Source organism: Cetorhinus maximus, chromosome 1 (assembly GCF_964194155.1).
Source record: "Cetorhinus maximus chromosome 1, sCetMax3.hap1.1, whole genome shotgun sequence".
Classification (NCBI taxonomy): Eukaryota; Metazoa; Chordata; class Chondrichthyes; order Lamniformes; family Cetorhinidae; genus Cetorhinus; species Cetorhinus maximus.
The window spans coordinates 234,643,890-234,715,978 of NC_135879.1; the positions used below are offsets into that span (position 1 = coordinate 234,643,890).

The window sequence follows — 72,089 nt, forward strand, 5'->3', positions numbered from 1 at the left end:
AAGAGGGTGCAATAGGCTGATCCCGGGTATGGAGGGATTTTCTTATGAAGAGAGATTAAGTATGCTGGGCCTGTACTCATTGGAGTTTAGAAGAATGAGAGGTGATCTTATTGAAACATGTAAGATTCTCAGGGGGTTTGACAGGGTAGATGCTGAGAGGTTGTCTTCCCTTGTGGGACAGCCTAGAACCAGGGAGCATAATCTCAGAGTAAGGGATCACCCATTTATGACAGAGATGAGGAGGAATTTCCTCTTTTAGAGGGTAGTGAATCTGGGGAATTCTTTACCGCAGAGGGCTATAGAGGTTGGGTGGTTAAGTATATTCAAGGCAGAGATAAACAGATTTTTAATCAGTAAGGGAATCAAAGGTTATGGGTTATCAAAGGCAGGAAAGTGGAGTTGTGGGCTATCAGATCAGCCATGATCTCATTGAATGGTGGAGCAGACTCAATGGGCCAAATGGCCTACTTCTGCTCCTACATCTTATGGTCTAATGGTCTTATGGTCCAATGTTTTGCAATTATGCAGGGTAACTTTCTGCAAAATTTACCATTGGTTTATTTTGTACCATTGTTTGACAAATAATGACAGAGCAGAGATTTTCAGGCCAACTATTCAATACCATGCAATCTAAACATAACTTGGGATCAGTGGCAAAGTACTCCAGTAGCTGTCATCATACCTGACACATAGGAAGATGATTGTGCCAATCACCGCAGCCCCAGGACATCGCTACCAAAGCTCCTCAAGGCAGAGTCATTGTCTCAAAGATCCTCAGCCGCTTCATCAGTGACTTTTTGTCTAACATTAGGTCAGGTGTGGTGTTGCTAGTACAATGTTCAGATTCCTTCATAACTCCTTTGATAATGAAGCATCCTGTTACTGCCAACAACAGTACATGGATAACATCCAGTCTCAGATTCTCACTACCAAGTAACATTTACACCACAGTGATGCCAGGTAATGACTGTAACACCAACACTAAAAAAGCTCAGCATCATGCCACTAAACTCAATATTCACTCCCTCCACTTCTGGCGAACTGTATGTACTATCTGGTGGAAGTATTGCCCTAACTTACAAAGCTTCTTCAATAACCTCCCTCCCCAAACCCTCCCCCCATATCCAAAACTCTGCTACCAAGAACATGAATACCTTTATCAGTATGGGGGATATCATCCCTGCAGGTTCCCTTCCAGGTCACATACCATCATGACTTGGATATATTCTGCTGGTCCCTCATTTTTTTCTGGGCCAATGCCCTGGAATTCCCTACCTAGCACTGTGGAGGCATCCTCAGCACAAGGACTGCAATTCAAGAAGGGACACAGCCAACCTTTCAGGGCAACTCGGGATAGTCAGTTGAGGTGGCCTAGCCAGTACCACCCACATCCTGATTTAAAAACAAACCATTAAAAGCATGCTGGAGTACTGGCCAGTCTGACTCAGGTGTTAGATTGCTGAATCAACCATAGAAGATTCACTTGGCCCCAAAGATTGATTGCCACTTCAACACAAAGAGACCTCTTTCATTCTCTCATGGGATGCGAGCATCGCTGCCAAAGCCAGCATTTGTTGCCCGTCTCTAATTGCCCTTAAGAAGGTGCCACCTTCTTGAACCATGTCAGTTGTTGTGGTGTAGGTACAATGCAGTGCTTTAGTGAGGCAGTTCTAGGTTTTTGACCCAATGACAGTAAAAGAAGAGTGATGTAGTTGGGATGGTATGTTGCTTGGATGGGAATTTGGAGGTGGTGATGTTCCCATGCATCTCTTTGTTCTTCTGGAGGTCACAGATTTGGAAGGTGCCATCGAAGGAGACTTGGTGAGTTGCTGCAGTGCATTTTGTGGGGATATAATGAGCAGCACAACTCATTGCCAATGTCATCTTTATGGCAGCATGAACATACAACATATCCCATTTTTTTGTTTTTGTTTCAGCAATTTTTGCTCTTGTTTTAGATTTTCAACATCTGGAGTATTTTGTTTTTATCCCCACTGTGTATCAGTAGTGGAGGAAGTAAATATTTATTGTGGCGGATGGAGTTCTGATTAACCAGGCTGCTTTGTCCAAGATTGTGTCAAGCTTCTTGAATGTTGTCAGAGCTGCCCTCATTGAGGCAAGTGGAGAATATTCCATCACACTCCTGACTTGGGCAACTTGCTTACCTTCTGCTCTGAAAGGTGAATGGTCACTAGTTGGCCATTAGAGAACTGACAACTTGCTTGGTGGCCGGTAATAATGAGCAATGCAACTTATTGCCAATGTCATCTTTATGGCAGCATGAAGACACAACATATCCCATTTTTTTTTGTTTTTGTTTCAGCAATTTTTGTTTTTGTTTCAGATTTCCAGCATCCATAGTATTTTGTTTTTATCCTTTTTATGTATTTTTTCATGGGATGTGGGCATCATTGGCAAGGCCAGCATTTGTTGCCCATCCCTAATTACCCTTGAACTGAGTGGCCTGCTAGACCATTTCAGAGGGCAGTTAAGAGTCAGCCACATTGCTGTGGAACTGGAGTCACATGTAGGCCAGGCTGGGTAGGGATGGCAGATTTCCTTCTCTTCAGCGAATGTTCTCTTATACCCGCAATACCCCCCTCCACGCCCAATTACTGGCATCTGGTCAGTCTGGTGGCCAGTATTCCAGGACACTTCTGATCATTTATTAACATTTGCACGCAGGATGTGGGTTGTTCTAGTAAGGCAACCTTTACTGATTATCCCTAAGTGCCCTGAAAGCTTGGTGGTATTTTTTTCTTTGAACAACAGTCCTGTTGTGACAAACACTGGAGAGGCCATAGGCAGTGTGGCTTTGAGATGCCAGCTCATCTTTAATACTCTGGGGGGAGATGACCTGGGTTTGAATCGCCCACCATGGCAGACAGTGGAATTTGAATTCAATAAATGTCTGGAATTAAAAGTCTGATGACGACCATGAAACCATTGCTGATTGTTGTAAAAACCCATCTGGTTCACTAACCTCTAGGGAAGGAAATCTGATGTCCTTACCTGGTCTGGCCTATGTGTGACTCCAGACCCACAGCCGTGTGGTTAATTCTTTAAAAATGTCCTCTGAGCAAGGGCTGTTAGGGATGGGCAACTGCTGGCCTAGTCGGCGATGCCTACATCCCACAAACAAATATAAAAAAACATTCAATTAAAAAAATCTGGAATTAAAAGTCTGATGACGAACCAATGTTGATTGTTGTAAAAACCCACCTGGTTCACTAATGTCCTTTAGGGAAGGAAACCTGCTGCCCTTACCTGGTCTGACCTACATGTGACTCCAGGCCCACAACAATGTGGTTGACTCTTAAATCCCCACTGAACAAGGGCAATTAAGGATGGGCAATAAATGCTGGCCTAGCCACAGATGCCCACATCCCATGAATCAATAAAAAAGCACATCCAAGAAGACAGAGATTATTCTTAGCAATTCCATCTGGAGGGAATAAACTCACACTCAGGCTCTATCAGCCATTACAATCTAATACGCTGCTCGCATTGGTTCTTGCATCAAGTGCTGATAGGGAACTAATGACAACAACAAGAACGTTGTCTACTTCTCAGTATCGATCGCCTAGACAATACCTTATGCTACAGGTGTCTAGGAAGAAAGAAATCCATTAAAGTGCAAAGGTAAACATATATTTCAAAAATAATTGCAACTTTCTCTGTAAACTGATAGAAACAAGGTTCACTGGCATCGGTACAAAAGTAAAATACTGCGGATGCTGGAACTTAAGGAGAAAACCACAGAAATGTTGGAAGTCCTCAGCATCGATGGAGAGAGCAACCAAGTTAAGGTTTCATCAGAATGAGTGGCAGTGCTATTTTTTGTTGTGCTGTTTTATGTAGCCCAATTCCAATTGCTGTTACAGCAACATCCAATTATTGTTGCCAACAGCAATTAAATGTACTCCTGGAGGTTTCATCACATGACTTGCCTCCACACTCCAGCCATTAGTTGGCCAACACATTCATCCTTGTCTTCCTACACCAATTAGAAGCAGAAAGATTCATCACTCAGTTGGATAATGCTTGACTGTCAGCCAAACAACCATGTCTCCCCATTTTCAATATTTGCGTATCTGGTAAAGAGAAAATTTAAAAGAAATTGACAAAGATGCCCCAATGAATTTTCTCCAGGGTTGCACACAGCTGGAGAATGATCTTCGATTCCTGGGGACTCCAGGTCAATCCTGGAGGGTAAATAACCGACTGAGAGGCTTATGTTTTTACTTGTTGGGTTTTGAGAACAAAACCATTTTTGATCCCTTCCTAGACTTGATGGCTTTGCCCCTGGTTCGGGTAAATGAGGACTTGCAATGAACTGGATTAGCAATTAGCTGGATCGGCACGAATTCCCCAATGGATCAATCCAACTCTTAGGCGTGTTCAACTTGTACTCTTGTTCAAACCATCACCAGCTACCGGTGGTCCAGTCCGAGACGTGGGAACCTCGTCCAAAACCCCTGATCGTTTCGAAGATAAAATGAGTGTGTTTTGAAGCTGGACAGTTTTGAAAATCATTTCGCCAGCGAAAAGGGCACGTCAGAAGAAGCACTTGGAGTTTTTTTTTTCGGAATAGCGGGGGCTGTTGGCATTCTCAAGGCTTGAGGTTGAAGTAACTCAAAGCCGCCACCCAATCGCTCAGAAAACAGTCAGGGAGAATGACAGTTTATTGGATGTGGAACCACTCTACTGGAAAAGCAGAGCCGATCATTACTGACATTTAGGTCAGAGAGGATGGCTCGGGTGAGAAAGATGCGCCTTTCATACTTAAAAACAGACATAAAAAACGATGTTTTTTAAAAAAAATAAATCTCTGCAGCAACATATTTCGAAACTTCCAAATTTTGAAAGGAAGGCGTTATTGGATAGTCCAACATGCGGAAATCTCTTTGATTTTATTCTCTCAAACCCAGATTTTTTTGAAAATACATATACTTAAAAACCCGCGTACCATTGCTTTACACGACTTGTGTGTGTGAGGTGGGATGGGGAGGTGGGGGTACATCTTGTACATCAGTCTTCTTATTGTAAATCCTCTCAGTATATATGATGGACCTGTGGGGACACGAACAGATTGCTGGCCCCCGGCACATTTTAAGAGCATCGTCTCTTCTTCTCTGGCCCCCGGCACATTTTTATAATATAAGTGGACAAGTCCCTTCTTCTCACCTCCCCACCAACCCCCATCCCCCCAAAAAAAAAACACTTTCTCTGAACCTTTTCCTTGTTGTTACCTTAAAGTGAGAGAGAGAGAGAGAGAGAGAGACGATGAAGTTTCGCATTTGAGCGTCGAATTTAACAACTCTGGACAACATTCCTCCCATAACAAAAATACAAAAAAAATAGCTGGGCAAAAAAACTCAGCAGGTCTGGCAGCATCTGCGGAGAGGGACACAAGTTAACGTTTCGAGTCCGCACGACTCTTCAACAGGACTAATTCCTTCCATGTCTCCTTGAAGCGCACTGTCAGCTCAATGGGCGAGCGGAGAGGTGTAAGGTCTGAACTCACTGGGCTCAGAATCAAACCATTCTCCCACATCGCTTGGAGAGAACTGAAGGAGGTGGAGAGGGAGTTGGGGGTGGGGGGTGGAGAGGGAACTGATCATTTTTTTCTCTGCCATGACGTGGATTTTGCTTTTCCAAGTAAAATGAACCAGTTTGGTTGGGAAAGTAAAGGGCGAAGTCGGAACATGAGAATTGCTTCTGAGTTCAGGAACTTTTCGCTGCGGTGCTGACGGGTTTCGAAGGGGGTGGGGGGTGGATTGGGAGGGGTGGAGGCGTTTTGCAGGGGTTTCGATGCCCTTGAGTGGGCTGTACTGGTGACCAAGACACCCCCAGGAGGCGGCTGTCAATCTGTCAGACCCGCATCTCTCTATTATAGGAATGCGTCTGGGAGAACAGGGGAGCCAAGCTGCTTCTGGAGTTTTACAGGGATGGGTGTGTTTTATGGGGGGTTTTTGTTTTTTTGGGGGCATTTTGAAATCGGGCGAGGAAAGGAGGTCAGTGGCAACCTCAGTCTGACACTGGGCTCCAAACACCACCCCACATCCTCCCCGTCATCTGCATTATTTGATTCCGGAACCCTGTTATATGCATCAGGGAGCAACTGGGATTGTACGAGGAGACATTATTCTGGCTGTGGGAGTGCCCCGGATCTTTGTGTGGATGGATGTGTGAGTGTGTGTGAGTCCCTGCACTAAGCAAACACTAAGCCAGCCTGGGTCAAGGCACAGCTGGAGGGATGGGGAGCCTGGCGAACTGGTCGTGAGTTTTAAAGCGCCCTCGGATACTCGCTGAATGGACCTGCTGGGCATCGCTGCTTCCATGGTGCAGAGAGAGTCAGGATGGTTCTCCACGCCGCCGAGCCCATCCTGCTCCGTTACCGTTCCCTGGACAACGCCGAGAGCCTCCGCCACTGGCAGGAGCTGCCTCTCTTCCCCAGCCAGAGGAGCCCATCGTACCCGAGCCTGGAGGACGAGGCACAGCCGCTGGCCGCCAACATCAGCAACTCCACCGACTGCGGAGAGGAGATCCTGCTGTACGGGGACGTGGAGAAAGTTATCATCGGCGTCGTGCTCTCCATCATCACCCTGTGGACCATCGCGGGCAACTCGCTGGTCATCATCTCGGTCTGCATCGTCAAGAAGCTCCGGCAGCCCTCCAACTACCTGGTGGTCTCCCTGGCCGCCGCCGACCTCTCGGTGGCCCTGGCTGTGATGCCCTTTGTGATTATCACCGATCTGGTCGGGGGAGAGTGGCTCTTTGGTAAAGTTTTCTGCAACGTTTTCATCGCCATGGATGTAATGTGCTGCACAGCTTCAATAATGACCTTGTGTGTGATCAGCGTAGACAGGTGAGTCCCTATCTCTAACACCTAACAATGACAAGAACACATGTAGGTATATATATATATATATATATTGGCAAGCACACACAGCAAAAGCCTTGACCAGTCATAGGGCTATACCATCCCTTAAGATCGACTGAGCACACTGGCTGTGCTGACCAGTACCAACTTTAACAATACCTTTAACATAGCCAAATGATCCCATTGCTATTTCAGTCAGGCCCCTGGCTGAAATAGGAAGCTTTAAGGGCACTGACCAGAGATGTGGTCAAGGCTTTGGTTTCAAGGATGGTTTTAAAGACGGAGTGAGGTAAAAGGGGACTGTGCACTACAAGAGGTCTGACCCTTCACTCCCTACATAGACTGAACCTCTCCATCTGATTGTTGTTGCTTTATGTGCAGCCACCACTTAAATATCTCACACCAAACTGCACCGAACTCAATCTAAAGCAGTTCCTGTTTTCATATTCTGGTATGCTCCACACTGGCTTGTCATTCTAGAGTATATATATGAGAGTATATATATAAAAGGGTATTTATGAGAGTATATATATGAGTATATATGAGAGTATATATATGAGTATATATGAGAGTATATATATGAGTATACATATCACAGTAGATACATCAGAGTAAAAAAATCAGTATATATATGAGTATATATATAAGAGTATATATGAGTATATATGTCAGAGTATATATGAGGGTATATATGTCAGAGTATATATGAGGGTATATATGTCAGAGTATACATGAGAGTATATGTGTCAGAGTATATATGACAGTATATATGAGTATGTATGAGAGCGTATGAGGGATTACAGAGGACTGGGAAAGTCAGTGGTAATCATCTTTATGATAAATTCTATATATATTCTGTGTATGTTATTTGAAATATTCTGTGTGGGAACAGTTACTTTTGAACAGGAAGAAACCCTTTTTTACTAGCTGAATATTCCACTTGCCGTCTTATCGTCTGAATAAAGCATTGGGAATCGTAGAGATAAGGCAGGGATGATAGTTGTACAATGGACTGGACTCTGTGAAATCAGGGTTTTGCTCCTTGTTTGATCTTTCTAAGACTTCCTGTGAACCCAGGAGCCATCAGGGTGAAACTTGTCAATTGTCTTATAAATGCTGCCTGCTGCACTCTGTTGCTATGACAGTAAACACCGTATATATAAAAAAAGACATTCAGTTCCTTTAAATGTCACACTTATGGTTTCAAATCTGCTTTTTTTTTTTGAGGTGTCAGCCATGACTCCGTCGGTAACACTCTCATTTCTGAGTCAGAAGGTTAAAGGGGTCAAGTCCTCTTCCAGAGACCTGAGCACGCAATCCAGGCTGACATTTCAGCGCAGTACTGAGTGGGTGCTGCACTGTCTGAGGACCCATCTTTTGGATGAGGCATTAAACCAAGATCCACTGTGCCCTCTCAGGTGCAGATTGCCCTGGTGTCCTGGTCAGTCATTATCTGTTGACCAAGATCACTAAAAACAGACTATCTCAGCATCATCTCATTACTGACTGAAAACTGACTCCTACATTATTCTACATTACAACAATGACGACAGTTCAAAAGTATTTGATTGGTTGTACAGCATTTTGGAATATCCTGCAAAAGTGAAAAAGGGGTTGCATTTAGATAGTGCCTTTCACAACCTCAGTACTTCCCAAAGTGCTTGACAGCCAATGATGAATTTCTAAAGTCTAGTGAATGCTATAATGCAGGACATACAACAGCCAATTTGTGCACAGCAAGCACATTGTGATAATGACCAGCTCTTCTGTTTTTGATAAAAGCAAAAAACTGCGGATGCTGGAAATCCAAAACAAAAACAAAAATACCTGGAAAAACTCAGCAGGTCTGGAAGCATCGTTAACATCGCACAGTTAACGTTTCGAGTCCGCATGACTCTTCAACAGTTCTGTTGAAGAGTCATGCGGACACGAAACGTTAACTGTGCTCCTCTCCACAGATGCTGCCAGACCTGCTGAGTTTTTCCAGGTATTTTTGTTTGTTCTGTTGAAGAGTCATGCGGACTCGAAACATTAACTGTATTCCTCTCCACAGATGCGGCCAGACCTGCTGAGTTTTTCCAGGTATTTTTGTTTTTGCTTCTGTTTTTGATGTTAGTGGAGGGAACCTTTCCTGCTTTACTTTGGAGCATTGCCCTGGGAATCTTTTACATCCACCTGAAAGAGTAGATGGCCAGTTTAATGTTTCACCTAAATGCCAGCGCCTCTGACAGTGCAGCATTTCTTCAGTACCGCACTGGAGTGGCAGCCTAGATTTTTGTGTTCACGCCTTGCATAACTTTTCAACACAGATGTGAGAGAGCTACCTACTGAGCCACAGCTGACACATAAATTTATTTCTAGCAAATTTGCTCTATTCTATTTGCCACATTTGATTGATTTGTTCAATTTAATTCGTGACCCTGATAGTATTTGTGTGTCAGATAACATTGCACATCTAATGTTATAAAAGCGTGTACATTCTAACTCACCATGCATGTATATATAGCCGGTGGGCATATTCTGAGAGTTAAAGCTATACCATTTAGGAGTGAAAGCAGGAGATGCTTCTTAAAAAGAAAATGAAAAAGGCTCACGGCCAGTGGGTGTTTCAAAGTGCTTTACAGCCAATGAAGTACTTTTTTTTGACGTGTAGTCACTATTGTAATGCAGGAAATGTGGCCGTTCCAAGTCACTCACCACCCTAACTTAGAAATATATCGCCTATCCTTCACTATCGCAGGGTCAAAATCCTGGAACTCCCTTCCTAACAGCACTGTGGGTGTACCTACACCACAGGGACTGCAGTGGCTCAAGAAGGCAGCTCACCACCACCTTCTCAAGGGCAACTAGTGATGGGCAGTAAATGCTGGCCCAACCAGCGAGGCCCATATCCTGTAAATGAATTTTAAAAATCTCATTTTATGTGAAGCAAACTCTCACAAATGCCAACGTGATAATGACCAGTCAATCTGTTTTTGTGAGGTTTTTTGAGGGATAAATGTTGGCCAGGACACTGGGGATAACTGCCCTGCTCTTCTTCAAAACAGTGCCATGGGACCTTTTATATCTGCCAGAGGGGGCGTGGGGCCTCGGCTTAACATCTCATCTGAAAAGCGGCATCTCTGACAGTGCAGCACTCTCTCAGCATTGCAGTGGAGTGCCAACCTTGTCAGCTCAAAGGGTAGTGGGATGCTCTCCCCAAAAAGTTGTAGATACTAGGACAATATACGTTTCCACGACTCAGATGGATAGATTTTTGTGATGTAAGGATATTAGGGGATATGGAATGGAGGTAGATAAATGGAATAAAGTATAGGTCATCCATCATCTAACTAAATGGCAGAGCAGCCTAACTAGATGGAAGGACTTAGTCCTGTTTCTGTATTCCTGGTCTGTATGGCTCAGTTCAACAGCAGACTGTGCATTCACTACTGATTCATTTTGGTGGATGTCACTTATGTTACTAAGTGTTCACATAACTTAAAAGAGAGATTTACATTATAAATTTTATCACAGAACATAGCATTATGCAACACAAAGGAAGAACATTTACACTGACTTTTTGAAAGCGCTATCCAATTAGTCCCACTGATCTGCTCTTTCTACATAGCCCGGCAAATCTTTTCCCTTTACAGAATACATTTAATTCCTTTTTGAAAGTTGCTAATGAATCCGCTTCCACCACCCTTTCAGGCAGCACATTCCCAGATAATAGCAACTCGCCATGTATAAAAGATTCTCATCTCCCCTCTAGTTCCTTTGCCAATTATCTTAAATCTTTGTGCTATCATTGCTGACCCTTCTGCGAGTGAAAGCAATTATAACATCGCAAAATAAAAGCAAAATACTGCGGATGCTGGAAATCTGAAATAAAACCGGGGGGGTGGGTGGGGGTCGGGGTGAAGAAGAGTCATATTCAACTCGAAATGCTAACTCCATTACTCTTGCCACAGATGCTGCCAGGCCTGCTGAGTAGTTCCAGCACTTTCTGTTTTTATTATAAACCTCTCCTGGCTTTGAACACCTCCTCTTAACCTTCTCTGCTCTAAGCCGAAGAATCCGAGCTTCTCTAGTCTCTCCACATTACTGAAATCCCTCAACCCTGGTAAAATTATGTCTTGTAATCTTGTAAGCAACAGTATTCTCTTTATAATCGATATATAGTTTCAAATCGAAAGAGTACAAAGAGCTGTGGCTATCTGAGGTAATTAATTTCCACCAATTGTTGAAACCATTTTCTTTGAGAAGAAAGCAATCCTTAAACATTTGTGGCTGTGGTAGCCCAGTGCTTTGGATACTGGACTAGCAACCCAAGGGGATTAAGTCCACAATCCTGCTATGGCCCAGTTGTGAAATTGAATGCGACAGATCTACTTGTTTGTGCCCTGGCCCAAGAAAATAGTCATGCCATCTGTCAATTGTGATGAAAACCCAATTGGCTCATCTTGTCCTTCAGAGCAGGGAAGCCTGTTAGCCCCTCCTAGGCCTAGTCCACACGTGATTCTGTGGTTGAGTCCTAACGGCCTCAGGGCAGCTCAGGATGGGCAATTACTGCTGCCTTGTCAATGTTGCCCACATCCCAAGCAAAAAAAAAGTGAAAAAAGGTGTTGATGATTGCATCTTTTGGAAAACAGTCTTTGTGGATACTGGAAAATCGCTAATGTAAACCCCCCTGTTTAAGAAGGGAGTGAGGCAAAAGGCGGGAAATTACAGGCCGATTAACCTGACCTCTGTCGTTGGTAAGATTTTAGAGTCCATTGTTAAGAATGAGATTTCAGAATACTTGGAAGTGCATAGTAAAATCGGGCAAAGTCAGCATGGTTTCATCAAGGGGAGGTCATGCCTAACAAATCCGTTAGAATTCTTTGAGGAGGTAACGAGTAGGTTAGACAAAGGAGAGCCAATGGATGTTATCTACTTGGACTTCCAGAAGGCCTTTGACAAGGTGCCGCACAGGAGGCTGCTCAGTAAGATAAGAGCCCATGGTGTTAGAGGCAAGGTACTAGCGTAGATAGAAGATTGGCTGTCTGGCAGGAGGCAGAGAGTGGGGATAAGGGGGTCCTTCTCAGGATGGCGGCCGGTGACTAGTGGAGTTCCGCAGGGGTCAGTGTTGGGACCACAGCTTTTCACTTTATTCATTAATGATCTAGATGAAGGAACTGAGGGCATCCCGGTTAAGTTTGCAGATGACACAAAGATAGGTGGAGGGACAGATAGTATTGAGGAGGTGGGGAGGCTGCAGAAGGATTTGGACAGGTTAGGAGAATGGGCAAAGTGGCAGATGGAATACAACGTGGGGAAGTGTGAGGCCATGCACTTTGGTAGGAAGAATAAAGGCATAGACTATTTTCTAAATGGGGAGAGAATTCAGAAATCTGGAGTGCAAAGGGACTTGGGAGTCCTAGTCCAGGATTCTCTTAAGGTTAACTTGCAGGTTGATGCGGTAGTTAGGAAGGCAAATGCAATGTTGGCATTTATTTCGAGAGGACTAGAATATAAAAGCAGGGATGCGCTGCTGAGGCTTTATAAGGCTCTGGTCAGACCACATTTAGAATATTGTGAGCAATTTTGGGCCCCGTATCTCAGGAAGGGTTTGCTGGCCCTGGAGAGGGTCCAGAGGAGGTTCACGAGAATGATCCCAGGAATGAAAGGCTTAACATATGAGGAACGTTTGAGGACGCTGGGTCTATACTCGATGGAGTTTAGAAGGATGAGGGGGGATCTGATTGAAACTTACAGAATACTGAAAGGCCTGGATAGAGTGGACGTGGGGAAGATGTTTCCATTAGTAGGAGAGACTAGGACCCGAGGGCACAGACTCAGAGTAAAGGGAAGACCTTTTAGAACAGAGATGAGGAGAAACTTCTTTAGCCAGAGAGTGGTGAATCTATGGAATTCATTGCCACAGAAGGCTGTGGAGGCCAGGTCATTGAGTGTATTTAAGACCGAGATAGATAGGTTCTTGATTGGTAAGGGGATCAAAGGTTATGGGTAGAAGGCGGGAGAATGGTGTTGAGAAACTTATCAGCCATGATTGAATGGTGGAGCAGACTCGATGGGCTGAATGGCCTAATTTCTGCTCCTATGTCTTATGGTCTTATGGATGTCAGGCAGCTGGGAATCAATTCAGTTCATAATCATTTGCCCTGGGTTCGATGTCGCCTTTCAGCCACTTCCTTGAAGTGAATTTGCCCTGCTAATATCCAGAGCCAAGGGACATAATTATAAAATCACAGAGTTAGACCATTTAGGAGTAAACTCAGGAATCAGTTTTCTTTACACAGAGGGTAGTGGAAATCTGGACCTCCCTCCCCTATAGGGCCACCAATGCTGTGGCATCAATACAATTTTTCATCAGATTTTGAACTGTATGCTTTAGCTGAGCTCTCTCACATTGCTGCCCTCAGTAACTCTTGTCAGCCAATTGCTTCAAGGACATCATCAGTCCACTCCAGATTTCTTACTTGCAAGCATGGTGGATAAAGCTTCTGTGTGACTGAATTAAACAAGCCAGGAGCTCCAGGTTTGTTTCTGAGGTTGGCCTCACTCATCCCTGATCACTTCATAGAGGCTACTGCTGGAGAGTTTAGATGCATGAAGATTGCGTCAAGGCTGTGCTGGACTTGGGTTGTGATGCCTGCTCTGCCAGTGCCAGCTGTGGCTCAGCGTTCTCACTTTCCTGAGTCAGCGGGTTCTGGATTCAAGTCCCGCTCCAGAAATTGAGCACAAATAGCAAGGCTGACACTTCAGCTCAGTACTGCCCTTTCAGAGGTGCGGTCTTTTGATTGAGATGTAAATCTGAGGCTCTGCTTGCCCGCTCAAGTGGATGACAGCATTTCAAAGAACAGCGGGGGAGTTGTCCCTGGTGTCCTGGTCAATATTTATCCCTCAATCAACACCACAAAACACCAGATTATCTGATAATTGTCACATTGCTTTTGTGGGAGTTTGCTGTGCTGTGTTTCCTACTCAACAACGCTTCAGAAGTACTTAATTGACCATAAAGTGTTTTGAGATGACTGGTGGTCGTGAAAGTTAAATGCAAGTAATTGGCAGCAGAGCTTGTCGGCATTCTCAGTTCGCAAATCACCAATTCCCTGAGACGTGGGAGGATTACTGGGGCCAGAGGAGTGAACCTTCTCCCCCTCTCTCCTCAGCTACACCCCCACCCAGCCCCCTCTGCCACAAAGAATCAACATGGAGAGCAAATTAGAAAAACTAGAAAGAAGAAAGACAGTAAAAAAAAAATGTGAATTAATAAGAATTGTAGTTGATTCCTTTGAAGATGCTCCTTAAAACCCGGTTCTTCGATTAATTTTTTTGGTCATCTGTCCTGACATCTCCTCAAGTGATTCAGTGTCAAATTATCTGATTACCTGCCCATTACGTGCCTTGTAGTTCTACTACATTGAAGGTGCTACATAAATGCAAGTTCTTGTTGAAGGGGATATTTGGTAAAGTTACACAGTTTTCTTCTTTCGAATGGCAATTGCAAAAAAGTAAATAAATCAAATGTTACCATCTAAACCAGATAGCCAGGGCAAAGCTATTTGGTGTAACCAGCTTAAGAAGCTTGCAGGCTGTGCATTCCCACTGGGTCATTTTTTAATGATGTGCTCCAGGGTGTGATTAGGAGTTCTTCAGTCGCATGATGGGCGATGATTGAATTTTCCATCTGTGGAGAAGGGGGCAGTATCTACCATGACTGGCTCTGAGGCAGTTGGTATTTGTTCACTATTTGTGAATTGACAACAAATCTTGATATGAGAAACCAGGGAGGAAAATCCCCACAAGCAGTAACAGTAGACAGGAAGTTATTATATCCAGTGCTTTAGCGTTCTAGATGGAACTTGATCCTCCCCACTCTGATTCTTGTCCCCTCACCAACTGGAGTCACTCAAAAACAATCTGACGTGGAAATGACTGGTTGTTTTTTGCCCTGTGGTGATAATTTGTTTCTTATTTTTAACTTATGTTGACTCACGCTATCAATAAATTAACTTAAGTGAATTACGTGTTTGTTCCCTCACCTGTTAGTAAAAGCAGGAGGGTAAAATTGCTGAGAGTCAGTTAAGAAGACTGGAAGTTAATTGAGGAATTCAGAAAATATCAGGACTGGTGAAGTTTTGCTGATGTGTTTATTGCTGCCTAAACTCAGCGAAGTGATATAGTTATTACTCACTGCCGGTGGCACTTTAAAAAAATTGGTTTAAATAAAATGCAAATACTGCAAAAAGTGTTAAAATTGGTGCTTATGAAGAATAAAAATAGAGAGATTATGGGGTTTGAGATCAGAATGCGAAAGTGCATTCCCCATTCTTTACGAATTTTCTACCAATTTCTTCCTTTACCTATACCTGAGTATGTTTCTATAGGTGCTTGTTATTCTATGGTGTTTTGCTGAACTGACTGTTCTTCATGAATCTAGGAGGGCTGTTTGATTGGAGAAGTGGGAAAGGAGACAACAGGGCTGCAGGGTTTAGAACTGGGGGACACAGACTCAGGATAAGGGATCGTCCATGTAACACTAAGCTGGGGAGAAATTTCTTCAGTCAGTGAGTTGTTAGTCTTTGAAGTTCTCCACCCCAGGGGCTTGTGAATGCTCAGTTGATGAGTATATTTAAGGGTAGATTTGATAGGGGACCAAGGGGTATGTGGATAGGGCAAGGAAATAGAGCTGATGTTGAAGATCGGCCATTATCTCACTGAATCATCGAATAGTTACAGTGTAGGATGAGGCCACTCAGCTGGGTGTGTCTGTGTTGGCTACCTGTAATCTAGTGCACCCCCCCTGCCTTTTCTCTGTAGCCTTGCAAATATTTTCTCTTCAGATAATTATACAATCCACTTTTGAATTGTGTTGAATTGATTGTGCCTCAGCCACACATTTAGACGTACATTCCAGATCCTAACTACTTGCTGCGTAAAAAAGTTTTTCCTTATATCAGCATTGCTTCTTTTACCATTCACCTTAAACCTGTGCCCTCTGGTCTTCGATCTTTCTACCAATGGGAACAGCTTCTCCCTATCTACTCTGTCCCGACCCTTCAAGATTTTGAACATCTCTATCAAATTTCTTCTCAATCTCCTCTCTCCAAGGAGAACAGACCCAGCTTCTCCAACCTATCCCATTGACTGAAGTTCCACATCCCAGCAGCCATTCTTGTAAATCTCTTCTGAACTCTTTCTAATACCATTGCATCCTGCCTACAGTGGGTTGCCGAGGATTATTTTTTTATTCATTCGTGGGATGCCGGCATCACTGGCTAAGCCAGCATTTATTGCTTATCCCCTAAATACCCCTGAGAGGTGGTGTTGAGCTGCCTCCAGTAGGAGCACCCACAGTGCTGTTAGGAAGGGAGTTCCAGGATTTTGATCCAGTGACATTGAAGGAATGATGGTATAGTTCCAAGTCAGGATGGTGAGTGACTTGGAGGGGGACTTGCAGGTGGTGATGTTCCCATGCATCTGCTGCCCTTGTCCTTCTAGATGGCAGCGGTCACCAGCTTGTAAGGTGCTGTCAAAGGAGCCTTGGTGAGTTATTGTAGTGCATCTTGTAGATAGTACACAGTTGGATGCAATACTCCAATTGAGACTGAACCTGTGGTTTAACATACCTTCCTTGCTGTTGCACTCCACATAAAAAGCCCAGGAACATGTGTGCTTTATTTACCTTTCCTGCCACCTTCAATAATTTATGCCCATATACCCCCAGCTCCCTCTGCTCCTGTACCCCATTTAGAATTTTATCCCAAAATTTATATTGTCACTCATTGTTCTTCCTGCAAGGAATATTAGAATGAGCTTGAGGGGCTGTACGGTCTACTCCTGATCCAATTTCTTATGTTCTTAAGACAGTTGCTGAGTCTGATTCTCGCTTTACCCAACATTCAACTAGATGTACCTTCTAGCAGGAATCGAAGAATTGCAACCAGCAGTGGGAACAGAAAATTAAATAAAACAGAAATGAAAATATCAGATCTCCAGCATCCACTGTATCTTTGGCAACAGGCAACCTTGGTTGATGTGTTGACCACCCCCCTAGACCAGGAACATTAATGCCCAATACAGAATCTTACCACTGTCTTCAAGAGTTCTTCTCTAATAGTGCTGACCTTCAACTGAAGCTCTTGTCCCTCAGTTTATTATGCGCTGTGCCTCGAATAATTGAACCATCAGCAAAGACTGATGAAAAGATGAAGAGATGAAGAGATGAAAAGGTTTCATTCATTGCCTCATTGCCAGGCTACATGCTGTTAAGAATCTACCCATTTGATTTTTTTTCTAGATAATAACAGAAATTATGTCATTGATCATTCTCATCAAGGTTAGGGATGCAATTGTTGATTATCAGAACACCTTTAGAACCTGGTGCCAGCGTCAACTACTCCCACATGGGTGCACACGAGTGCCATACAATGGAGAAGGTCCTTCCGTGTCGCAGTAATGCTTTTAATCACAGCAACTGAAGAAAAACCCTTAAATGCACCAATCTGACATTCCCACTCTGAAAACGTTAATTTAGTGGGCCCTTGTGAGGCTGCTACTTCAGTGTCAAATAGTTTGGAATTACTGGCTTTCTCTGTGAACCTGACAGAAAGAGAATTACAACCAATCAACATGACTAGGGTGAGCTCCTGTTTCCAGAGACAAACAAAAGGACCTATCACCACCAGAGTGTCACCCATTGTGTCAGGTCTCTATCCCATTGTTCCCTTCTCAATATTGGAATGTCTCTGCTTTCTGATTTCTTCAGTGGAGTCAGCATTCAATGCACTAGATGGCAGCATACTCCTTAGTGTAGTATGCTCAAATCGGAGAACCTCATGAAGGTATTCAGCCAGTGATTTCTTTAATTTAGAATTGACCCTTCCAGTTTTGAGTGATTTTCTCTGTTTGCAATGTACCCTTTCATATGTGAAAAGAGCTGCAATAGGGTCTCCTTGCTTTCTTTACTCGTATTCATTCACCTGGACTGGGCATCGCTGCATTGCCCATCCCTAATTGTCCTTCGAGAAGGTGTTGGTGAGCTATCTTCTTAAACCACTGCTGTCCATGAGGTGAGGTTACACCTACAGTGCTGTTGTGGAGGGAGTTCCAGAATTTTAACCCAGTGATTATGAAGGAACAGTGATATAATTCCTAGTTGGGATGATGTGTGACCTGGAGGGGACATTGCAGGTGGTGGTGTTCCCGTGTGTCTGCTGCCCTCGTCCTTCGAGGGTGTAGAGTTTGTGGATTTGGAAGGTGTGGTTGAAGGAGCCTTGGTGAGTTGCTGTAGTGCACCTTGTAGATGGTACACACTGTTGCCGCTGTGCGTCAGTGGTGGAGGGAGTGAATGTTTAAGGTAGTAGGTGGGTGCCAATCAATTGGGCTGCTTTGCCTTGGATGGTGTTGAGCTTCATGAGTGTTGTTGGATCCATACTCATCCAGGTAAATGGAGAGTATTCCATCACACTCCTGACTTTTGCATCGTGACCTCCTAGAACAATAATGAGCAGCCTTCATTGCTTGGCAGAGTAACCCAAGGTCACAAGTCAAGAAGGCAGCGTTCCAACATAAGAAGGCTGACACCCAAAGACAAATCTGGAAGTTAAAGGACATGTGGTGGGAAGAGAAAGTCCAAGGCATACAACAACATGGTGATCATCATGACATGCAAAACATTTTTGAAGACACCAGGACCATCTATACACCGAGGTCAAACTGACAAAATCTCCCTCACTCACAGGGTGGCTTTTCTCCTCTTAAGGTTGATTATCTGCCAAAACTGGAAATAACCTTTTGGACAGCTCCTCAACTATGAATCCACAGTGGCAGCTGATACTTTGCAGGGTCTCCCCCAGTACCCACTGGTAGAATCCATGGGTGAACCACCATTGATGGGAGGGCTGCAACAAACAATCAAACTGATGAAAGACAACAAAGCCTTTGTGGCCCCTATGGTATTACAGCCCCTCTGTTGTCAGCATTAAACACTGTCTGGATGGAAAACTCTTTAACCTCAGTCACCTCTGTGCCCCGTGCCCAAACTAAAGTGACCACCATAGACACAGGGCAAACACAGGTTGGTGGGTGCCCGTGATCAGCGGGCCCAGGAGCGGCTGGGAAATGGACCCCCGACTGCAATTGGCCCTGACTGTGATTTCACGCTGGCCAGTTATTGGCTGGCCAGCGTGAAAAGCGCGCTGAAAGACTCAGCACTGCTGGGGTGGGGGCGGGCGGAGGGCGAGCGTTGAAGTCAGCACGGGCACAGGGGAGGGCGGAATGAAAGCTCCTTGAGGGCAGAGAGCTGCCTCAGGAAGCTGAAGAATTTAAATGCAATAATTAAAAAGATTTTTAAAAAGCGGGAACAAATGCCCACACATCAGAATCAGTCACCAGGACATGTGGATGATGAAAATTTTATCCAAAAGTTTTTACCTTTTTTAAAAAATTATTATCGGAAACCTCATCCCACCTGTGGGTGAGGTTTCCTGAAAAATGCAAAGGCTGCCTGGCTGATTCGCCCTCCAGCTGTAATGTTGGACCAGTAATGAAAAATCTAAGTTGTAAGGAACCTATTTTTAATTTTTCATGGACCATGGCTTTAAAATTGGACTGTGGCTTTAAAAAACTACCATGGCTGCAGTTGAAAGACATATTCACTGGAATAGGATGAGGAATATCTACAATCCTGCTATCCGGGAACAGAGTGTGCCATAAAAGAACAGGATGGTGCTGGAAAGGAGCCCTGGACTAAGGGGAACTGCCTGATGACAGCATTTTAATTGGCTCCTGACCAGGTGACCGGGGTTTTGTGTGGTAACAGTGGAGGCAGTGCAGCTCCTAGCCTGCAAAGAAGGAAGACCTAAAACCCCTCTCTCTTGTGTACGTAAGATTCCAGTCATTCTGCCATAGTAGCTAGCTGGCTATTCCTCACATCTCTGTAATCTGCTTTCTCTGAAAGCCCCTGTCAAGAGGAAAAGGGGAAGAATCGCCAGTAGAGATAATTAAAGGAAAGTTTTTCAACCGGTGAATCGCAGACTGAAAGTGTTAGGAGTCCATCTCGTGTCATCAACAACAAACTGAAAGGAATTTGGAAGACTGATCAAAATCAACCCATCTAACCCTGTGCTCCGGACTGGTGCTATTGAGCTGTTTTATCTCACCCTTAAAATCCATGCTTTGTGTGTCTTATGTGTGTGTGTGTGTGTGTGTGTGTATACAGGGGTTTAAGAAGGGGTACAGTTTAAGTTATAGAGTTAGGAGTTAGCAGTTCATATTTCTTTCTTTTGTCACTAGTTAAAGACATTTTGTTCAATAAACAGTTAATTACTTATTAAGTTTACAAACCTGGAGCTCGTATTCTGTTAAACTAAATTAAATAGTTAGGTAGAATCATGTGGTTTGGTCAAACTTCTCACATTTGTCATGGCTCAGTGAACAGCGGAGTTTGAGATTACAGTGCACTAACCCCAGTGAGTCATGACAAAGTTCAGGGGGCTCGAGTCCAGGAGATTTTGGAACAGAAGACAAAGACGATTTGTGTATAGATTTAGTAAGTAATAAAAAGCTGAATGGAAACACCAGGTTTGTACTATCAAAAATAAGATGGCACTGGAAACTGCTAAAACCTTACTGCAAGTGGAAGAGATGCCCCTGACAGTTTTACAAGGGATCCCAAAAGCCAGGTTAATTGAATTGGCAAGTAAGTTAAGAGTAGGATTGGCTGCCAAAGCTATGAAGGCAGAGATGATCGAAGGGATGGCACAGCATTTGAAACTGGGAGGAATACCCAAGAGACCGAGTTCTCCCGGGGGTGGTTCATTGGAATGGGCTCAAATTCAGTTGCAAATGAAAAACAATTGGAACTAGAGGCAGCAGAAAAAGAACGAGCATTCCAAAAGGAACAGGCAGAAAAGGAAAGAGAGAGAGCATTTCCAAGGGAGTTAGAAATGGCGAAGTTAGGAAAGGAGGAAAGAGAAGAAGAGAGAGAGACAGAGAATTCCAGGCAAGAGAGAAAGATAAAGAGAGGGAATACCAGTTTAAAATGCTGGCAGTTAAAAAAGAGACACCAAGAGGTGAAACAAAAATAAAAATAGCTGGAAAAGCTCAGCAGGTCTGACAGCATCTGCGGAGAGGAATACAGTTAATGTTTCGAGTCCGTATGACTCTTCATCAGAACTGAGGAAATGTATAAATGAAGTGAAATATAAGCAGGTTGAGGGGGGTGGGACAGGTAGAGTTGGATAGAGGGCCAATGATAGTTAGAGGCAAAGAAGAGATTGCCAAGGATGTCGTAGACAAAAGGGCAAAGGGGTGTTGACGGTGGTGATATTATCTAAGGAATGTGCTAATGGTGACATTAAGGGTAGAAAGCAGGACGAGCAAGTGACAGATAGCCCTAGTGGGGGTGGGGTGGGGGGAAGGGATCGAAATAGGCTAAATGGTGGAGATGAAACAATGGATGGAAATACGTTTAAAAATAATGGAAATAGGTGGGAAAAGAAAGAGGTGAGGCAGGAATTATGTCCAGATCAGAATCCAGCGGGGAGGTGTTTAAATTTGTACAAGCTCTTCCAAAGTTTGAAGAAAGAGATGTTGAAGCATTCTTTATTTCATTTGAGAAGATAGCTAAACAGATGAACTGGCCAAAGGAAAACTTTACATTGCCCAGGCAGAGCAAATTGACAGGTAGAGCACGGGAAAATTATGCCTCACTGTCAGAAGGGATTATGATGTGGTGAAAAAGGCCATTTTGCGTGCATATGAGTTGGCCCCTGAAGCATATAAACAAAAGTTTCGAATTTTAAGGAAACAGCCTGGGCAAATTTACATTAAATTTGAAAGGCTTAAGCAAAATAGTTTTGACAGGTGGATACAAGCATTAGGAGTTGAAATGACCTATAAAGTTCTCAGAGAGATCATTCTCTTGGAAGAATTTAAAAACTCCCTACCTCCTGTAATAAGAACCCATGTGGAAGATCAAAGGCTTGCAACTGCTAGACATGGCTGACAATTATGAGCTGATCCATAAAACTAAACCTTTTTTCCATCACCCCCATAAATTTGAAAAGGATAGAAAGTGGGAGAGTGAAAGAAAGGCAAGTAGCCAGGGTAAAGAATGGAAAAGCAGGGAATACCTTAAGATCTCCTCCCCAGATCAGGAAGGAAGGTACTGAGGGTGGAGTTGAAACTTGAATGCCTATGTGCTTCCAGTGTAATGAAGTGGGACACATTCGTTCCCTGAAAACCCCTTCCTGTCACACTTTGATTATTCACCTCTTCACTACCCCGCACCTCTGCTCTTGTGTTTATTTTTGATTTTCTAAACTTCCCTTCCATTGAACCCTTCCCCCCACTAATTAGTTTAAGGACCTATCTACAACCCTAGTTATACAATTCACCAGGACATGGGTCCCAACATGGTTCAAATGAAGCCCGTCCCAATGTAACAGTTCTCTCCTTCCCCAGTACTGGTGCCAGTGCCCCATGAATCGGAACCCATTTCTCCCACACCAATCTTTGAGTTTACCTCTCTAATCTTATTTACCCTACCCCAATTTGCACGTGGCTCAGGTAGTAATCTGGAGATTATTACCTTTGTGGTTTTGCTTTTTAATTTAGCCCCGAGCTGCTCGTAGTCCCTTAGCAGAACCTCTTTCCTAATCCTGTCTATGTCATTGGTACCTACGTGAACCAAGACAACTGGATCCTTCCCCTCCCACTCCAAGTTCCTCTCCAGCCCAGAAGAGGTGTCCTTAACCTTGGCACCAGGTAGGCAACACAGCCTTCAGGACTCTCTGCCTTTGCTGCGGAGAACAGTATCTATTCCACATGCTGTCCCCTATTACTACTACATTTCTCATTTCTCCCCCCACTTGAATGGCATTCTGCACCACGGTGCTGTGGTCAGTTCATTCATCCTCCTTGCAGTCTGTGCCCTTGTCCACACCGGGAGCAAGAGCCTCATACCTATTGAACAAGGGCACTGGCTGAGGCTCCTTCAAAGCTAAATTCTGGATCCCCATACCTGCCTCACTCGCAGTCACACCCTCCTGTAATTAATCTCAGGGGTGTGACTGCCTCCTGAAACACAGTTTCCAGGCAACTCTCCCCCTCCCTGATGTGTTGCAGTGTCCGCAGCTCAGACTCCAGCCCATCAACTCTGAGCCGAAGTTCCCCAATCAGCCAACACTTGCTGCAGATGTGGTCACCATGGATTGCACCAGCATCCACCAGCTCCCACATACTACCTGCCCAGCCATCTCTAGTCTATTTAATTAATTAACTTGCTTGGATATTTTAAAAGTGAATGTTTTAAATGGACTCCAAAGCTGTAATAATGTCTCCTGATTTAAACCATTTGGCCAAACAAAAGAGACATGGAAGAGATACCAACCAATCACCTATCTGTTTTCCTGTGACGTCACACTTCAGCTCTGATAGGTAGAAACAGTTTGAAGAAATTCTCCACTGCCAGTTTTTATCTTCCGCCACTGCTGCCCTTCTCACGCAGCTCTACTCTCTGTGTGCTCCCGGCTCTCCTCTCGCTGTTTTAAACTGTAAAAATCCCGGCTCTCCTCTCGCCGTTTTAAACTGTAAAAATCCCATTTCCCCTCTCGCTGTTTTAAACTGTAAAACTCCCGGCTCTCCTCTCGCTGTTTTAAACTGTAAAATCCCGGCTCTCCTCTCGCAGTTTTAAACTGTAAAACTCCCGGCTCTCCTCTCGCTGTTTTAAACTGTAAAATCCCGGCTCTCCTCTCGCTGTTTTAAACTGTAAAACTCCCGGCTCTCCTCTCACTGTTTTAAACTGTGAAAATCCCAGCTCTCCTCTCGCTGTTTTAAACTGTAAAACTCCCAGCTCTCCTCTCGCTGTTTTAAACTGTGAAAATCCCGGCTCTCCTCTCGCTGTTTTAAACTGTGAAAATCCCAGCTCTCCTCTCGCTGTTTTAAACTGTGAAAATCCCAGCTCTCCTCTCGCTGTTTTAAACTGTGAAAATCCCAGCTCTCCTCTCGCTGTTTTAAACTGTGAAAATCCCAGCTCTCCTCTCGCTGTTTTAAACTGTGAAAATCCCAGCTCTCCTCTCGCTGTTTTAAACTGTGAAAATCCCAGCTCTCCTCTCGCTGTTTTAAACTGTGAAAATCCCAGCTCTCCTCTCGCTGTTTTAAACTGTGAAAATCCCAGCTCTCCTCTCGCTGTTTTAAACTGTGAAAATCCCAGCTCTCCTCTCGCTGTTTTAAACTGTGAAAATCCCAGCTCTCCTCTCGCTGTTTTAAACTGTAAAACTCCCAGCTCTCCTCTTGCTGTTTTAAACTATGTTGATGGTTGTTTAAGATTTCCTGGGTTTAGGGCCACAGATACTTAAATAGGCAGTCGACTCATCATAAGTAACTTTAAGATGGTTTATTAAGCTTATTAAGAAGCAACAGTGTAGATATAATGCATTAACTAATTAAACAGAAGAAGTATATGACCCATGACAGGTGAAAGTAGTTTACCGGTTCCAGAGGCTAGACAAACGAATGTAGTTGATCTCTGCAGCCCAAGGTGGTGGTTGTTGTAGTCCTTTGCTGATTGCAGACAGCAGTCTTCTTCCCTTTCTTTGTTTCCCTCTCCCTCGGGTCGGCCGAGACATCAGGAGGCTCTCGGTCTCCTCCCAGACAGTGGTTCTTCTTTTTGCCTCCCTCCTATGCACTCCTTGATATACCCTATTTCTGGGGGCTGGTAACTTACCCAGTGTCAATCACCTGTCTACCCCCTTTAGACCAACGGATACAGGACAGATGCCCAAACTATCAGGGTGGTTACCACCACCACCCCCACCCCTGCTCGCCACCTTGCTTGAGGTTAGTTTTTAGTTTACATTACGCTGAGGGTCATATCCTGGTACTTTTTAAACAATTGCATAGATAAGAGGATCCACAGGATGCCATCTTAACAACTTAGGGACGTCAGCATGAACTAAATGATCTTGCCTGTTTCCACAGACACTTTAAAAATTGTTGCCTTTTTAGAAAGCTTTTTAGGGGTTGTTACACTATGCAGAAGATATCTGCTTATTCGAGGCCCCAATTACTTACAATGGGGGATTCAGTAATGGTAATGCCATTGAGTCAGGGGGGTGGAGGCAATGGAGTAGTGGTATTGTCAGTGGACTAAGTAATCCACAGACCCAGGGTAATGCTCTGGGGATGTGGGTTTGAACCCCACGATGGCAGATGGTGGAATTTGAATTCAAGGAAAACAATCTGGAATTAAAAATCTAATGATGACCATGAAAACATTGTCAATTGTTGTAAAAACCCAGCTGGTTCACTAATGTCCTTTAGGGATGGAAATCTGCTGCCCTTACCAGGTCTGGCTTATAGTGATTCCAGACCCACAGCAATGTGGTTGACTCTTAAATGCCCTCTGCACAAGGGCAATTGGGGATGGGCAATAAATGCTGGCCTAGCCAGTGATGCCCACATGCCATGAATGAATAAAACAAATCTCATGGGAGGTAGTTAGTCTTTTTCTTTTTGGAGATGGTCATTGGCTGGTACTTCAAGCAGGAATGCTACTTGCTACTTATAACCCCAAGCCTCAATGTGTGTCTTGGCCTTGCTGCATGTGGGCAGGCATTGCTGCATTATCTGAGGAGTTGCAGTTGGAGCTAAGCACTATGATGGAGGGAAGTAGTGCAGTAGTGCATTTGGATTTCCACAAAGCATTTGATAAGATGCCACATAAACGTTTACTACACAAGATAAGAGCTAATGGTGTTGCTGGTGATATGTTAACATGGATAGAAGATTGGCTAGTTAACAGGAAACAGAGAGCCGGGATAAGTGAATAATTTTCAGGATGGCAAACGGTAACTCATGGAGTGCCACAAGGATCAGTGCTTTGGCCTCAACTATTTATATTAAATTTAACGATTTATATTAATGACTTATATGAAGTGAATAACTATTGTAGCTGAATTTGCTGATGATACTAAGAGGTAGGGGAGCACGTTGTGGGGAGGATACAAAAACATCAAAGAATTACAGAATTCTAATGGCACAGAAGGAGGCCATTCGGCCCATTGTGTCTGCACCAGCTCTCCAAATGAGCATTATGACCTACCTGCCTTTTCCCCGTAACCCTGCACATTGTTTCTATTCAAATAACCATCCAATGCCCTCTTGAATGCCTTGATTGAACCTGCCTCCACCACACTTCCAGGCCCGAACCACTCGTTGTGTGAATAAGTTCTTTCTCATATCACATTTGCTTCTTTCGCAAATCACTTTAAATCTGTACCCTCTCGTTCTAGATCCTTTTACGAGTGGGAACAGCTTCTCCCTATCTACTCTGTCCAGCCCCCTCATGATTTTGAACATCTCTATCAAATCTCCTCTTAGACTTCTTCTCTCCAAGGAGAACAGCCCCAACCTCTCCAATTTATCTTCATAACTGAAGTTTCTCAATCCTGGAACCATTCTTGTAAACCTCTTCTGTACTCACTCCAATGTGTTTGCATCCTCCCTATAATGTGGTGCCCAGAACTGTACACAATACTCCAGCTGAGGTCTAATCAGTGTCTTATATAAATTCAGCATAACCTCCCTGCTCTTGTACTCTATTCCCCTATTAATAAAGCCCAGGATACTATATGCTTTATTAACTGCTCTCTCCACCTGTGCTGCCACCTTCAATGATCGATGCACATAAACACCCTTACTGCTCCTCTACCCCCTTCAAAATTCCACCCCTTATTTTATATTGTCTGTCCATGTTCTTCCTACCAAAATGCAGCACCTCACACTTCTCCGCATTGAACTTCATCTGCCACCTATCTGCCCACTCCACCAACTTGTCTATGTCCTTTTGAAGTTCTACACTATCCTCCTTGCAGTTCACAACATTCCCAACCTAAGAATCATCCGCAAACTTTGAAATTGCCCCTTGCACATCAGGATCTAGATCACTAATATATATCAGGAAAAGCAAGGGTCGCAATACCGACCCCTGGGGAACTTCACTACAAACCTTCCTCCAGCCCGAAAAATATCCATTAACCATTACTCTCTGCTTCCTATTTTTAAGCCAATTTTGTATCCATGTTGCTACTGTCCCCTTTATTCCATGAGCAATAACTTTTCTCACAAGCCTGTTGTGTGGCACCGTATCAAATGCTTTTTCAAAGTCCATGTACACCACATCAACAGTATTATCTCTATTGACCTTTTCTGTTACCTCGTCAAAAAATTCCAACAAGTTAGTTAAACACGATTTCCCCTTTAGAAATCCATGCTGGCTTTTCCTTATCAACACATATTTTTCTATGTGACTACTAATTCTATCCAGAATCATTGTTTCTAGAATCTTGCCCACACTGAAGTTAAGTTGACTGGTCTGTAATTGCTGGGCTTATCCTTACAACCTTTTTTGGACAAGAGCATAATGTTTGCAATTCTCCAGTCCTCTGGCACCTCCCCTGAGTCTAGGGAAGACTGAAAAGTTATGGCCAGTGCCCCTGCAATTTCTATTCTCACTTCCTTCAATATCCTTGGATGCATCTCATCCAGTCCTGGTGCCTTGTCAACTTTACGTACTAACAGTCTATTTAGCATTTCTTACTTATCAACTTTGAATCCTTCTAGTGTCCAGAGTTTCCTCATCTGTCACCATGGCCTGGGTAGCATTTAAAAAAAAAATTCATTCATGGGATGCGGGTTTCGCTGGCTGGGTCAGCATTTATTGCCCATCCCCGGTTGCACTTGAGAAGGTGGTGGTGAGCTGCCTCCTTGAACCTCTGCAGTCTATATGGCGTTAGGAAGGGAATTCCAGGATTTTGACCGAGCGACAGTGAAGGAACAGTGATATATTTCCAAGTCAGGATGGTGAGTGACTTGGAGGAGAACTTCCAGGTGGAGGTGTTCCCATCTATCTGCTGCCCTTGTCCTTCTAGAGGTAGTGGTTGTGGATTTGGAAGGTGCTGTCGAAGGACCCTTGGTGCATTCCTACGGTGCATCTTGTAGATGGTACACACTACTGCTACTTTGCGTCGGTGGTGGAGGGGGTGAATGTTTGTGATGTGGTGCCAATCAAGCGGGCAGCTTTGTCCTGGATGGTGTCAAGCTTCTTGAGTGTTGTGGGAGCTGCACTCATCCAGGTGAGTGGGGACTATTCCATCACACTCCTGACTTGTGCCTTGTAGATGGTGGACAGGCTTTGGGGAGTCAGGAGGTGAGTTACTCGTCGCACGATTCCTAGCCTCTGACCTATGCTTGTGGCCACAGTATTTATATGGTGAGTCCAATTCAGTTTCTCGTCAATGGTAAACCCCAGGATGTTGATAGTGGGGGATTCAGTGATGGTAATGCCATTGAACATCAAGGGGCGATGGTTGGACTCTCTCTTGTTGTAGAGATGGCCATTGCCTGACACTTGTGTGGCACGAATGTTACTTGCCACTTGTCAGCCCAAGCCTTTTGTCCAGGTCTTGCTGCATTTGGACATGGACTGCTTGAGTACCTGAGGAGTCACAAATGGTGAACATTGTGTAGACATCAGCGAACATCTCCACTTAAGACCTTATGATGGAAGGAAGGTCATTCATGAAGCAGTTGAAGATGTTTGGGCCTAGGACACTACCCTGAGGAATTCCTGCAGTGATGCCTTGGAGCTGAGATACTGACCTCCAACAACCTCAACCATCTTCCTTGGTGCTTTAGCCCCTTGATCTTCAGCTGCTTCATCAATGACCTTCCTTCCATCATAGGGTCAGAAGTAGGATTGTTTGCAGATGATTGCACAATGTTCAGCACCATTTGTGACTCCTCAGATACTGAAGCAGTCCACGTCCAAATGCAGCGAGGCCTGGACAATATCCAGGCTTTAAGTACCTCCTTGGTAAAGACAGATGCAAAGTATTCATTTAATACCTCAGCCATGGCCCCTTCGTCCATGTGTAAATTCCCTTTTAGATCCCTAATCCGCCCTACTCTTCCTTTTACCACCTTTTACTATTTATACGTCTATAGAAGACTTTGGGATTTCCCTTTATGTTGGCTGCCAGTCTTTTCCCATAATCCCTCTTCGTTTCTCTAATATGCTTTTTCACCTCCCCTCTGAACCTTCTGTATTTCTCTTGGTTCTCAATTGTATTTTCTACCTGACACCTACCTGTCATAAGCACAGTTTTACTTTTTTTTAATCTTAATTCCTATCTCCAAAGAGACAAAGAATCTGCAAAGGGATATGGATGGGTTAAGTAAATGGGCAAAAAATTTGACAGTTGTCCACTTTGGCAGGAAGGATAGTAAAACAGAATATTATTTACATGGAGAGAGACTGCAGAATGCTTTGGTAGAAAGGGATCTGGGTGTCCTTGTACATGAATCACCAGAAGTTAGCATGTAGGTACAGCAAGTAATCAGCAAGGCAAATAGAATGTTGGCTTTTATTGCAAATGGGGTGGAATATAAAAAGTAGAGAAGTCTTGCTGGTCTTGTACAGGGCATTGGTGAGATCACACCCAGGGTACCATGTACAGTTTTGGTCACTTCACTTGTGGAGGGATATACTTGCATTGGAGCCATTCAGAGACAGTTCATGTGGCTGATTCCTGGGATGAGGAGTTTTTCTTGTGAGGAAAGGTTGAGCAGCTTGGGCCTATACTCACTGGAGTTTAGAGGAATGAGAGGTGACCTTATTGAAACATAAAAGATCCTGAGGGGGTTGATAGGAGAGATACTGGGATGGTGTTTCCTCTTGTGGGGGAATCTAGGACTAGGGTGCACAATTTTAAAAATAAGGGGCCTCCCATTTAAGTTGGCGATGAGGAGGAATTTCTTCTCTCAGAAGCTCATTAGTGTTTAGCATTCTCTTCCCCGGCGAGCAGTGGCGGCTGGGTCATTGAATATATCCAAGGCTGAGTTAGAGAGATTTTTGACTGTCAAGTAACTCAAGGGTTATGGGGGCCAGGCAGGAAAGTGGAGTTAAGGCCACAGTCAGATCAGCCATGATCTTAGTGAATGGTGGAGCAGGCTCGAGGGGCCGAATTGCCTACTCTGGCTCCTGTTCTTATGTCCTTATTAAGGTCATTCATGAAGCAACTGAAGATGGTGGGGCCTAGGACACAACCCTGAGGGACTCCTGCAGTGATATTTTGTGACTGAGAAGGTTGTTGGATTAGAAAATGCCATCCATCGGCTTCAGTTGTGTTGATAATTTTAAAAATTCTATCTGCTTAAAATCAACCCTCCCACTTTGAAATCTAACTGTAATCGCAAGACTTTCTATGAAGCTATTGGTGGACACTATGAATAATAGGATCTAGCCTTTGGGGATTCTGCCACTTGCCTGATTGTTTTTGGTACGTGCCTTCTGCTTTCTTTCTTTGCAATCTGTTCCCCTTGGAAGGTGCTGACATTCACTGGGAGCCACTTAGCCCCATCTAATGTCAGCTGTGGCTCAACTGGTAGCATTCTTGCATTTTGCATCAGAAGGTTGTGGGCTCAAGTCCTGCTTCAGGACTTATCAAGACTGACAGGGCAGTATGGTACTGAGGGAGTGCTATGCTATCTTTCCAATAAGCTGTTGAACTAAAACCCGTTCTGCCCTTTTAGGTGGAAATAAAGTATTCCATGGCATTATTTCGAGGATGAACAGGGGAGTTAACCCTACTATAAAGACTGGAAATACTTACCAGGTCAGGCAAGATCTGCGGAGAAAGAAAAAGACTTGCGTTTATATAGTGGTTTTCACGACAACCAGATCTCTCAAGGTGCTTTATAGACAATGAAGTACTTTTTGAAGTACTTTTGTACTGTACAAGATAGAGCAGCTAATTTGTGCATGGCAAACTCACACAAAGAACAATTTGAGAAAGACCAGATAATTTCTTTTTGTGATGTTGAGTGATAAATATTGGCCATGACACTGAGGATAACTCTCTTGCTTTTCTTCAAAATAGTGCCATGGGTTCTTTTCCATACACTCGTGCAATCAAATGGGGCCTGCTTATTGCTAAAGTGGGAATTTCCTCTATCTTTTGGACCTTGTGATCCAATATATATTTTTGTCTTTGATCCACAAAGATGAATTGATGAGATAATTCTTTGATACTATGCAGTCTCAGTGATATCTGATGTGATAGCAAGTTACGGGCAGCAGCTTTAATTTCTGAGGTAATTGCTGGGTATCACTTGCAGTAGCATAATAGTATTATTACTGGGCTAGTAATCCAGAGACCCAGGATAATGCTCTGGGGATCAGAATTCAAATCCTACCATGGCAGCTGGTGGAATTCGAATTCAATAAAAGAAAGAGAAGGAAATCTGTTGTCTTTATCTGGTCTGGCCAACATGTGACTCCTGACCCTCAGCATTGTGGTTGACTCTTAATTGTTCTCTGAAAGGCCTAATAAGTCACTCAGTTGTATTAAACCATTACGAAGCCTATAAAATGGATGGACCACTTGACATTGACTTAGGCACTGGAAACAACAACAAGAAACAGCACTGCAGGGGTACCTGCACCACAAATGGCTGCTCACCACCTCCTTCTCAAGGGCAATTAGGGATGGGCAATAAATGCTGGCCTAGCCAGTGACGCCCACATCCCATGCATGAATTAAAAAAAAAACCTGCTTTTAAACTGCTTCATGTTGGAACAAGAGTTAAAATACAAATTAGATTGGTTAATAGAATTGGAGTGGTAATTATTAATGATAACTGTTAAATGGTTCCAAGCATAAAATAAGACAATGATCTTTCCCTTGTTAGTAGGTTTATTCACAGGATGCAGCATTACAAATTCTGCTTCCCAACTACTGACCCAATGTCCCAGCTGAGTCTCTTTATATTCCTTTGAGTGTATCAATTAAAACGAATTAACTAAACGCCCGTTAAAAGGGCACTGTATCAAAATAAAACTTTAAAGGAAGCTTAACAAATTAAGTTAAAGTAATATTTTGGGAGGAGATAATGCATTCTGGCCCCCTGGTCACAGAAAGCCTCAAGCGTACCAGTGGACATCCAGGCACAGAAGAGAGGAAGACTGTTAAGAAATTGATGTCTGGTTATAATCTCGGAGATTAGAACAAAATGTTGTGGATCCAACCAGGGATCATGCTATTTTGGATCTGGTAACGTGTAATGAGGCAGGTTTAATAAATGACCTCAGAGTAAAAGATACCCTAGGAAGCAATGACCATAATATGGTAGAACTTAGCATTCAGTTTGAGAGTGAGAAACTTGGGTCAGAAACAACTGTGTTAAACTTAAATAAGGGTAATTACAAAGGGACGAGGGCAGAGTTGGCTGAAGTGGACTGGGATAGGATTTTAGCAGAAAAAAGAATGGCTGATGAATAATGGCAGACATTTAAGAAAATAGTTCATGACACACAACAAAGATATACCTCAGCGAAGAAGAAGGATTCAAGGAAGGGGATAAACCAGCCAAGGTTAACCAAGGAAGTTAAGGATAATATCAAATTAAAAGAAAAGACATAAAATGGGGCAAAGATTAGTGATAAGCCAGAGGATTGGGAAAATTTTAAAAACCAACAAAAGATGACCAAAAAATAATGAGAGAGAAAATAAACTTTGAGGGTAAACTAGCAAGTAATATAAAAAATGGACAGGAAGAGCTTCTTTAAGTATATAAGAAGGAAGAGAGACACCAAAGTGAACATAGGCTCCTTACAGAATGAGGCTGGGGAAATAATAATGGGGAACCAGGAAATGGCAGAGGAGTTGAATAAATACTTTGCTTCAGTCTTCATGGTAGAAGACACTAATAGCATTTCAATACTAAGTAATCAGGGGCAGAAGAGGGGGAAGAAATAAATACAATAACTATCACTAGAGAAAAAGTACTAGGGAAGCTAATGGGGCTAAAGGCCGATAAGTCCTCTGGACCTGATGGGTTGCATCCTAGGATATTAAAGGAAGTAGCTACAGCGATAGTGGATGCACTGGTAGTAATCTTCCAAGAATCCTTAGATTCTGGAAAAGTTCCAGAGGGTTGGAAAACTGACAATCTAACACCCTTATTCAGAAAGGGAGGGAGACAAAAAACAGATACCGAAAGGCCAGTTAGCTTAACATCTGTCATTGTGAAAATATTAAAGCTTGTTATAAAGGATGTAATAGCAGAGCACTTAGAATGACATAATCTAATCAAGCAGAGTCAGCATGGCTTCGTGAAGGGGAAATTATGCCTGGCAAATTTATTAGAATTCTTTAAGGAAGTAACTAGCAGGATAGATAAAGGGGAACCAGTAGATGTAACATATTTGAATTTTCAAAAGGCGTTCGATAAGGTACCACACATGAGGCTACTTAATAAAATAAGAGCCCATGGTTTTGGGGGTAGTATATTAGCATGGATAGAGGATTGACTAACTAATAGAAGACAGAGTTGGGATAATGGGGGGATTTTCAGGATGGCAATTGGTAACTAGTGGAGTGCCACAGGGATTAGTGCTTGGGCCACAGCTATTTACAATATATTTTAATGATTCAGATGAGGGAAGTCAATGTACTAGGTGGGAAGGCAAGTGGTGAGGATGACACAAGGAGTCTACAGAGGGATATAGACAGATTGAGTGAGTGGGCAAAGTGGCAGATGGAATATAATGTGACAAAATTTGAGGTATGCACTTTGGCAGGAAGAATAGAAGAGCTGAATATTATTGAAATAAAGAAAGACTGCAGAAAGTTGCATCCCAGAGGGATTTGGGAGTCCTTGTGCATGAATCCCAAAAAGCTAACATACAAGTTCAGCAGGTAATAGGGAAGGCAAATGGAATGTTGGCCTTTATTTCAAAGGGAATGGAGTATAAAAATAGGGAAGTCTTGCTAGAACTATGCAAGGCATTAGTTAGACCAGACCTAGAATACTGTGAACAGTTTTGCTCCCCTTATCCAAGGAATGATATACTGGCATTGGAGGCAGTCCAGAAAAGGTTCACTAGGTTGATCCCAGGCGTGGAGGGGTTTTCTTATGAGGAGAGGTTGAGTATGTTGGACCTGTACCCATTGGAGTTCAGAAGAATAAGAAGTGACCTTATTGAGGCATATAATATTCTCAGGGGGCTTGACAGGGCAGATGCTGAGAGGTTGTTTTCCCTTATGGGAGTGTTGAGGGCCAGAGGGCATAATCTCAGAGTAAGGGGTCATCCATTTAAGGCAGGGATGAGGAGGAATTTCTTCTCTCAGAGGGTAGTCAATCTGGAATTCTTTACCTCAGAGGGCTCTAGAAGCTGTGTCTTTAAGTGTGTTCAAGGCAGAGATAGACTGATTTTTAATTAGTAGGGGAATCAAGGGTTATGAGGAAAAGGCAGGAAAGTGGAGTTGAGGATTATCAGATCAGCCATGATCTCACTGAATGGCAGAGCAGACTTGACGGGCTCAATTACCTACTTCTGCTCCTACGTCTTATGGTCTTATGGAGCCTTGCTGAGTTCCTGCAGTGCATCTCATAGAGAGTACACATGGCTGCCACTGTTCATCGGTGGGGGAGGGAATGAATGTTTGTGGATGTGGTGCCAATCAAGTGGTCTACATTGTCCTGGATAGTGTCAAACTTCTTCAGTGTGTAGGAGCTGCACTCATCCAGGCAAGGGGAGAGTATTCTATCAGACCTGTGCCTTGTTGATGGTGGACAGGCTTTGGGGAGTCAGGAAGTGAATTACTTGCCACAGGATTCCCAGCCTCTGACCTGCTCTTGTAGCCACAGTATTTCTATGGCTAGTCCAGTTCATTTTCTGGTTAATGGTGATCCCCAGGATGGTGATAGTGGGGGATTCAGTGATGGTAATGCCATTGAACATCAAGGGGCGATGGTTGAATTCTCTCTTGTTGGAGATGGTCATTGCCTGACACTTGTGTGACATGAATGTTACTTGCCGCTTGTCAGCCCGGGTCAGGATATTGTTCAGGTCTTGGTGCATTTGGACATGGACTGCTTCAATATCTGAGGAGTTTTGAATGGTGCTGAACGTTGTGCAATCATCAGCGAACATCCCCACTTCTGACCTTATGATGGAAGGAAGGTCATTGATGAAGCAGCTGAAGATGGCTGGGCCTAGGACACTACCCTGAGGAACTCCTACAGTGATGTCCTGGAACTGAGATAATTGGCCTCCAAAAACCAAAACCATTTCCTTTGTTCTAGGTATGACTCCAACCAGCGGAGAGTTTTCCCCCAGTTCCCATTGATTCCTGTTTTGCTAGGGCTCCTTGATACCACACTCTGTCAAATGCTGCCTTGATGTCAAGGGCAGTCACTCTCACCTCATCTCTGGAGTTCAGCTCTTTCATTCATGTTTGAACAAAGGCTGCAATTGGGTCAGGAGCTGAGTGGCCCTAGTGGAACCCAAACTGGCCGTCAGTGAGCAAGTTCTTACTAAGTAAGTGCTGCTTGACAGCACTATTGATAACCCCTTCCATTATTTTACTGATGATAGAGAATAGATTGATGGATTCTAACTTGGCTGGGTTGGATTTGTCCTGCTTTTTGTGTACAGGACATTCCTGGGCAATTTTCCACGTTGCTGGGTAGGTGCCAGTTTTGTAGCTGTACAACAGCTTGGATAGGGGCACGGCAAGTTCTGGAGCACAAGTCATCAGTACTATTGCTGGAATATTGTCATGGCCCATAACCTTTACACTATCCAGTGCCTTCAGCAATGATATTTCCTGATATCTATAGATTCTATACAACTCCAACATTACCTCCCTACTTTTGTAATCTATGCCTCGATTGATAAAGGCAAGTGTCCTATATGCCTTTTTCATCACCACACTAACATGCCCCTCCTCCTTCAAAGATCTATGGACACACACACCAAGGTCTCTTTGTTCCTCGGAACTTCCTAGTGTCATGCCGTTCATTGAATAATTCCTTGTCAAATTACTTCTTCCAAAGTGTATCGCCTCACACCTTTCAGGGTTAAATTCCAACTGTCATTTATCTGCCCATTTGACCATCCCGTCTATATCTTCCTGTAGCCCAAGACACTCAACCTCACTGTTAACTACCCGGCCAATCTTTGTGTCATCCGCAAACTTACTAATCCTACCCCCCACATAGCCATCTATGTTGTTTATATAAATGACAGCACAGATCCCTGTGGTACGCCACTGGACACTGGCTTCCAGTCACTAAAGCATCCTTCTGTCATCACCCTCCGTCTCCTACAACTAAGCTAATTTTAAATCCACCTTATCAAATTACCCTGTATCCCATGTGCATTTGCCTTCTTTATAAGTCTCCCATGTGGGACTTTGTCAAAGGTATTGCTGAAATCCATATAAACTACATCAACTACACTACCCTCATCTACACACCTGGTCACCTCCTCAAAAAATTCAATCAAATTTGTTAGGCATGACCTCCCTCTGACAAAGCCATGCTGACTATCCCTGATCAAACCTTGCCTCTCCAAGTGGAGATAGATTTTCTCCTTCAGAATTTTCTCCAATAATTTCCCTACCACTGACGTGAGACTCACTGGCCTATCTCTACAACCCTTCTAAAATAGCGGAACCACATTAGCTGTTCTCCAGTCCTCTGGCACCTCCCCCGTGGCCAGAGAGGAATTAAAAATTCAGGTCAGAGCCCCTGCGATCTCCTTCCTTGTCTCCCTCAGCATCTAGGACACAAATCATCCAGACCCGGAGATTTGTCCACTTTTAAGCCTGCCAACACCTCCAATACCTTGTCATTCCCTATATCAATTTGCTTAAGAACCTCGCAGTCTCTCTCCCCGAGTTCGATACCTTCATCCTCATTCTCTTGGGTGAAGACGGATGTGAAGTATTCATTCAACACTCTAGTGATGTCATCTGGCTCCACCTATAGATTGCCCCCTTGGTCCCTTACGGGCCCCACTCTTTGCTGAAATGTTAACTCTGTTTCTCGCTCCACAAATGCTGCCTGACCTGCATGGCTGGATTTTAACATCCCTCTGGAGATGAGCTGGGTGTAAAATGGTGAGGGAAGGCGGGATAAGAGGGTCGGGTGCCCCTTGCTTTCCTGCCTCCAGGGCATCTTACCAGCAGCGGGGAAGGTGAAGGATGAAGCTCCTGCCCAGAGTCCTGCAGCTGCTGGCATTTTACATGTGGGGAGACTGCCTGGTGAATGTTGGTGGTCTCCTTGTGGGCCTGGGGAGTGGGGCGCGGGGGAGTTGGTTGGGCAGGTGCATGGGTCCTCCTATTTTGTCACTCAGTGGCCCACAGACTGCCCCACACAGCAACGAAGATCCTGCCCTCACTAATCTCCCCACCCTCAACTTGGGTCCCTGCATCCCCAGACCCCATTTACCTGGTTGGGAAGGTAGCCTGTTTCAATGGAACCTTCTCTTCCAGATGCAGTCCCAGCAGTGGCCAATGCTGCCAGTGGCGCTGTTGAGACTGCTGAGCTGCCGGTCCTCTGATTGGTCAGCAGCCCCTGGGCGCAGGCTGCCATCGCTGAATTAGTTGCCAATGGCCAGAAAATGCAGCTGGGAAGTCCACAAACAGTGAAGGCGGGGTTTCTTAAGGCATTCAGGCCCATCAAGGGACTTGCCCGTCTCACAGACGAAGTTCCAGCCATTGTGTATTTCGAGCAGTTTCAGTTTTTAATTTCAGGTTTCCAGCATTCGCTGTATTTTGCTTCTGTACCTGAAAATTAGAGCCAGCCCATTCAGGGGTGATGTCAGGAAGCACTCAGCTACATAGAGGGTGGTGGAAATCTGAAACTGTCTTAACCCCTTTTCTCCTTTAACATTCTTCTTTAACCAAGATTTTACCTTTGTTGATATACCCTTCTGTGGCTTGGTGCCAGAGGGTGGAATCGTCCCAGATTTGCACTAAGCGCGGGAGCGGGCGGGTAAACGGCGATTTACCCGCTGGCTGCAATGACAGGGTTTTCATGCCGTATCATCCCAAACCCGCTGCATTAATTATGCACTCCCGGGAAACACACTATTTCCGTGGCGAGCGGGCTCTTGTCTGCTCGCCATGCTATCACCTCGCCGCTTCATCACGCCGGGCGCCATATTTAAAATCCAGCCGCGTGCGCACCTCTCGGTGCTTCCAGCCCACGGCTACTGTAGGGAAGATGTCCACGAAAGGCAAAAAGACTGCAGCCCTGCCCCGGTTTAACGACACATCACTGGAATGCCATTTGGACAACGTGGAGGCCCGCCGTGATGTCCTCTACCCCCCCGCTCTGGCTGCAGGATGGGCAGCGGCATCACCAACCCAGCATGGCAGGTGGTGGCAGCGGTGGTCAGTGCCAATGCTGCACAGAAGACATTGGCCCTCCAATGCAGATGGAGGATGAATAACCTCATCCGTGCAGCCAGGGTAAGGCAATCATCTCATCACTCTAAACTCACACACTCACAGGCCCATCACACATTCACTGGCATCTCACTCACTGCCTGCTCAAGGGACATCACCACCCATTCTCACACGCCTACCTGGACTCATCTCCTCTGCCCTCACCATCATGAGGCCACTTGCACAGATCAACATGTGACCCTGCACACACCCTGGGATACCCCCCTTCCCCAGTACAGCTCTCATCCTGCAGCCTGTCCCCTTGCCTGAGGCCACTTCACCCCCTTCCCCAAGCAAGCCCTAGCCCTGCAGCCATTGAAAAGCCACCCTCATATTTCTGATCTGGCAGGTAGAGACCTGCCTGTGAGATCCCCTAAAAGTGACGTGGTGCTGTCTGTGAAGCCTGGCGCTGATGACTGCGAGAGCTGCTCGAAGCCAGGTAGGCAAACAAACCTTGAAGTCCCGAGCGAAGTGTAGCCTGCCAGGTGCACGTCGCTTATGTGCCGTTGTGAAACACGTCGGCGTGTTTTCCCGCGGACGTGGGCGGACAGTGCAGCCCGTGGGGGGGATGAGTCCAGCGGGCTGGCCTTATAATGATCTGCCGATGTATTACAATGAGGTTCCTGACATCCAATGGCAGGAAACGTGGCCCGCCATTGGGCGGACTGAGTGGACGATTGCAAACTTGTTTCACGCCATTGTGAAACCGATTGCACCATATTGTCCGCTTACGCCACCGAACACGCCTGACACACTGGCGGGCACAGAAAAACATCTCCAAGATGTTTTTACTGACAACACTCTTCTTGAGTGCCTTGGGACATTTTAACACATTAAGGGCACTATAAAAATGTAAATTGTTGTTACCAGCCATCATCATTTCTAGCCTCATTAGTTTTATAAGGGTTTAAAACAAGGCACTGTTTCAAGCGCACGACAGATTGAACAGCATTTTAAATAGGAAAGCTCAGATTAATTATTCAAATTGTTTCTCTTCCCCAGGCTTCATTAGAAATTAAAATTGGAAGTATAAAAAAAGGAGCTTGCTGCTGACACACTATTGTCCATTTTACATAAAAAATTAAGGTTTACCTCACAGTGTTTCATGACCTGCATTATAGATGAAGTCATTTGATTTGCCGCTGTGGCAAAATATAGTGGAGAAGATTTTCGACTTTACCACATGACTGTCAATCACGTCCTAGTGCTGTGGTCAGAAACCTGGGTTAGGGTTAGGGTTAATGCGCTGCAGAAAGAACCCACTTGACTTAACCTTACGTTTAACACAATAAAAGATCTCCCACCTTTCCAACCAGACCTTTGTCCCTGTGCTTCTGCCCAGGCGATGCTCAGAGACGAGGGATGGAATTTTCCGTGCCCGCTGGCGTTGGGCGCATTTGGCAGCGTGAGTGGACAATATGGCGAGAAGGCCAAAAATCGGTTTCATGCTGTGGTTAAACCAGCTTCCGATCGTCCACTCTGCCCGTCAATGGCGGGACTGTGTTTCCCATTGTCAGACGTCAGGAACCTCATTATAATGTATCTTAATATCATTATAAGTCCAGCTCGCCGGAATCACCCCCCCACCCCCCGCCACCCCGCCACCCATACCGGATTGTCCGAGCGCCGCCGATGTGTTTCACAACTGACCATAAGTGACATGCGCCTGGCGAGCTGCACTTCACTCGGGGCTCGGAGGTTTGTTTGCCCACCTTGCTTCGGGCTGCACTCATGGTCATCAGAGCCAGACTTCGCAGGCAGCATCACATCACTTTTATGGGGGCTCACAGCCAGGCCTCTAATTACGCGACCAGCCGTAAGGCAGGGGTGGCTTTTCAACGGCTTGCTTGGGAAGGTGGAGAATTGGCCTCGGGCAAGGGGAGAGGCTGCAGGGCTAGGGCATTACTGCGGAAGCTGAGTATCCCAGGGTGTGTGTGGTGACACATGTTGATCTGTGCAAGTGGCCTCAGGATGGTGAGGGCTGAGGAGGCAGTCTCCAGAGGAGATGAGGCCAGATGGAGATGTGGGTGTGTGTGAGAGACTGAGTGGTGATATCTCTTGAGCTGGCAGTGAGTGAGATGCCTGCGGATGTGTATGTGTGAGCTTAGAGTGGTGAGATGGCTGCGTTACCCTAGTGGCACTGATGAGATCATTTTTCCCCTTTCTGCACTGGATGGTGAACCTCTCCTGTGCAGCGTTGGCACTGACCACCACTGCCACCGCCTCCCAAGCCAACATGGTGACACTGATGGGCCTCCTGTGGCTAGTGCGGGGTTAGAGGGCATCGCAGTAGACTCCAACTATGTCCAGAGTGTGTCCCAGGGTTGCGTCCCTGAATCGTGGGGCTGCAGCCTTCTTGGAACTACAGGAAGGATATCAGTAAGATTGAGAGAGTGCAGAGAAGATTTACTAGGATGTTGCCGGGTCTTACGGAGTTGAGTTATAGGGAAAGATTAAACAGGTTAGGACTTTATTCCTTGGAGCGTAGAAGAATGAGGGGAGATTTGATAGAAGTTTACAAAATTGTGAGGGGTATAGACAGAGTAAATGCAAGTAGGCTCTTTCCACTTAGTTTAGGAGAAATAAACACGAGAGGACATGGCTTTAGGGTGAAGGGGGTAAGGTTTAGGGGGAACATTAGGGGGAACTTCTTCACTCAGAGAGTGGTGAGAGTGTGGAACGAGCTACCATCTGACGTGGTAAATGCAGGCTCACTCTTAAGTTTTAAGAATAAATTGGATAGATACATGGATGGGAGAGGTCTGGAGGGTTATGGACTAGGTGCAGGTCAATGGGACTAGCGGAATAATATTTCGGCACAGACTAGAAGGGCCGAATGGCTTGTTTTCTGTGCTGTAGTGTTCTATGGTTCTATGGTTCTATGGCTTTTGGGGCCATGCCTTCACCAATGCAGTCCTGGGCTGAAAGCACTGAGAGGTGTGTATTTGACTGCACTTTAAATATGGCGCTGGGGGTAAGGAAACGGCAAGGTGTTGGCATGGCGGGTGAATTGGAGGTTACCCACCAGCTAAATGGCGTGTTTCCCCCCCGAATGCATGATTAATGAGGTGGGATTGGGACAATACGGGATGAAAACCTACCATTGAGGCCAGTGGATAAAATGTCCTTTTTCTCGCCCGCTACCGCATTTACTGCAAATCTGGGACAATTCCACCCCAGATGATAAAAGACAAGAAAATATCCCTATTCAGATAAGACAATAACATAGCTGTAATTCTGTCTATATTTGAAAGAAAGGTGTACTGAAGGAATAGCCCTCATAAAATAAAATGATTTAGAGTGTGGTAACATAATCTAAAATGTGGTAACAGGTATATTTGTGTGTGTACTGTTAGCTCTACTTGTTAGCTTGTTCTATGCATTTGAAAAGCTGGTAGGGGGGCATGGTGGGAACTGACCTTTCACAGTTATATTCTAAGGCATACAGATTAGACAGGCCCTTTATCGATTTCTCACTGAACAATGCGCAAGGCGAAAGTCAACAAAAGGGATTGTAGCAAAAATAAGCCAAAGTGGCTGAATGATCACATACAGAGCCAAATAAGACTAAAAGGAAAAAGCAGATAATAGCCAGGAAAGCAAAGGACAAAAGCCATGAACAATCAAAGAAAACCAGGATCGCTATTAGATTAGCTGAAAGGTTAATGGAAAAGAGGATGGTGCACACAAGTGGTCGCAATGAGAAAAGCTTCTCTCAGCTACATTAAGAGCCAGGACCATCCAATTCCACATTGAGCCAATGAAAAATGTTCAAAGGCAGACTAGAAAAACACCAAAACAAATATTTTGCATCAGTCTTCACTCTTGAAAGCAGTGATGAAATGACAGCGTCAAATGGTGATGTTGACATTAATACTTTATTATTGAAATAGATCAGGGTAGCATCATAGACAGGATGAAAAATTTTAAAATAGATCGAGCTGCCAGCTCAGATCATATCTGCCTTAGAAATAGGGAAGAAAGCAGGATACCTGCTCGTGAGCCACTTGCCTTTTTGTTCATAGCTTGTTAGCGTGGTGGACTGTCCCCACAGAATGGTAGGAAATTAATATTGTTCTAAAGTATTAAAGCAGTTTTAAGCTCGAGATAGGCCCAGTAGCGTGCCCTGTAGGCATAGATTCTTATGCACAGAAGAAGTTGCCTATAGCTTTGCAAATTACTTCTCTTCAAGTATTTGCAATGTCCTTTTGAATGTTGCTGTCAAATCTGCTTTCAGCGCCCTTTTAGGCAATACACGATCATAACAATTTGCTGCATTAAATGATGCGATTTTGATAGGGTGAGATGAAGAGTGGTGGAAGGAGGTCCCTGTAGACTATAAACACCAGCATGTCCCAGATGGACTGAATGGACTGTTTCTGTGCTTTACATTCTATATAATAGAATGTTTGGAAAGGTTGCAGAGGAGGCAACAAGTTTACTCCTCATTTTAAATTGTCTTAATGACTCAAATAGGTTAATGCACCCCGGATCTGTATACTTCAGAAAAGTGTAGACATAGAGCAATTTGATAGAGGTTTATAAAGTAATGAAGGGGTTACCCTGTGTTTATGTTGACCCCATTGTTTCAATTGCTCAGATGAGGGGATACCAGGGTCACCCCTCTGACTAGGTCAGGTATTAGAAGGTGTTTCTTCTTCCAGGGAATAGTCGGCTCCTGGAACAGAGTGCGTTGGTCACTGATTCACTGTAACCCTTCGAGATAGAATTGGATCTGTTTCTGAGGCGCAGATCAAGTTATACAAGAAGTTAAGTACTTTGTGTCGGGTTATCACGTGGCTCTGTATGATGCAGAGTTCATTGAAACTATTTTTGGGAGAGGCTAAAATACTCTTTTCCTGTTTATCATTTTGTATGTTTGTGCGATTAAAAAAAAAAGGTTTGCATTCATATAGCCCTTTCCGAGACCACCACACATCTCAAGGTGCTCTACACCAAGACTGACCCATAGGGTCCTGTTGACAGTTAGCTTTACCAAGTTAAAGTTTGGGACATCTGAATGGAGGGTAATCTAGCTCCCCGATAATGAAATTTCACAAGGCTGCATCTGGCCTCCTGCCACTAAAAAACAGCTATACCAGGCACTTCAACAGGTGTAGGACTAGAACACATGTAGGTCAGACCAGCTTCATGCCAAACCAGCCCAGGTTAGTGACAATCCAAACCGGTTAGCGACAACCTGGACCAGGTTAGATACAATATGGATAAGACAAGTATTTATTTGTTTTGCTTTTGTAAAGTTAGTGACAATCCAAATGAGATTAGTGATAATCTGGACCAGGATAGTGACAATATAGACAAGGTTAATGAAAATCACGGGGGACTCGTGACAGTCAGACTAGGTTAGTGACAATTCAGACAAGGATGATGACAATCTTGTTATGAGTGCAAAGTTTATAAGATTATGTTTTGGGACTTTTTTTTAAATTCCAGGTGCACTGGAGGAATGAGGGGGGAGGGGTGGGAGGGGGGCTGTCATGTGACCTGCTTTGAATTCTGCCTGACAACAAGCCTGGGTGGCTCAAGGTTGATATGGAAAGAGTGGGGCCCAGGCTGACTTACTGGGAAGATGGTGAAAGATGTTCACATCTGTAAACAATGACAACGGCAGCTGTGCTGACGGCAGATAGACTTTCAGCCTTCTGGGCAGATGAGAGAGAGAAAGAAAGAGAGGTATCGGAGAGAGCAAAATAGACTGCAGTTGGTATGTGGTCAGGAGACAGGAAGTTGCCAGTTCTCTGCGAGCTGCCAGGGTAGAATGCTGAAGGGTACCTGGTCTCCGGTTAAAGAGACACTTCCTGAGGCAACCTCATTGCTGTTAGTCAGTTTGGGACTTCTCCAGAAACTGAAAGAAGCATCCTTTGAGAGTCACTCAACATTATGATTTGGTGAAATGAGCAGAGGCAAACCTGTTGGCAGCTGAGGGTGATGTTGGACTGGGTTCCTTTAAAAACTACACTTCTGTGGATAGCAGGCAGTGAAGCATAACTGTAGTGTGGGGTTTTCAGTCATGTTGAAAGGTTAAATGGGGGTGCTCTTTTCTGTACTTTAGGGTACAAGTTGCCTACTAAATAGTGTTTCGTCAGTGTTGCTTCTATCCATGCCAATATGTGACCCCCTATACCACGAGCTTTTATTTTCCACAATAACCTTTGATGTGGCACCTTATCAAATACCTTCTGAAACTCTTGGGAGAATTTTCACGCCAGAGTGTGGGGGCGGTGTGTTAGTCCCAGCACGGTTCAATGTAGGCTGTCCCAACAGTACAGCCCCCACTTTCCCCAGTACTGGTGTCAGTGCCCCAAGAGCTCTGACCCATTTCTACCACACAGACTTTGAGCCAAGCAATCATTTCTCTAATCTTAATTGCCCTACACCAATTTGCATGTGGCCCAGGTAATAATCCAGAGTTTATTACCTTTGAGGTTCTGCTTTTTAATATGGTGCCGAGCTCCTCATACTGACAATGCAGAACTTCTTTCCTTATCCTACATTTTTTTTATCCATTCATGGGATATGGACATTGCTGACCTGAGCAACATTCATTGCCCATCACTAATTGAGGAGGTGGTGGTGAGCTGCCTTCTTGAACCGCTGCAGTCCATGTGGTGTAGGTACACCCACAGTGCTGTTAGGCATGGAGTTCCAGGATTTTGACCCAATGCCAGTGAAGGAATGGTGATATATTTCCAAGCCAGGATGGTGAGTGACTTGCAGGGGAAATTCCAGGTGATGGTGTTCCCATCTATCTGCTGCCCCTGTCCTTTTAGATGTCAGTGGTTGTGTGTTTGGAAGGCGCTGTCAAAGGAGCTTTGGTGAGTTCCTGCAGTGCATCTTGTAAATAGTACCCACTCCCTCCATCTGTGGTGGAGGGAGTGAATGTTTGAGGGTTGCTTTGTCCTGGATGGTGTTGTGCTTCTTGAGTGTTGGAGCTGCACTCATCCAGGCAAATGGAGAGTATTCCATCACACTCCTGACTTGTGCCTTATAGATTGTGGACAGGATTTGGGGAGTCGGGAGGTGAATGTAGGCTTCCTAACCTCTGACTTGTTCTTGTAGCCACAGTATTTATATGGCTAGTCTAGTTCAGTTTCTGGTCAATGGTAACCTCCAGGATGTTAATAGTGGGCGATTCAGCGATGGTAATGCCATTGAATGTCAAGAGGTGATGGTTGGATTCTCTCTTGTTGGAGATGGTCATTGCCTGGCACTTTTTGCTCCCTCTACTTGAATGGCTTCCTGTAGCACAGTGCCATAGCCAGTCAGCTCATCCACCCTGCAACCCCCACTCTCAACCAAACAAGCTGAGAGAACCTCAAACCTGTTGGACAATTGCAAAGGCTGCACCCCTGCCCTCTGGGTCCCCTTAGCTGCTTCACTCACTGCCACACCCTCCTGTTCCTGACCACTGACCAAATCAGAAGATGCTATCCTAACGAATGTGACTGCATGGGGTGAAAATCAAGTAGCTTTCCAAACTATTTTCCAACACGAACCCATTTTAACACTTGAAAATTAACACAACCCCAGACACCAACAAAAACAGCTGAACTCTAACCTCGAATTAAATGGGGGGCTCATGGTTGTGTTCCTTATTTTCAAGTGTATATATTTCTGACCTCTCCCCATTCTTGCCCTCATGAAGGTACTGAATCTTGCTAACATAGACTTCCAAAGCTGCAGCCATCCCTCTGGTAACTCATGAAAGCAAAGGACATTGAGAACTCAATTTTAAAGCCAATCGATTGACAGGAGAGTGTCGGATGGGGGGGGGTGGGTAAAATTTGAGAATCAGGCAACCCACCCCATTTCCGCCTCCCTTTTCAATTTTAATATACAGAAATGATTCCTCCAAAAGGCAAGTGGGAGCAGAGTTATCATGCCAAATTTGTAGTCTAATCACATCATCGGTGCAGCGAATTAAATTTAACAGTGAGCAAGGGGAAGGCTTGAACTGTTGAAATGCAGCTGCCGGCTCTCGAGGGGAAGTGATTCTTTTTGCACTCCTTGTGGTCCAGGAGGAGTAGGAGTGCTCCTCCGAGCTCCTCAAGGAAACTTTCAGCTTCCAGCAGTCCCGATCGCCACCGTCCACCCAGCAGCTCCCCGGTTGTGGCCTGGAGTGGATGCTCCCTTGCCTATGTCCCAGGGCTTGCCCCCAGGGGGCCTTGTCTGGAACCTTCTACTTCTAGCGTTCTTTTCTGCCCGCAGGTCACCAGTCCATTCACTGTTTCTGTGGGCCTCAGTTGGGGCTGAGACCCACAGTTTGGGAACCATTGGGCTAACTCGACCTGGTACAGACCAATGTACAGACGAACGGCTAAATGAAATTTGAGGCTCAGAACCTGTTATGTTAATAAAACTGCATTGTTCAATAACTTCATAAATCAAGGAAATTGGCATTAATGTAAGAGCAATGAGCGTAAAGCTTAGAGTGAGAACGTGAAATAAACAGCAGCTTCTGTTTTGCAGTATCATCTATAAAGAGCAATTACAGCTGATAACTACATTTCTCTGATTGTGTATTTCAGGTACTTGGGAATAACCCGTCCTTTGACATACCCGGTGAGACAAAATGGAAGATCAATGGCCAAAATGGTGATCACCGTTTGGCTCCTTTCAGCATCCATAACCCTACCACCATTGTTCGGCTGGGCCAAAAATGTCACGGTGGATCGGGTGTGTCTCATCAGCCAAGACTTTGGCTACACTGTCTACTCTACTGGGGTAGCTTTTTATATCCCCATGACTGTCATGCTGATAATGTATTACAGGATATACAAAGCTGCTAAAATAAGTGCAGAAAAGCACAAGTTCATGAGTATTCCCCGGCAATACGAACAGGATGGAGTCTACAACATGGAGGAGGACGTTCGGGCCCACCATGCCACCAAGAGGTGCAAGGCTGCCGAGGAATGCGCCACCTTATCTAAGCTCCTTAAGCATGACCGCAAGAACATTTCTATCTTCAAGAGGGAGCAAAAGGCAGCCCGGACACTGGGGATCATTCTGGGAGCCTTCACCTTCTGCTGGTTACCCTTCTTCCTGCTGTCTGCAGCCCGGCCCTTCATCTGTGGCATTGAATGCAGCTGCATGCCCCTGAGGTTGGAGAGAACGTTGCTGTGGTTGGGGTACACCAATTCCCTCATAAACCCGCTCATCTACGCCTTTTTCAACCGAGACCTGAGGACTACTTTCTGGAACCTGCTGCGTTGCAAGTACAGAAACATCAACAGGAGGCTCTCAGCTGCCAGCATGCATGAGGTACTCAAAGCCGCCGAGAGACATGAGTGCATATTGTAACTTGAACCTCAGAAATTGCGCAAAGGAACTCAGTGGACAGCCTGGAGGGAGACTGATTGGAAACAGAATGAGAACCAGATCGCCCTCCAGGAGACGTTACAAAATATTTGATCCCACATCGATGCAAACATTTGCAAAATGAAACTGCGATTATTTTCACTAGGGATCCAAACGCTGCCAGTCATCGACAAAGCTGGTGCAATATTTTCACTTTAAAGGCTGGCTAAGTGAACGGAACAGAGCAACCGTAGAGAAAATGTCATTGCATCAAGAGGTATCAGTGGCTACGAAGAGAAGAGCAATTAAACAGAACTCTAAGGAGGATTGATAACAACCCAGAAGGAGAGTGTTGAGTTCAAAATCAGCGATCAAGTGAATCAGCCCATTGTTTTGGACCAAGAATGTGAATGCAAGAAATGGAATGGTTTTGAGTCGCTAACAAATCATCGAGTGAATTGGCTTCTTAAAGAACGTGAGACTGACCAATAAGGGATAATGGGTTGGAATGCAACTGAAACCAAGAGAATAACATGAAAAGCCAACTGTTGAACTAACAGTTTTTTTTTTGTGTGGACTTTGTAATGTCCTAAAATACTAAACCAGGATGCCTTGTGTTAAAAAAGTGTAAATTTATTTATGAAACGCGATCAACTCCACAGAAGACAGAAAGTAGCCTTATGGACAAATTTATTGCATTCAAAGGTAATAGAGCCTTGGACCAGGATGTCATTGAATATTTACCATTGGACAAACTGAAGTTAAAACCTACCTTTGTTTTGCTATTCCCATTCACAAAAGTGATTACCGGTATGTCAAAATAATGGATATTTTGCTGTGCTTTTCTAATGTTTGGAGATGGAACAACATAGCAGCATACACTGTGCTGTCAGCTCCTCACTAGAGCTTCGGCCACTGATAATACATTACAAAGCATTAGCCAACATCGCATCTGCATGAGCACAGGTTTAGAAACTAATTTATACTGCGTCAGAAAAGAAAGACATGCATTTATGTAGCCTCCACAACCTCAGGATGTCCTAAAGCGCTTTACAAACAACGAAGTCCTTTTTGAAGCATAGTTATTGTTGTAATGTAGGAAATGTGGCAGTCAAGTTGTGCAAACAGCAATATGATAAAGACCAGCAGATAATCTTTTTGATTGCAGTGATGTTGGTTGAGGGAGATATATTGGACAGGATACTCGGGGAAAAATATCCCTATTTTTATTAGAACTAGTGGCTGTGGGATCTTTTATATCCACCAGAGAGCACAGACAGAGCTTTGGTTTAATGACTCACCTGAAAGATGGCCCTGACAGTACGGCACTCCCTCAGTACTACACTGGAGGTGCCCCTGTCTCTGAACTGAAACTTTGAACACACAACTTTCTGATTCAGAGGCAAGTGTTGCTATCATGCACTTGGCACATCACAAAGGGAAACAGTAGAGCTGTGGGACAGTTAAATATATATTGAGCAGCTGACCTTGGTCCCAGAGTCTCCCTAAGGGGTGTTGATGGTGGTGATATTAGCTAAATGATGTGCTAATGGTGACATTAAGGGTAGAAAGCAGGATGAGCATGTGACAGATAGCCCTAGGCGGGGTGGGGGGAAGGGATCGAAATCGGTTAAAAGGTGGAGTTATAGTTTCTGTCTTTCCATCCTACCAGTTCCACTTAAGATCTTGGAAACTTCAGTCAAATCACCCCTGAACCTACTAAGTTTTAGTGTAATCTCTCCTTGTAACTTAACCTTTAAAATCCAGCCTTTGTTCCAGTATATCTATGCTGTACTCCATTGTACTGCCATTATATCCTTCTTAAGGTATGGTGCCCAGAACTACTCTCAGTATTCCAGGTGTGGTCTGACCAGACCAGAGGGCATTTAAGAGTCAACCACATTACTGTGGGTCTGGAGTCACATGTAGGCCAGGCCAGGTAAGGGTGGCAGATTTCCTTCCCTAAAGGGCATTCGTGAACCAGATGAGTTTTCATTGATTCCATTGCCTATGGGTGCTGCATCACCACAATCTCCCCACAAATGTTCAATGGTTTCATGGCCATCGTCAGACTTAGAATTCCAGGTTTTCTTATTGGATTCAAATTCCACCATCTACTGTGGTGGGATTCAAACCTGGGTCCCCAGAGCATTACCCTGGGTCTCTGGAATGCTAGTCAGTGACAATACCACCATGTCACTGCCTCCCCCTGCTCATTTCTACATGCCTCCTTGTGTTGTGTTTTTCTCTGCCGTTGCTCCCATTTGCCATTTCAATGAGCAATAGGCAATATGACTCAGGAAAAGAATACATGGAGTGTTTTCCTCTTGCCTCACTTATGTGTGCTCAATGGAAACACAAGTCCTCTTCTTGAATGATCCACTGCCTTATAAGCAGCCATTGTCTCTTGAGGCTCTAGCTCTTCCGGCATCACCACCGAAAATTCACTATTTCCGCCATTAGCCCATTAGCCGTGGCTCAAAACCCTGAACAATGGGACCCTTACTTGGGCCTGGGGCAACTTACAAAAGGACAGGTATGACCATCCCCTGAGGTCTCAAATGACCCTGTTGCTCTAGCCAGGGGGTGATGCCCTCCTCAAGGGCAACTAGGAATGGGCAACAAATACTGCCTAGCCAGCGAAGCCCACATCCCCTGAACGAATTTTAAAAATGGTGGCGTAGTGGTAATGTTACTGGACTAGGAATCTAGTTCTGGGGGGTACGGGTTCAAATTCCACCATGGCAATTCAGTTAGTAAAAAAAACCTGGAATTGAATGCTAACCTCGGTAATGGTGACCAAACCATTGTCGATTGCTGGAAAAACACATCTGGTGCACTAATGTCCTTTAGGGCAGGAAATCTGCCATCCTACACGTGACTCCAGACCCACAGCAATGTGGTTGACTCTTAGCTGCCTTAAGAAACGGCCTTGGCAAACTCAGTTCGAGGGCAATTAGGGGATGGGCAACAAACGCTGGCCGTGCCAGTGATACCCCACATCCCATGAAAGAATAAATTAGGTATATCCAAATGCCCGTCACCCCTCCTCACGGCATTGGCGTTGTGTGTAGCCAAAGCCAAGCAGTGAAAGACAGCGCAAGGGAATTAACACTGCTTTTCTGGCTCTCGAGTTATACTGTTATTTGGTATTGCTGTGAAGCAGAAACCACAAACATAACCCCCTTCCTCTAGCCTGCTTCCTGCTGCTCACACCGACCTTGAGACATTCTGGATGCTGTGGGAAACTTGATCAAGGCAAGGGATAGGTGACTAACTTTCTAATACTGCTTCTTAGCTCTGGGGATATCATTTGCATTCTGTCTGTATCCATGTCAACCCACAGCTTTAAACAGATTTCCCACAATAGTGCAAAGGATGGTAAAGCAAATTAGCATAATTATTGACATAATTACACAAGCTCATTAGGTTGATTAACTTTGTCAATAACATAAAAGCATAACTGCCAGTTAAATGAGCAATCTAACACAATATTTAAAATAGCCCTGTGCTCTCCTTTAACCCAGCTGCAGTTCCTTTCAATTTATTTCCCATTCCACGGAAACATGCAGAACAGAAGGAGGTCATCAGTCCACTGTACCGGTGCAGGATCTTTAGAGGAGCAATCCTATTAGTCCCAGACCTCTCTTCTTCCCCCACTGCCCTTCAAATTTTACATTTTTAAGTAGAAATCCAATTCCCTTTCTAAAGTTACGATCGAACCTGCTTCCACCGCCCTTCACATTCGAGGTCATAACAACTCATTGTGTAAAAGACAGAAATTCTGCTCATTTCCCCCTTGGCTTTTTTCACGAATTGCTGTGAATCTTCTGGTGTCTGACAGGCCTGCCCGTGGAAACAGCTTCTCCATCAAATCCGCCCGTCTTTTTGAACGCATCTTTTCAATTTCCCCTTAACCTTTCCTGCTCATCTTCTGATAACCCTGGCTTCTCAAGTCTCTGAAACTCCTCATCCCTGATATCATTCCGGTAAATCTCCTCTGCAGCCTCTCCAAGCCCTTGATGTCCATCCCAAAGTGTGCTGCCCAGATTTGGCCACAGAGCTCCAGCTGAGCTCCCCTTTCTCAAACAACTTGCTCAGCAGCTCACTGAAGAAGAGTCATACGGACTCGCAAGGTCAACTCTGTTTCTCTCCCCACAGACGCTGTCAGACCTGCTGAGTTTTTCCAGCATTTTCTGTTTTTGTTTCAGGTTTCCAGCATCTGTAGTATTTTGCTTTTATCTTTGCATCCAAGCTCTCTGGCTTGGGTAAGCAGGAGCTGAAGGTACAGGGCGAGAATTGGCTCTCCATATTGGTCTTGGCACTGGAGACTTTTGAAATGGTTTCTGTGCCTATGTGGCATCTGCATTCATTCCGTCTGCCCAGTTGAACTTTCTTTCAGTTTTGCCACCACCAACTAAAAACTGCTTGAATGGCAGGAAGCAGGCCCAACCAAAGGACATCACTTCTAGCTCCAGGTGCCCCACCACCCCACCCCCTTCTTCGCGGCTCCACTTGACCGAAATGTGCCAGTGACATTTGGTGCTGAAATCCATGTCTACTACTGAGAGTCCTCACCTAAACCAGGCAGGTGCAGGGCAGCAAGAGCCAAAGATTTAAATTGTATTCTTCCTGGTGAGATTTCAACTGCTCAGTCGTTTGCTTTATGAAGTCACCCAGATTCAACGGCATTATTATCGCTGAATCCCACACTATCAACATCCTGGGGTTACCATTGACCAGTAACTGAACTCAATTGGCCATATAAATACTGTGGCTACAAGAGCAGGTCAGAGACTAGGAATCCTGCGATAAATAAGTCACTTCGTGACTCCCCAAAGCCTGTCCACCATCTACAAGGCACAAGTCAGGAGTGTGATGGAATACTCCCCACTTGCCTGGATGAGTGCAGCTCCAACAACACTCAAGATGCTTGACACCATCCAGGACAAAGCAGCCCCCATCCACAAACATTCACTCCCTTCACCACCAACACACAGTGGCAGCAGTGTGCATTGCAGCAACTTGCCAAGGCTCCTTAGACAGCATCTTCCAAACCTGTGACCTCTACCACCTCATAGGACAAGGGCAGCAGACACATGGGAATACCATCACCTGGAAGTACCCCTCCAAGCCATTTGCCATGCTGACTTGAGAATATATCACGGTTCCTTCACTATCGCTGGGTCAAAATCCAAGAACTCCCTCCCTAACTGCACAGTGGGTGTACCTACATTGCATGGGCTGCAGCGATTCAAGAAGGCAGCTCACCACCACCTTCTCAATGGCAATTAGGGATGGGCAATAAATTTTAGCCTAGCCAGTGATGCCCACATCCTGTGAAATAATTTTTGTAAAATACAATCCTTGTTGATTTCCTCAGGCTTCTTCATGTCTGATCAGAGGGATAGGTCAGTGATTTCTGCTTCTAGATGTTTGATGATGTTCGTACGCACAGTTACGGGGAGGTGTCAATGAGTGTTCTTTGTGCGGGCAGTGGGTTGGGGAAGGGATGAAGGTGCTTGACTTTTGATTTGCCACCATAGACTTGGCTTGACACCTTCTCAAAGGCAGCAAGGCTGAGGTTAGGGAGTCGCAACGTACGAAATCCTGGATGTAAATCTGTGCTATGTAACACAGTGTGGGACGGACAGTGTGCTCTCCTTATCATCCTGAAAATCCATTGTCCTTGAGATTACCCCCTGGGAAACTAGGTTATGGATACTTAGCATATTTACTTGAATATTGGTGAGAAGAGAGACACATTGTCGAAGCATTTCCACTCATCAGGCCAAACACAAGGTGCCAAATCTCAACAATTTAGGCTACAGGAGGAAATGTTTACTTGAAACTCTCGATACTGTCTTCGTAGGGATATTGAACCGTTTATTTTAAATGACATAAAATCTCTTCTGAAATAACAGTGAGAGAGAAGGACTTTGGAATATGTTAAGGATTTATATGCCAGGGTTCCAGACGTAAGTTCACAACCTCTATTTCTAAAAACAAGGATAGATATTGTTTAAATGGTTGCTTAAGATGGGTGGCTGTTCAACATTTGTGGCTACAGGATATGTTGCACTGTAAGTACTACTGACTAAAGGTTGCCTGTGACAGCATCTACTGTGGCTGAAATAAACTACATCCCATGCTTAAACCTACACGCTTGTCTGTTATTATGTCAAAAAAAAAATCAGTGCCAATCTGCTAAGGTTTATATAATTGTGGTGGTTAGTCATTGAATATATCCACGGCTGAGATGGATAGATTTTTGGACTCTAGAATTAAGGGATATGGGGATAGGGTGGGGAAAGTGGAGTTAAGGTTGAAGATCAGGCATGGGGCAGGCTGCATTTTGTGTGCCTCCGTCAGAAGTGTTTCTGGTGGGGGTGGAGGGGAGGGGCACACAAAATAGGGCGGGTCCCCATCCCACTAACTTCCAGCCCACCCCCCCCATTCTCACCCAGATAATAAGGCAGAGGACGGGCGTCAAAATGGGCAGCCCGCCTGCCATATTCAAACAGGTTATCAAGCCTATTGACCCTGATAAAATGCAGCCCATGCCATAAAACATCTGGCCGGGCAGCTGGGAACAGGCAGCCCAATGTTTTTACCGACCTACCTTAAAGTCAGGAAGGAAGGGGAGGGGCTTGATCTTCTGGGGCTGCCCTTTGGTCGGGGTGGGCCCCTGTCAGATTGAGCCCGCCCACTACTTGTTCCTAACTACTCCTCACCCCCCCACCCCCCCCACCACCCCAACCTTAAATCGCCCCCAATCAGATTGGCCGGCAGCTCCACAGGGTGGGACTTCCCCGGTGAAGGGGGACGTCCCGCTTGGCCCTCATTAAGACCGCCCACGGCCTGTGAGGTGGACTGGGGTGGAGCGGGTCAGCTCCACACCGACTGCTTTCGGGGGGAGGGGGGTGCAAGCTGTCCAACCCCCCACACACCCCCCGCCTTTCCCCCCTCTGTATTATTCAGCCCATGAGCTTATTGAATAGTGGAGAATCTTGTGTGTTTCAATAAGATCGCCTCCCATTCTTCTAAATACTCATGAGTATAGGCCCAACCTGCTCAAACTTTCCTCATAAGACAAGCCCTTCAACCCAGGAATCAGCCTGGTGAACATTCTTTGAACTGTTTCCAATGCAATACAGACAGTCCTTGGGCTTACGACACATTGGTTCCTGAAAAGCGCAACTTAATTCGAAATGTCGTAACTTGGAACCGATTTTCCTGTAAGAACAATGCTATAAATGGGAGAATGGTTCCTGAACTAAGGTCCGATACCCTATTTTCACCAAAATAACCCAGAATTTTGCACTCAATCAATGATGGACGAGTAATATAGTAACAGGAATGTATTTATGTTGCAAATAGCAATCGCATTGACATAGAAAAGTCACATAATAACCTAAAGATACATATAGCAATATAGCACAGCACTGTACTAATGGCATCGGAACAGCAGCTGAGCATCTTGAGTCAGGGAGATAGGTGTTGCAGAATGTCGATGCGCATATGTGAACGTTTGAACTTGTTCGCTGGCAAGGCTTTGTAAAAACATGAACATACGAACTAGCAGCAGGGGTAGGCCACTCGGCCCTTCAGGCCTGTCATTAAATAAGATCATGGTTGATCTGATTATAACATCCTGCCTACCCCCGATAACCTTTCGCCCCCTTGTTAATCAAGAATCTATCCAGCTCTGCTTTAAAAGTATTCAAAGACCCTGCTTCCACTGCCTTTACAGCAAGGGAGTTCCAAAGACTCACGACCCTCTGAGAGAAAAGATTTCTCTTCATCTCTGTTTTAAGTGAGCGACCCCTTGTTTTTAAATTGTGACCCCTCATCCTAGATTCTCCCACAAGAGGAAACATCCTCTCCACTCCCACTCCGTCAAGGTCCCTCAGGATCTTAAAGGTTTTGAGCAAATTACCTCTTATTTTTCTAAACTCCAGTGGATACAAGCCTAATCTGTCAACCTTTTCTCATAAAACAATCTGCCCATTCCTGGGATTAGCCTCGTAAACCTTCTCTGAACTGATTCTAAAGCATTTACATCTTTCCTTAAATAAGGAGACCAATACTGTACACAATACTCCAGATGTGGTCTTACCAATACTCTGTATGACTGAAGCATAACCTCCCTAATTTTTTATTCAATTCCCCTCGCAATAAGCAATAACATTCAATTAGCTTTCTTAATTACTTGCTGTACTTGGGTACTAATCTCTTGTGATTCATGCACTAGGACACCCAGATCCCTATGAATCTCAGAGCTCTGCAATCTCTCACCATTTAGGTAACAACACAGAAACATAGAAACACAGAAACTAGGAGTAGGAGTAGACCATTCGGCCCTTCGAGCCTGCTCCACCATTCATTATGATCATGACTGACCATCCAACTCAATAGCCTGCTCCCCTTTCTCCCCATACCCTTTGATCCCTTTCACCCCAAGAGCTATATCTAACTCCTTCTTGAAAACATACGTTGTTTTGGCCTCAACTACTTTCTGTGGTAGTTAATTCCACAGGCTCACCACTCTCTGGGTGAAGAAATTTCTCCTCATCTCAGTCCTAAGTGGTCTACCCCGTATCCTCAGACTGTGACCCCTGGTTCTGGACTCCCCTATCATCGGGAATATCTTTCCTGTATCTACCCTGTCTAGTCCTGTTAGAATTTTGTAGGTTTCTATGAGATCCCCCCTCATTCTTCTGAACTCCAGCGAATATAATCCTAACTGACTCAATCTCTCCTCATATGTCAGTCCCGCCATCCCAGGAATCAGTCTGGTAAACCTTCGCTGCACTCCCTCTATAGAAAGAACATCCTTTCTCAGATAAGGAGACCAAAACTGCACACAATATTCCAGGTGTGGTCTCACCAGGGCCCTGTACAATTGCAGCAAGACATCCCTGTTCCTGTACTCGAATCCTCTCACTATGAAGGCCAACATACCATTTGCCTTCTTTATCGCCTGCTGCACCTGCATGTTTACCTTCAGTGACTGGCGTACGAGGACACTCAGGTCTCATTGCACATTCCCCTCTCTCAATTTATAGCCATTCAGATAATAATCTGCCTTCCTGTTTTAGCTACCAAAGTGGATAACCTCACAGTTATCCACATTATACTGCATCTGCCATGCATTTGCCCACTCACTCAGCTTATCCAAATCACACTGAAGCATCTCTGCATCCTCCTCACAGCTCACCCTCCCACCCAGGTGTGTGTCATCTGCAGATGTGGAGATATTACATTTACTTCCCTCATCTAAATCATTAATATATATTGTGAATAGCTGGGGTCCCAGCACCGATCCCTGCGGTATCCCACTAGTCACTGCCTGCCATTCGGAAAAAGACCCATTTATTCCTACTCTTTGTTTCCTGTCTGCCAACCAGTTTTCTATCCATCTCAATACACTGCCCCCAATCCCATGCGCTTTAATTTTACACGCCAATCTCTCATGTGGGACTTTGTCGAAAGCCTTCTGAAAGTCCAAATAAACCACATTCACTGGCTTCCCCTCATCAACTCTACTAGTTACATCCTCGAAAAATTCCAGTAGATTTGTCAAGCATCATTTCCCTTTCATAAATCCATGCTGACTCTGTCCGACTCTGCCACTGTTTTCCACGTGCTCAGCTGTTAAATCTTTTATAACGGACTCTAGAAGTTTCCCCACTACTGACGTCAGGCTGACTGGTCTATAATTCCCTGTTTTCTCTCTACCTCCATTTTTAAATAGTGGGGTTACATTAGCTACCCTCCAATCTGTAGGAACTGTTCCAGAGTCTATAGAATCTTGGAAGATGACCACCAATGCATCCACTATTTCTAGGGCCAGTTTGTTAAGTAGTCTGGGATGTAGATTATCAGGCCCTGGGGATTTGTCGGCCTTCAATCCCATCAATTTCTCCAGCACCATTTTCCTACTAATACTGATTTCTTTCAGTTCCTGCCCCTCACTAAACCCTGTGTTCCCCAACATTTCTGGTATGTTATTTGTGTCCTCCTTTGTGAAGACAGAACCAAAGTATGTATTTAGTTGGTCAGCCATTTCTTTGTTCTCCATTATAAATTCCCCTGTTTCTGACTGTAAGCGACCTACACCATTGTCTTCACCAATCTTTTTCTCTTCACATACCTATAGAAACTTTTATAGTCAGTTTCTATGTTCCTTGCAAGCTTATTTTTGTACTCTATTTTCCCCTTCTTAATCAATCCTTTGGCCCTCCTGTACTGAATTCTAAACTGTTCCCAATCCTCAGGTCTGTTGTTTTTTCTGGTCAATTTGTATACCCCTTTCTTGGATCTAATACTACCTCTAATTTCCCTTGTAAGCCATGGTTTGGCCAACTTTCTTGTTTTACTTTTGTGCCAGACAGGAATAAATAATTGTTGCAGTTCACCCATGCACTCTTCGAATGTTTGCCATTGCCTATCCACCACCATCCCTTTAAGTAACATTTCCCAGTCCATCATAGCCAACTCACGCCTCATACCATCGTAGTTTCCTTTATTAAGATTCAGGACCCTAGTCTCAGAATCAACTATGTCACTCTCCATCTTGATGAAGAATTCTATCATATTATGGTCGCTCATCCCCAAGGGGCCTCGCACAACTAGATTGCCAATTATTCCTTTCTCATTACGCAACACCCAGTCTAGGATGGCCTGTTCTCTAGTTGGTTCCTCAATGTATTGCTCCAGAAAACCATCCCGTATACACTCCAGGAATTCCTCCTCTACGGTATTGTTACTAATTTGATTTGCCTAATCTATATGCAGATTAAAGTCACCCATAATTACAGATGTTCCTTTATTACATGCGTCTCTAATTTCCTATTTAATGCCATTCCCAACATCACCACTACAGTTTGGGGGTCTATATACAACCCCTACTTACGTTTTTTGCCCTTTAGTGTTTCTCAGCTCTACCCATCCAGATTCCACATCGTCGGAGCTAATATCTTTCTTCACTATTGCATTCATTTCCTCTTTAACCAGCAATGCAACTCCACTGCCTTTTCCTTTTTGTCTGTCCTTCCTAAATATTGAATACCCCTGGATGTGCAGTTCCCATCCCTGGTCACCCTGCAGCCATGTCTCTGTAACCCCGACTATATCATACCTGTTCACATCTATTTGCGCAGTTAATTCATCTACTTTATTGCGAATGCTCCTCGCGTTAAGGCACAAAGCCTTAAGGCTTGTCTTTTTAACATTACTTGTCCCATTCCTACTATTTTTCACTGAGGCCCTGTTTGATTCTTGCCCTTGATTTCTCTGCCTATCACTTTTCTTATTCCCCTTTCAGAGTTCCTTTATATTCTTCCTGCCAAAATGAACAATTTCCTGTTTGCCCACGTTATACTTCAATTGCCAGGCCTCACTTAAGCTACCTATATCACTTTGTAGCCTCCTTATGTCCTCTTTACAACTTACTTTCTCACCTATCTCTGTGTCATCAGCAAATTTAGCAACCACATCACCTGTCCCGTTATCCAATCATTTATATAAATTGTAAATTGTTGAGGCCCCAGCACTGATCCATGTGGCACCCCAGTCGTTACATCCCACTAACCAGAAAAAGATCCATTCATAGCTACCCTCTGTTTCCTGTTAGCCAGCCAATCTTCTATTCAGTCAATATGTTGCTCCCTACACCGTGAGCTTTTATTTTCCTCAATAACCTTTGATGTGGTACCGTATCAAACGCCTTCTGGAAATCCAAGCACAGTACATCCATCAGTTCCCCCTTATCCACAGCATATGTAACTCCTTCAAAGAACTCCAATTAAATTGGTTAAACATGATTTCCCTTTCACAAAACCATGTTGACTCTCTCTGACTGCCTTGAATTTTTCTAAGCGCCCCGCTAAAACATCTTTAATAATAGCATCTAACATTTTCCCTATAACACGTTAGGCTAACTGGCCTGTAGTTTCCTGCTTTCTGTCTCCCTCCCCTTCTGAATAAAGCAGTTACATTTGCTATTTTCCAATCTAATGGAACCTTCCCCAAATCTCAGGAATTTTGGAAAATTAAAACCAACGCATCAACTATTCCATTAGCCACTTCTTTTAAGACTGTAGGATGAAGTCCATCAGGACCTGGGGATTTGTCAGCCCACAGCTCCAACAATTTACCCAGTACCATTTCCCTGGTGATTGTAATTTTCCTGAGTTCCTCCCTCCCTGCCATTTCCTGATTTGCAGCTATTTCTGGGATGTTACTCGTATCTTCTATAGTGAAAACTGATGCAAAATATCTATTCAATTCATCTGCTATCTCCTTATTTTCCATTATTCATTCCCCAGACTCTATTTCTATAGGACCAATGCTCACTTTGTTAACTCTTTTCTTATTTAAATATCTATGGAAACTCTTACTACCCTTCTTTATATTTCCAGTTACCTTTCTCTTGTACTCTATTTTTTGCCTCCTTCTTAATCTTTTTGTGTAAACGACGTGGGAAAGTCAAAACAAGGTGTCAAGTTATAAACGTCCCAAGTGCTTTTCGCCATAACTCGAACGCCATAAAGTCAAGGATTGCCTATATATCCCTTCTTAAGTAAGGAGACTAATACTGTACACAGTACTCTAGGTGCTGTCACACCAATGCATTGTACAGCTTTGGCAAGGCTTCCCTACTTTTATACTCCATCCCTCTTACAATAAAGGCCAACATTCCGTTTATCTTCCTAATTACTTACTGGGCAGAATTGCCCCAGAAATTGGCAAAGTCCGACATCGGGCGGGGAAATCAGCATCTGGCCTGCCCATGGCAAATGGTGGCTTTTTCCGTCACTTTGTTAAAAAAATTGAAAGGCACTGGTTTTATGTCGGACCACTGGCAGAGTGATTCTCCTCTGATTCGCCCGCCCCCCTGTGACAGCTCAGGCCTTCAGCTATCTGGGCGCCATTTTTAAAGGCCGCCCCTGCACAGACCTAGCGCTCTTCAAGGGATAGGAAGTTGTGGGGAACTGATGGCTGCCAAAGGGAGGAAACATGCCGCCCCCAAATTTAGCGATGCCTCCCTCTAACGCCTACTGGATGGTGTGATGTCCTCTTCCCCAGCTTTGGGTGAAGAACCTCATTCAAGAAGACAAATCCAGCATTGGTGGCAGTGGCGGTTAATGCCAATGCCCTACAAAAGAGGACAGCCACTCAGTGCCAAAAGAGGATAAATTATCTCCTCCATTCCACCAGGGTAAGTCACCCTTCTCTTCACTCGTAACTCAAACCCATCACACATCCACAGGGATCTCACTCACTGCCAGCTGAAGGGATGTCACCATTCAGAGGAGGTGATGGTGTAGTGGTATTATCGCTGGGCTAGTAATCCAGGGACTCAGGGTAATTCTCTGGGGACCAAGGTTTGAATTCTGCCAAGCCAGATGTTGGAATTCAATAAAAATTTGGAATTTGAAAAGTCTAACGATGGCCATGAAACGATTGTTGTAAAATCCCATCTGGTTCATTAATGCCCTTTAGGGAAGGAAATCTGCTGTCCTTACCTGGTCTGTCCTACACGTGACTCTAGACCCACAGCAATGTGGTTGACTCTTAAAAATGCCCTGAACAAGTCAGCGACATCCCATGTATGAATTAAAAAAAAACTCTCTCACACACACATTCATCCGCTATGTGGATCATGCCCTGATCTGGTCCATGGCACCACTCAGCACCCACATATGCCAGGCATCCTTCTCATCTGGCCTGGCAGGCATCCTGCTTACACTCTCTTCATCTGTATTCACGCAAGACAAGCTGGCACAGAACAAGAGGAAGAGGTTGCAAACTGATGGAGGAGTTCCTGACATCAAGGTCCTCACAGACTTTGAAACTAGAGCCATCCAGCTGGCCGGCAATGACGTGGGCTGTTCCTCTTCTGACGGTGAGGTCAGCGGTGCTCGATCAAGTAAGGATCCAGCAGTGCAACATTGATTAGACAACCTAGCTGTGAGTAAGTGCCCCTGTTCCGCAGTCCCCTGACATGCACTAATTATCCTTTCTCACTTTCGCAGGCATATCTGGGAAGCAGCCGAGGGGGTCCACGAGACAGGTTCTTGATTCCAATCCTGAGGAGACTATGGAAGAGGAATCCGCAAACATGGAAATTGAAGACTCATCACAGTGCTCACCCACATCCTTCACCAGCATAGAGACACACACGTCAGTGGCACCTAATTGTCGGGGTCACAATCTGATGAGCACATCGCACAGCAGGTGAAGGCAGGGACTTCCCAGGTGTCCAGCACTTGGAGGATTGCTGCAGGCCAGAAATCTGCTGAGTCTGAGTCAGATGACGAGCCTCAAGACCCGGTCATACCTCAGTTGCTGGAGCTGCAAAGGCAAGTTCGGGAACATCAGGAAGGGATGTCCACTGCACTCCTCAGGTTGCATGGCATGATGGAGCAGTCCATCCGCCTTCAGTCTGAGGTGATAATGCAGGCATGCCCACGCACTGAGGTCAACACTGGTAGGATGGCGGCTGCCATGGAGACCTTAGTCCAAGACATTGGTCCTCCACTGCTGCAGGAGCTGCACTCCAACGCTGAGGCACTTGCTGGCATCCATCATTGCCAACACGAGACAGGGGTGGGGCATCTCAAGCTCGCTGCTGCCCCTTCCTCTCAAGCAGTCAAACAGGGGCCATTGGGCGCCTATAGGGAGGAGGATCAGCAGATGCCCGCTTCGGGGCCATCCACCCAGGTGATTCCAAGAGTGTCCGGCCCATCCGACTCCTCTCTTCCTGTGACCCCAGCAGCCCCAGCTCTGCAGGCCAAGGAGGGTGACACTGCCTCACAGCAGGACCCTGAAAGCAGGCCAGGGCCCTCCAGGTCTCAGTCCTCCAGAGGACGCCCACCAAGGTCATCACAGACAGGGCGTAGCAGTCAGCAGGCCGCCTCCGCCTCTGCTGTGGATGTCAGGGGAGCACCAAGATGTAGTGGCAGGATTAGAAAGATCAAGAAGATGTAGTTGCATAACATTGGCATGCGTGTTAATCATTTGTCCTTAATGCTGACCATTGTAAATACACTCCCAAGAATGTCTCCTTGTCTATGGCTCCTTGTTAATGCTCGTAATGCTCGTGTCAATCGGATGTGAAACTTTGCTTCCTGTACAAAATGAAGGCTCATGTCACAGTCCAGGGCCTCTCCCCTGTGCAGAGTGTAACCTTTTGAGTGCAGTGATTGTCCGGCTTCAAAGTCACTCTCCAGATCAGTGACGGGTGCACCTCAATGTGGCTTGTATTTGCTGCAAGAATCTCATATCAAGTGTCACTGGGTTCGGTGATGTTCTCTGTGTTCTCTCTGCACCTTAGAGGCAGGACTGACCCCCATCTCGTCACTTTTCCAGACAGGTGAAGGTGTGCTGCTGAAGGAACAGGTGGTGAAGCCTGCCAAAGGATCAAGTTGTCTGAAAGTCCATGTGTCTGCTGTATCTCAGCAGCGTCTCCATGATGTGAGCCTTTTCACAGAGCGTATGTACTCTGCCCTCAGCCAGACAGGTGTCGGACATTCCCAGATTCAATGTGAAGATCTCAGGAGTGTCCTCACTGCATCTCCTCATCATCCTCCTGGAACCCTGAGGCAATAAGGGCCTTACGGCCACGCCTGCCTCATCTGCCAGTGCGATGGCCTCATCGCCTGCACCCTCACCTTCCAGGACCTCATCACCCTTATCCCCTTCGACTTCCTCCTCATCAGAGGAGATATGCAGCCCTTGCATCTCTTTATCATCCAAGTCCTCCCCCCATTACATCGCCAGGTTATGTAGCACGCAGAAAACCACTATGGTGCGTGACACCCTCTGGGGAGTGTACAGGAGTGCTCCGCCAGATCTGTCCAGGCACTGGAACTTCATTTCAGGATGCCAATGGTGTGCTCACCAAATCCTGGGTTGTGGCATGAGCCTCATTGTACCTTCCCTCACCAGGAGTCTGAGGCCGCTGCACAGGCTTCATCAGTCACATCTTTTGTGGGTAGACCTTGTCCCCCAGGGTCTAACCCTGCATCCTGTGTGGTCCCTGGAAGATGTCAGGGATCTGAGACCTGCTGAAGGTGTACGAGTGGTGGACGTTTATGGGGTATTTTGCACACACCTGCATGTTCCGTTTGTTATGGTCACACCATCTAGTAGATGCCCTCTGAGCCCCCGTGGTGCCAAATCCTGCAGAAGGTGGCATATATACATGATCAGTTCCCTTGACAAGTGCAGGCATCGGCGACACTGGTTCTCACTCATCTGTAGGTTGCACATGCACCTTCTATAGACCCTGGGTCTAGCGATGCACCTATGAATGACGCTCTGTGTGGTTCATCCTTTGCATGCAAAGGAAGCTATGCCACTCTTTGGTCTTCAGGGTTCTTCTCTTCCCTTTGGTGAGCCAGGCACCTCTGTCACATTCGTCTCCTTCATTTCTCCTGCCAATAAGCAATCAGGCAGACAGCGAGATCACTGGGCTCCATGTTACTGATGGTCCCCTCACTACAGTACCAAAGAGAGAGAGACGCAAGGGTCACCAATAGTCTCCTACGGACCGCTCTTGGTCAAGTCATCGCCTGCGGCTGCCTTTCAAGGCTCCTTAACGCAAGCTGGAGAGTACAGGCCACCACATAGATGCCCAGCATTTCGTGCACATGATGATTCACCATGTCCCCACCCAGCACCGCCCCACACCACATGACCGAGTGGCGGCAACTTCAGCCACTCGACTACATCCTGAACTCTCATCTCACACGCAGGCATTGTCCTAACCTGGACCACAAGGCTTTGCCCTTTGCTTGTACCATAAGGGAGACTTTTCAATGTCAACTGAAACATAATGCAAAGGACTAGGAGCGCACCCCTCCATCAGTGTTCGATGGCCACCTTTCCCAATGAGATCCTCAACTTGCCCAGTCACCCAATGGTTCTGCTGCACCATAACACTCATTTGAGTTTGAAGTGTGCACACGAGGGGTCAACAGTAGAGGAGCAATTATCGGCACTGAGAGGAGTTAGAGCTGATTGTGTGGTTACAATTGCTTGACTAGCCTGACTCCAAGCACGTCAATTAAGCTCAAACTAAACATTCTCAGCTGCGGAAGAGTGCTCAGCTTTGGCATGTTTTGGCATTTGGCCAGCCATTTCCTTACCCCCCATGCCCCACCCACCCCCCAGCATGTGTTTGTATTCAAACTTCAGTCTGTGTTGCCATGACCCCACACCCCCCCACCCCTTGCATTGTAGCCCTTACCCCTAGGCTTTCTTATAGACTCATACATGTCTAGAGCACAGAAGGAAGTCATTTGGCCCATCACGTCTGCACCGGTCAACAGAGATCTGACTACACTAATCCCATTTTCCAACCTTTGGCCCATAGCCCTGGAGGCTATGGAAATGCAAGTAAATATCTAATTACTTTTTAAATGTTACGAGAATTCCTGACTCAACCATACTTTCAAGCAGTGAGTTCCAGACTCCCACCACAGCCTTGGTAAAAAAAAATTACCCTCAACTCCCCTCTTAGCCTTCTACCTCTTCTCTTAAATCTATGCCACCTGGTTATTGACCACTCAACTAATGAAAAAGTGCCTTCCTATCCACCCCATCTATGCCCCTCATAATCTTATACATCTCTATCAGGTTCTCTGTCAACCTTCGTTACTCCAAGGGAAACAACCCCAGCTATCCAATCTTTCCTCATAGCTCAGACCCTCAAGGCAGCATCCTGGTAAATCTCCTCTGCACCCTCTCCAGTGCAATCACATCCTTCCTATAATGTGGTGACCAGAATTGCAAGCAGTACTCCAGTTGTGGCCTAACCAGTGTTTTATACAGTTCCAGCATGGCCTCCCTGCTCTTGTATTCTATGCCTCAGCTAATAAAGGTAAGTATCCCATATACCTTCTTAAACACCTTATCTACTTGCCCTGCTACCTTCAGGGATCTGTGGATATGCACACCAAGTTTCCTCTGATCTTTAGTACTTTCCAGGGTCCTACCATTCATAGTGTAATCCCTTGCCTTGTTAACCCTCTCCAAGTGCATTACCTCACACTTTTCCAGGTTGAATTCCATTAGCCACTGTTCTGCCCACCTGACCAGCCCATTGATATCCTCCTGCAGTTTACAGCTATCCTCCTCACTATTTACTACCCTACCACTTTTGGCATCATCCACAAACTTCTTGATCATACCCCCTACATTTAAGTCCAATCATTTATGGACATCACAAACAGCAAGGGCCCCAGCACCGAGCCCTGCGGAACCCCACTGGAAGCAGACTTCCAGTCACAGAAACATCCCTCTACCATCACCCTCTGCTCCCTGCCTCTTAACCAATTTTGGATCCAACGTGCCACTTTGCCTTGGATCCCATGGTCTGCCATGAGGGACCTTATTAAAAGCCTTGCTAAAGTCCAAGTAGGCCACATCAAGTGCATTACCCTCATCAACACTCCTGGTTACCTCCTCAAAAAATCAGATCAAATTAGTCATATGCGACCTTCCCTTAACAAATCCATGCTGACTATCCCTGATTAATCCAGTGTTTCCACAAGTGCAGATATATCCTGTCCCTTAGAATTCTTTCTAGTAACTTCCCCACCACTGAGGTTAGACCAACTGGCATGTAATTTCCTGGCCTATTCCTTCCTTTTTTAATAATTGGGAAATGTTAGCAGCCCTCCAGTACCCTGACATCTCACCTGTGGCCAGAGAGGATGTGAAAATTACTGCCAGGACCCCTGATATCTCTTCCCTTGCCCCCCTCAACAGCCTGAGAAACATCTCATCCGGGCCTGTGGATTTATCCACTTTTAAGGCAGCTAAACCCACTAGTACCTTCTCTCTCTTTATGTTAATTTCCTCTAATATTTTACAGTCCTCCACCCTGATGTTTAGATCTGCGTCATCCTCTTCCATTGTGAAGACTGACACAAAGTATTCACTGAGGACTGTACCCACGTCTTCTGGGTCCACACACAGATTACCTCTATGGTCCCTAATTGGCCCCACTCTTTCCCTAGTTAGTCTCTTGCTCATGCACTCTCTTAGCTTTCCTAATTTCTGTTTTCAGTTGCCTTCTGCACTTTTTATGTTCCTCTAAGGACTCCACCGTATTGAGCCCTCAGCATCTACCATAAACTTCTCTTTTTTCTCTTAATCCTAATCTTTATTTCCTTGATAACCAGGGTTCTCTGGACTTGGTCCCTCTCCCCCACTTTGACATTATGGGAATACATTTGCCCTGTATTCTCGCTATTTCCTGCTTGAATGCCTCCCACTGCTCTGACATTGCTTTATCTGCAAGTAGCTACTCCCAGTTCACTTGGGCCAATTCGTATCTCATTTTAGTAAAATTAGCCCTTCCCCAGTTTAGAACTTACCCTTTTCCATAACTATTCTAAACCTAACTGAGTTATGGTCACTATCTCCAAAATGCTCCCCCATTGGTACACCTTCCATCTGCCTGGGCTCATTTCCGAATATTAGGTCCAGGACTGCCCCTCCCATCTTGGGCTTTCTATGTACTAACTACAAAAGTTCTCCTGGGTGCATCTTAAGAATTTTGCACCCTCCTTACCTTGCACACTAAAACTATCCCAGTTAATATTCGGGTAGTTAAAACCCCCCACTAATATTGTCCTATTATTCTTACACTTCTATGAAATCTGATAGTGTATTTGATCCTCTATCTCTCCCTTACTGTTTGGGGGCCTATAATACACATAGTACACACCCAATAGCGTGTTTTCTCCTTTTGTATTTTTTACTTCTACCCATGTGGCTTCATTTAATGATCCTTCCAAGATATCATCTCTCCTCACTGCTATAATTGACAACACCCCCTCCTCTTCTATCCCACTTTCTATCTTGTCTTATTATCTTATAATCAGGAATGTTGAGCTGCCAATCCTGACCTTTTAGCCAAGTCTCGGTCATGGTTATGATATCATAGACCCACTTGCTTATCTTTGCCCTCAGCTTGTCTGTCTTTTCCTCAGGCTCCTTGTATTAAAAATATATTCCATTTAGCATTGCTAAACTCACTTCTTTCTTATCTAGCCTGTGTTTCCACTACCTTCCACACTCACTTATTAGTGTTTTAGCTTCCAATTCCATCTCAGATTCTCTCCTCTCTGAACTATTTTTCAAGATCCTAACCCCCTGTTAATTTAGTTTAAATCCGCCCCAACAGCATTAGCAAACCTTCCCGCGAGGATGTTGGTCCCGTTCCTGTTCAGGTGTAACCCATCAAACTTGTACAGGTCCCACCTCTCCCAGAAACAGACCCAATGCCCCCAGGAATCTAAAGACCTCCCTCCTGCACCATCTCTCCAGCCACGCATTCATCTGCTCTACCCTTCTGTTCCTATACTCACTACTGCGTGACACCAGGAGTAATCCGGAGGTTACTACCATTGAAGTCCTGCTTTTCAATTTTCCACCCTACTCCCTAAAGTCCACTTGCAGGATCCCATTTCTCTTTCTTCCTATGTCATTGGTTCCAACATGGCCCATGTCCTCTGGCTATTCACCCTCTCTCTTCAGTATGCTCTGCAGCCTCCATAGCCTCCTTGACCCTGGTACCCGGGAAGCAACATACCATCCTGGAGTCACGTCTAAGGCTGCAGAAGCGCCTGTCTACTCCCCTCACTAATGAACCCCCTATCACTACTGCCCTTCCGCACTTCTTCCTCCCCTCCTGAGCAGCTGGACCACCCATAGTACTACGGCTTTTTTTGCTTTGGTTGGTCTCTACAGAGGAACTGTCACTCTCACCGTTTTTCAAGGCTGAAAACAGTTCACGAGCGAGATGCACTCAGGGGATTCCCTTCCACCTGCCTGGTCCCTTTTTTTCTGTCTGGCAGTCACCTATTCCCCCTCTGCTTGCACTTCCTTAAGCTGCAGGGTGACCACATCCTGAGACGTGCTATCCATGATCATCTCAGCCTCATGAATGCACTGTAGTGCTGCCAGCTGCTGCTCAAGCTCCAAAACCCAGAGCTTAGGTTGCTCCAGTCAGAGGGACCTCCTGCATGCATGGTCATCCAGACGCCAGGAGCTGTCTAGGATTTCCCACATAGCACAGGATGTGCAAATCATGGGACTGAGCTCCCCAGGCATATCTTAACTAAATAGAATATGAACCCTTGTTTTTATTTTACCCTTACTCCTACTTGAGTATAGACTAGATGTTAGATACTCTAGATAGACTAGATCCTATAGGTGCTGATGACTACCTGTCCTAGGGTCCTCTTCTTGCACCGTCTTCCTTCTCCCACTGCACCCCTTGCACTGTAGCCCTTGCCCCAAGGTTCCCTTCACCCTTCTCCCCAGTGCTGTTGGCCTTGGGCCGGCACCACAAGCCAGCCACAAAGAAACCGCTGTGGAGGCTTGCCTGTGACACCCCCCAAATCCACCGAGCCGTTTCCTTGCTGTGGGATCATCATGAGTGCTGTGCAAAGTTGTGTGCACTCACCTCTGAGTTCCCTTTGAAGTTCAGGTGGCCAGGTGCATGCCTTTTAATGGCATTTGTAAATCATGCTGGTTGAATCACGCTGACATGGGCTTTAAATTTGATATGGTGGGGGGTTGATTCCGGCATGTGACAACAATTATGAGATGCAAATATAATCAAATTAAGTTCCCACCCCTGAGGGCGGGAAACACGGTCCACTATTGATGGGGGAAAGGGACAATTTCTTCCTTGATTCACGTTGCTAGGAAATGTGCTTAGGGCCTTCTTGCGTGATTCTGTGATCTCACCACCAAACACACACGTCACAATCGGGCGCAGAAATTCCAGCCACTGTATCCGCATGCTAACATTTTGCAATTCATGTACAAGGGCATCCAGATCCCTCTGTACTCCAGCATTCTGCAGTCTCACTCCATTTAAATACTATGCTGTTTTTCTATTCTTCCTGCCAAAGTGGACAAGTTCACATTTTCCCACATTATGCTCCATGCACCAATTTTGTGTCCATTCACTTAACCAATCTATATCCCTTTGCATACCCTTTGGCCTGGATTTTCCAGTCCTGCCCACTGCAGGACTGGGAATTCCTGCCTGAAGTCAATGGACCTTGGGCTAAAATTTCCGGTACCGCGGGCAAGACTGGAAAATCCAACCCTTTGTGTCCTCCTCGCAGCTTGCTTTCCTACCTTCCTTTGTATCATCAGAAAATTTGGCTACAATACAGTCTGTTCCTTCATACAAGTCATTAATATGGATCATAAATAGTTAAGGCCCCAGCACTGATCCCTGGGCCACTCCACTGGTTGCACTTTACCGACCTGAAATGATCCATTTATCCCGACTCTCTGTTTCCTGTTAGTTGGCTAATCCTCTATCCATGCTAATATATCATCCCCAGCAGCGTGAAATCTTATCTTGTGCAGTAACGTTTTGTATGGCACCTTGTTCGATGACTTTTGGAAATCCTAATACACTACATCTACTGGTTCTCCTTTATCCACCCTGCTTGTTATATCCTCAAGGGACTCTAAAAAATTTGTCAAACACAATTTCCCTTTCATAAAACCATGCTGCCTCTCCTGGATTGTATTATGATTTTCTAAATGTTCTGCTACCACTTCCTTATTGTGGATTCTGGTGTTTTTCCAATGACAGATGTTAGGCTAACTGGCCTATGGTTTCCTGCTTTCTTTCTTTCCCCTTTCTCGAGCAGAAGTGTTACATTTGCAGTATTCTGATCCACTGGGATCTGTCTAGAATCCAGGGAATTTTGGAAGTTTACAACCAATGCATCCACTATCTCTGCAGCCACTTCCCTCAGGACCCTAGGGTGCAGGCCATGTACACCAGGGCACTTTCTCTAAGGAGAATGACCAAAAACCTGATTAACGAAGTGTATTTTAAGGGGTGTCTTAAAGAGGGAGAGAGAGGCAGAGTGGTGGAAAGCTTTAGGGAGGGCATTAGATGGTTATTTGAATAGAAACAGTGTGCAGAGGTACAGAGAAAAGGCAGAGCGATGGCATTAGGTCATAATGCTCATTTTGAGAGCTGGTGTAGACACAATGGGCCGAATGACCTCCTTCTGTGAGGTCAAATCCTGTGATTCTGTGATTATGTTCTAGAAGGCTGAAGGCTGAGCCAGCAATGGTGGAGCAATTAAAATGAGGGATGCTCATGAGGCCAGAATTGGAGTAGACAAATATTCCTCTGTTAGTGAACGTTAGACTTCCTTTGGAAGGACGTGTCTTGAGCAAGATAGCAGGGGGATGGTTGTTTGGATCCAACATAACAAGCCTGTCTTCATCGAATAATCCGTGGAAACAGAGAATACTATAGCCAGTTTACCCAGGCAGCTAAATCATGAAGCAAATGTTCTAACAGCGTGAGCTAAGTCGGCCATGGTTAGTTTAAATAATCATCTTGAAATTCAGCTCAAGCAAAATCAATAAAAGGCTTGATGAAATAAAAGCATATTTTATCCTGCAGTAATTAGGTTGTAAAATGTTGCTGCCTCACAATGAAATCTTGCAGTAGATTGACTGTATCCTTGTGTTGAACCACAAAAAGAAACAGATAACTGAGGAATGTTTCACGCTTGGAAGAGTCTTAACTTGCATTTAATTTTTCTTTTCAGATTGAACACGCTGCAGAAACTATGTTGAATCATTACTTTATTCGCAGATTCCCTTGATCAAAGAGACAGTAATGTTGCCAAAAGGAGCTCCTGTGGCAGTTTAACAATGACCAGCATGGGCTGCATGACTGCCAAATGACAGGAAAGTCCCCCAATCAAACCCCAATGTGTGATGAAGTAGCGACTCTCGGCCCAGGATTCTTCGTGCATTGTCAATATTGAAAGGTTAGTCAATCTCCTTCCTCCTCTGGTTTGTGCAAGCCTAATTGTGCAAGACATGGGACAGATATTATTGACACGTAGTACAGGTGATCAGACTAACTGTGCACGTGGAGAGACTTTTGGTTCCTAGTTCTATCTTTCCAACTCTCTGAAGAAATTTTGAAAACCATACTGCTTTATACACCATATTTTGCTGACTTCAACAATAAAATTTTTTTTTTTTTACATTCATTCAGGGGATCTGGGTTTCGCTGGCTGGGCCAGCATTTATTGCCCAACCCTAGCTCTCCTTGAGAAGGTGGTGGTGAACTGTATTCTAGATTCGCTGCAATTCATGTAGTGTAGGTACACCCACAACGCTGTTAGGGAGGGAGTTCCAGGATTTTGGCCCAGCGACAGTGAAGGAATGGTGATATGTTTCCAAGTCAGGATGGTGAGTGACTTGGAGGGGAACTTCCAGGTGGTGGTATTCCCATCTATCTGCTGCCCTTGTCCTTCTAGATGGTAGTGGTCGTGGCGTTGGAAGGTGCTGTTGAAAGAGCCTTGGTGAATTCCTGAAGTGCATCTTGTAGATGGTACCACACTGCTGCTACTGTGCATCCATGGTGGAGGGAGTGGATGTTTGTGGATGTGGTGCCAATCAAGCGGGCTGCTTTGTCCTTGACGGTGTCAAGCTTCTTGAGTGTTGTGGGAGCTGCACTCATCCAGGCAAGTGGGGATTATTTCATCACACTCCTGAATTGT

At 45.1% G+C, this 72,089-nt stretch overlaps 1 protein-coding gene across 1 annotated transcript; it reads left to right on the forward strand.

The window, feature by feature from the left end:
- The first annotated feature begins 6,223 nt into the window (after positions 1 to 6,223).
- LOC144687960 (5-hydroxytryptamine receptor 7-like) lies at positions 6,224 to 49,223 on the forward strand. The gene is made up of 2 exons (XM_078554617.1): positions 6,224 to 6,871; positions 46,731 to 49,223. Exons 1-2 carry the CDS (start codon positions 6,363 to 6,365, stop codon positions 47,500 to 47,502), a joined length of 1,281 nt encoding a protein of 426 aa, XP_078410743.1. The 5' UTR covers positions 6,224 to 6,362; the 3' UTR covers positions 47,503 to 49,223.
- The last annotated feature ends 22,866 nt before the right edge of the window (positions 49,224 to 72,089 follow it).

Excerpts from the sequence above, each read along its gene's own strand:
- LOC144687960 (XM_078554617.1), top strand. The coding sequence starts at position 6,363 with ATGGTTCTCCACGCCGCCGAGCCCATCCTGCTCCGTTACCGTTCCCTG. Across the intron at positions 6,872-46,730 it reads TGTGTGATCAGCGTAGACAG|GTACTTGGGAATAACCCGTC; the intron begins GTGAGTCCCTAT and ends TGTGTATTTCAG.